This window comes from Hibiscus syriacus, unplaced genomic scaffold, assembly GCF_006381635.1.
Source record: "Hibiscus syriacus cultivar Baekdansim isolate YM2019G1 unplaced genomic scaffold, ASM638163v2 tig00002237_pilon, whole genome shotgun sequence".
Taxonomy (NCBI): Eukaryota; Viridiplantae; Streptophyta; class Magnoliopsida; order Malvales; family Malvaceae; genus Hibiscus; species Hibiscus syriacus.
This window is the reverse complement of record NW_024061918.1, coordinates 20,428,371-20,500,459: the sequence shown is the minus strand read 5'-3', so window position 1 is coordinate 20,500,459 and position 72,089 is coordinate 20,428,371. Positions and strand designations below refer to the sequence as shown.

Here is a 72,089-nt window from a genome sequence, read left to right as displayed (position 1 = left end):
ATTAATTTTGGGGTTCACATACCAAATCAAATTTGATAACTTAAAGAACACTTCCAGAAGATGCTATTAGGTCTTCTTATTTCTACTATGAGAACATGGCACTTGCTCCAGTTAATGTTTGGACTGTGATATCACGGTACTTATTCGATGTAGAGCCAGAATTTGGAGATTCAAAGTATTTTCAATGCTGCTGTACTGAAAAGGGGCTATGTTCATAATCTGCTAATTGAGAACAGATTTCCTTTTATTCTACTTCCTTCATGTGCCATACATGATGCTTTTCCATTGACAAAGAATGGTGGCCTTCCTGGGCAAAGTTGAACTGTTTACAAACATGTACAGGAAGTGCCAAATTGACAGAAAGGATCCGTAAGGCTCTTGAAACTTCTGATGATGAGCCACCTTCGAGTGTCCAGAAGTATGTTCTTGATGAGTTCCTAAAATGGAATCCAGTATGAGTTGGAAGGCATAAACCCTTTTCATTTGAACCTGATGAGGTGGAAATACTTCCAGGTTTCCATGTCATGTCTCTTTTTCTCTAGGATCATGCAGAGGTTGCCTTCTACTGTCTTGGCATCCCTTTGAAAACAGATGTGCAAGAACTGAATGGTGATCAGTTGGAGCAATTGATGGGTAGATTTGGAGGATTCAACATTGTTGTCGATGGTATCCAGTGTAACAACCTTACTGGAAGAAATAAACATCATCATGATGAGCTAGACGATTTTTTGTTGGTGCATTTTCTTGCAATGACTGCTACAGCAATTGTCTCTTCTGCTGCTCCAAAATATGCACTGCAATATCTCACTCTTCCCGAACCATGGAAAGGTCTAGCTGATAGTAAAATTGATTATCTCAACTTTTGGAATCCAGTAAAGTCTATAAGTGTAGAATCTGTTCCAATGTCTTAGTTTGTGCCATATGTTCTCAAATTCAGCAATCTTCTGAAGGACCTAATGGATATCATCTTAACAAAGAAAATGATCGGCATGGAAGAGGTAACAAATATGTATCAAGACTTGAGCCAACACCAGAGTGCATGTAGTGACTTGTTCATTCCCATAATACATCTTACGGGGACCTATATCTCTGTGATGTAATCTTCTAGAGAACATGAATTAATGGTTGGGGAAAATAATCTGTATGGTGATGCTTATCGCCCTCAGCATGAGATAAACGATAATCTTTCTTGATAGATTGCTAATAATGTCACCGGCGAGCGTTACAAGTTCAATTCTCCAGACTTTCTGGCTTCTTGGACCATTTGCTTTCAAGAAAGTGAAATGCTTCATCATTATGGCCTCGTTCATTCCTTTTTTTACAACAGAGGTAGGACAGGCATCAATTTGCTTCAAGGACCTTTCTCATTTGAGACTGTCCTGTTTGAAAATGTTTTTTCTCCTTTCTTTATTGAAGAATGAAAGAATTTTGCAAAATATTACCCCTTTCAGGTTCACAATATAATCAAATCATAAACAATAAGTTTAATGAATATCCAATAAATCAACTACACTTTTAAATCATTGAAAAATCATAGTCCTATGGCAAGTGTCAAAATTATTGACTGATTTAAGGTGTAGGTGGATTTTGGTAAAGTAAGGTTCTTTCAAGTTGGTTCAGTATGTCGCTTCGGGCTGCCACTAACTTGAAGAAATGGTTGTTATGCTCATCTTGTAGAGATGCTTCTTGTTTCTCGACTCTCAGGAACGTCTTCGGGATTTGCGGTGCTTTATTTAAGAGCTTAAGATCATCTCTTATGTCATTGTTGCACCATTCATTATTCGAGCCACCTTTTTTAGGTTTTCAACTCGAATCTTCCTTTGGTTTCAAGATGTTATTTAAAAATTTACATCTTGAACCCCCCTTTTATCATTTTTCATATCATGCATTAAAGATTTTAAAAACCAATTTTTGCAAATAAAATCAATCTTGAGAGGTGGAATGAATTCTGAAGATATTCTCTTTAGATGCCTTCAATCTTGCTTTGCTTGACTTGGATCTGCCTTGCTGGGGATTTTTCCATCATCTGGATCCCTCTAGACTGCCAAATTTTGGATTCATTTCCATTTTCTCATATCTTCATCATTTTTTGTCATTTTTTCTTAAGCATAATATCTCTTGACAGAATCTGAGTTTATTTGGGTTTTCAGAACTTTCCCATCCATTTTTGCCAAGATCAACACTTCTCCGGAAAAGATCTTTTGTTTTTTTTTTTACTGGATAGGTCCCTTCCCAATTAGGCATTCATTTCCCATGGAAATCTTTATGTACAAGCAAGATCATTTTTTAGCATTAGATCACCCTTTTGGAACTCTCTCGGATTTCTGTTCGTGACCTTTCATCGTCTATTTCTGATACATCTGCTCATGGCAGATAGCTTCCAATTGGTTCTTATCCATAAGGTTTAATTGATTAAATAAATTGGAAACATTCAGTCTTCTCCAATTTTTCCTCCTTGAGGATACAAAATAATGGGATCTCAACTTCAATTGGTAATACTGCTACCATCCCATAGACTAAACAATAAGGTGTTGCCCCAATAGATGCTAGCACAGTAATTCAATATGCATATAAGGCAAAAGGTGGCTTCTCGTGCCAAACCTTGTAAGCTTTAGTGGTCTTTGTACTGATCCTCTTAAGGTTCTTATTTGCTCCTGACAATGCCCCATTCATCTTTGGGTGATATGTCACTGAGTTGACATGCTTGATCTGTGCACGAAGTTTAGTCATGTCATAGAAGTCCTTATAAAAAGATATCTCCAGGGGGATGAATATTCAAGATCAATTTTACTTACATGAAAATGTAATTAATGCATGATATATTTATTTCAATCAATCATTTTCCCTTCTTCTTTGAGTATGCCCTAATCACTTGAAATCATTTTCAATAAGTTGGTCCATGATGCCCCATCTCGTCTCTTCTTGCAGTAAGATTCACGGATAATTGAAAGTTTGGTTCTTTTGAGGTTCTTTGGTTTGTGATGGTTTTGTATTTGGAGGGACAAATATGTGACTTTTGAAGTCATGTATATGGTGGAAGGTAGTATAATGAATCGATCAACTCTACCCGAAAAAATAAACATCTATAATTGGTGTCTCAAAAACAGGTAGAGACACTTCTTCAGAGTCTCAGATAAATGTAGTGTCAGGATTTGGTTTTGGTAAGGGTCGAGTAATTAGCATTGGATGGGATATGGAAGATATAATTTTACCACTTGCCAATAGATCTATAACTCTTGAAAATTTAAAAGAATATTTAATCTACTTGATACTCAATAATCTCAAGGTTAAAACTTGATTCCTTGCTCATAACCTTAATAAGCAACACAAATTTATTTATTGCACAAAAGACGGAGAAATGAACAAAAAACAAGTTCAAACAAGATGCTGAAAATAAAAGGTACTACAGTGGTAGATAACACTTCCACTTGTTTATGCATTATTACCCCTTTAATGTCGGGTGTGTAATAAGATCAGAGTCATTGTCTTCATTTGCCCCCCATTTCTTGATCATTTCTTATGTCAAGACTATTTTTTCAACAAGCATCTCTATTTCTTTTAACAGTTGCCTACAATTGCCCGTGGAATGCCCGAATACTCCCAAGTGAAAATCACAAACACTACTTTGATCATAGTTATGAGCAGAAGGGTTTGGTGACATTTTCATTGGTCTTGGTGTGATGTACTGACCTTTAACCAAATGAGGGTATAAGTCTGAAATAGAAGTTTGGAACACTTCCAAAATTTTTCTTGATCGTGTGACTTTCTTTGGTCGATCCGAACAACTATTTGCTCTTTTTCTTTTGCAGTTGTGGAGATTCTGGATGCGACACTCATTCACATCATCAGCTTTCACTTTTTGATCCGTCGGGCTCTTGAATGTGACTTTTGAGTTTTCTTCACTGATTACATTCTCAATTAAATCTCCACTTGTCACAAGATTCTCGAATTCCTTCGTTGGATTTGCCTGCATTAACTCGAAGAAAGGCGCTGGAAGGGAACCACGAAACATACGTGATATTTCTTCTTCTAATATGGGAGGTTGAACTTGTGCTGCCACTCCTCTCCATCTTAAGGCATATTCTTGAAATCTTTCATTGGTTTTCTTCTTTACTCTTCGAAGGTCCATACGTGTTGGACCTAAGCCTTTAACATACCGATATTGTTCCAAAAATACATCAGCTAAATCAATCCATCTCTTGATCTGTTATTGTGTCAACTGATTGTACCAGACTACTGCTGGGCCAATAAGGCTATCATGGAAAGAGTGAATTAACAGATCATTAGAAATTAAATATCCTTCCATTTTTCTGCAAAACATTCTCAAATGGATTAAGGGACAACTGGTGCCATCATATTTCTCAAAATCGGGCATTTTGAATTCATGTGGAATAACCAAATCTGGAACCAAGCTGAGCTTTCGTGCTTCTAATTCTTTGTGGTGGGAACTAACATCTTTCATGTTTCTGATTGCTTTCTTTGTCCAGTTGACTTTCTCCTCATATTGTGAATAATTAATGAGGTTATTCTTTGGGTTCAAGTGGGATGCCCCAGGGTATGTTATCTTTCTTGACTCTTCAATCTGATAGCACGATTTTTCTTTAGCAGTTATCTTTTCTTTATCCGATTCCATTCCCTGAATAATTTGATCTGATTCATCTGGTGTTGAATCTGACGCTTCTTTCCTTGTATCCCGAGGTAACCCTGTCAATGGTTCTGGCCACTGGTCTTGTAGTCCCTTATAAAATTGCTCCATTGTTTTCATGATGATAGTAAAGTAATATGAATGAATGGTCTTGGTTTTTACTGTTACAGAAACCTTTCATGAATTATTTACATGTTTTTAATTTATGTATATAACAATACTAAAATAAAAATGTAATGTAAATGCAAAAATGCAAAAAATGGAAAAATAAGAATGCAAAATGTGCAATTCAAAGGCAAACATAAAAGTATTAAATACAAAATGAAAATGCAAAGATGCAAAATGAAAATGCATATATGAAAAGGTGTTACTCAAGAGTGATCATCTTAGAACAGATTTCATTGAACACAAAAGTTTCGGTACATCAAACAAAACTCTTATATGTAGGGGACAACTTTCAGTCCTAACTTCAACAAAACTTTACATATAGGGAATAACTTTCACTCCTAATTTCTCTATTTCACTTAAAAGCCAAACTAACTTCCACTCATACTTAGGTGTGGAATTATCCATCTGCTTTAATTCTCTCGTGAAGCCAGCTAAGTCCACCAGCTTATGAGCCACATTGTTTGCTTGAGCAGCAGCTTCATTCATGATATTGTTTTTTTCCTTTATCTTTCGTGTCGATTCTCGGAGTTGTAAACAATGTTGTTCATTTTTTGAGAAAATCTTCGTGGTTACAGAGTTCTCGTACAATATCCCCATAATCATCTAAATATTTCTTCAATGTCTTGTTCTTTTCGATAATGGCTTTTAATTCAGTATTAACCTCATGCTGATAGATCTGATATGATGCTTCCATGTTAGTCATAGCACTATTCAACCTTTGATTTTCGACTTGACATCTTTCCAATTCACTGACAGACGTATTGCGTATTTTTTCTGCAACTCGTAAATCGTGATAAAACTTCTTTGCTCGACCTTCATGTATGTTACAATTCTTTTTCAGTTTGGTGACCCCTTTGATCCACTCTTCTGGGGTGTTTCCTATGCCAGCATTTTGAAAGGTTTGACTGACCTTCTGGAAATCTTCATACATGGTTTCCATTTTGGTGCTCAATTCATTGTTTTTGATCCTTCAAATGACGTATTTGAACTTCGAATCTAAGCAAATCTTCTTTCTTTTGGACGCCCCTACTAATGCTCTTACCTTTGGATACATTTAGTGTTGATCTGGCAGGATCTTCAGTTACCAAACTAGGTTGATCATTTATCATAAACTGCAAGATTCCCTGATCCAAAAGACTTTGAACTCGACGTTCGAAAGCAAGGCAATTCTCAATGGTATGTCCTTGAGCTCCGGCATGATATTCATAATAAGCGTTGATGTCATACCACTTCGGATAAGGGGGTTGGAATGGTTTTATGTAGTACGGGGCCACTTCTTGTTCTTCAAGTAGCTTATCATATAATTCTTTATACGATATAGGGATAGCATCAAAATGAGAACCGCCTTTTGTCTTGGATTGAACCCGAGTTTCAGACATCGGGAGCATATTAAACTTCGATGATTTCAGGTTACATAATTTCTTATCTTCTCTGGGAGCTTTTACAATTGTCATCATTTCCTGAATATCTCCAAACAACTTGTGAATACGGATGATGATTGTCTGTAACTTCTCCAATTGATTAGGATCGGAAGTCCCTTGCATATTTGAGATTGCAGGATTATGTTCATTAATCTTTCTCTCTTTCTGTGCAGGAATCTCTTCTCTGTTGGCCAAAACAGATATTCTATCCATCATCTTGGACATCTGCTCTCTTATTTCTCGTATCTCTTCTTGCTCCTTAATGGACACATGATCTCTAGGTGCATAGCTCTCTTCTATCCTCGGAGTTTCTTCAGGATGTCTTTTCTTGGCCGCATCATATTTTGTTTGATCATAGAACTTCGGAGTTTCTTCAGGATGTCTTTTCTTGGCCGCATCATATTTTGTTTGATCATAGAACTTTTTGTCCATTTACGATTTCTTTCCAATATGATGAACAGTCTTTCCAGTAAACACCTTTTTGGTTATGCTATGATCAGCAATGCAAACAAAGAAATGAGAAAAAAATAAAATAGTTAGTACCAACTAATGAAAAAAATCTATCTATCAAGGTATAAATCGGAGTTTCTTCAGGATGTCTTTTCTTGGCCGCATCATATTTTGTTTGATCATAGAACTTTTTGTCCATTTACGATTTCTTTCCAATATGATGAACAGTCTTTCCAGTAAACACCTTTTTGGTTATGCTATGATCAGCAATGCAAACAAAGAAATGAGAAAAAAATAAAATAGTTAGTACCAACTAATGAAAAAAATCTATCTATCAAGGTATAAATCTTAACCTCATGCTTTCTAGTTCCATGCTTTGTTTGGAAAAATTAACCTAACCGTGTGATTTTTAGTTCGCATGCATTTATTCAGAAAAAATAATAAATAAAAAAATTAAAAGCTAAAGCTTATTTCTCCTTTGTGTACACCTAAGGACAGAGGTTCAGTACTGTCTTAAATCAGGGGAAGTTCTAAGGTTTATTACATGCAGGGTTTTATTTCTAGGAGTAAAGGTACTCGAATTGTCCTTGTTAGTGCCCCCTTAGGCTGCCAAACCCTCAATCCTAGTCCATTACAAGACTTAAACAGATCGAGTTCATTCGGGGATACATTCTCTATGACTAACACGGAGAATAAATTCTCACGAGACATAGAGCATATGAACCCCGAAAGTTACTTGCTAGTCTGACACGGAGAATAAATTCTCACGAAGACGTCGCTTTCACTCCCACTTAAAAAGGACAAACTCAATTATAGAGCTTTATGTTATGCAATGCAAGTGTTATGTGTGAGGAGAAATGTTCAAACTTCTAACAGATAAATAAAATAATTAAAATTAATACTCAAAAAAAATTAATAAAATATATAAAATATAAGTAATAAAATTTAAAAGAAAAGAATTAAAAATTAAATAAATGAATTTTTAATTTCTAATTAATAGAGACAATTTATAATTAATTTTAAAGTTTGACAGTTCCCAGTGGAGTTGCCAAGCTGTCGTAACCGGTTTTCATCCGGGCACGAAATATTTACTTGACGGGAAAAGTGATGTGAATAAATAGTTTTGAAAATAATTTGGGAGTCGCCATCAGCCTTTTGGGTCAGGTAGGTCGAATACCTAAAAAATATCTTTTAAAAGAGTTTTTAAGAAAACATCAATTAAAAAATAAATTGATCTGCGTTTTAACCAAATTCGTTCTTTTTAATAAAAAGGGATTCGTGGTCGGTTACGTTTAGGGAAGGATTAGCACCCCTACAACGCCCAAAATTGGTACTTTTTAATTATAAATTGTCTCTATTATTAAAAATTAAAAATTCAAAATATATATAATTAAAAATTCTGTTATTTCAAACTTATTTTTAAGAAAATCTATTAATTTATACATTAAGATATTTATTTATTTAGAAATATCAGAAAAGGACTTCTAGGTGCCTTAAGATAGCTCTTTTCTTTGATATTAAAAAATAAATAAATAATTAAAACAATTAATATATAATTTATAAAATAGGATATTTAAAAATATCAGAAAATAAACTTCTAGGTATTTTAAGACAGTCTTTTTCTTAATATTAAAAAAAAAATATATATATATATATTAAAATATGATTATTAAAAATATTTTATGAAATATAGGATTTTAATAAAAAGATATTATTTATTATATATATATTTATTTATTTATATAAATAATAATAATAATAAAATAATAATTAAAACAAATAAATAAAATAATAATAATAATAATAAATTAATATTACAAATAATGATTAAAATAAAAGGAAATAAAAATATAGTATTAAAATGTAAAATATTAAAAATCATAGTCAAAAATAAAAATTAATGATTGAAATGAAATTAATGATTAAAATGTAAAATTATAAAAACTAAAGTCCAAATTCGATATATTATAAAACTTGAGTGCTAACAGTGTGATTTAACCATAATTCATAATACGGGATTAAAATAATATTACTAATTATGAGGACTAAATTTGATATTTTCCTTAATATATATATGCTGATAAGGATTAAATTAAAATAAATAAATTAGAAGACTAATTAAAATAGTAAGAAATTAATTTCAGTGACTAAATTGTAATGATAACAAAATATAGTGACTGCGGACAGGGTTTACCCCTGATAGAAATTACACGCACACTCCTCCCCCTTAAACGACGTCGTATGGGGGAGGGTTTATAAACCCTAAACGCCTGGCCCTTCGGGCCAAGCTTTCTCATTTCTTTCTTTCTCAGTTTCTCTCTAAAACAGATAGAAGAAATTCTCTCTCGTCTCTCTCTTGCTTCCCTCAACAGAGGGAACTCCGGCAGCTGCCGGCCACCATACCTTGGCGTCAGACGTCGCCGCCGGCCACCGTGAGCGGTGGCCGGAACTATACAATCTTATACCAAAAGGGAGAGCTAAACACCCCCAATACCGAATCCAACCTTACTTTTCTTTAAAAAGCTCCTAATCAGAGCAGATCTACAAGAATACCTTCAGGTTTTGGTGGTTTCAGGCGACGTTTACTCTCCTCTATGGTAAGTTTCTTCTACCTTTTCTTCTTCCCTTGATTTGTTGTTGACTGAGATCGTTGGTAGTTTGCTGTTGTTGTGTTTTGTTATCTGTTTTTCTTCGTTAGTTGCTATATTTTTTTTCTGTTTTCTGTCCTTTTTTTGTTTTGCAGGATCCGATGGCTTTTATAGCCACCACCGAGCCATGCTCAGACCGGTCTAGAGGGGGAAGTTCGGTGAGTTACCGAGCTATGTGGTGACTCACCCCATAGCCGTGACATGTGGGGAGCAGCTGGCCTTCTGGAGACTTCTGGCGAGGGCGGCGGCAGCTGGAACGTCTGGAAGCAACGGCGGCGGCCACGTGGTTGTTCTGGAATCTTGGAGGCGGCTGGGGATCACTGGAAGCAGCGGCTGGGAGCTAGGGTTTGAAAACCCTAGCTGAAACCCTAAATTAGTTTAGGGTTTCTATTTGGGTATAGGTCAGTTCTAGTTGGGCCTGGGATTTGGGCTTGTAAACGGGCTTCCAATTTTGTAAAATGTAATTTGTAATATTTATTTAATAATAATAAATAATGATAATGTATAATAATAATATTAATAAATAACAATAACAATAATAAAAGTAAATTGAAAAATTAGTGTCTACAGGCGGCTCGAATATAAAAATTGTGCAACTGAGGCGATCACACAAATTCCTTGATACGACATCACACAACCCGAGTGTGACCACGAAGGTTGGGAGTCAAAGAAAACTTCCAGTAGAGGAGCATGCAAGCTACCCCATCAAACCGTCGAGCATCAACTGCCAAACGTATGAGCATCAAATGCCAAACCTTTGAGCATCAAATGCCAAACCTTTGACCAAACATAATAACCTGATATTTTTTTTATCCTTTCCTTACTTAACCACTTCCCAAAAATAGCTTTGATCTTGGCACTTGTCAAATAGCTATAATTCATTGAAGGATTAACAATATAATTAATTCTTTGATATCCGATGAACTCTAGTTTATGATTCGTCTCAATTGTAAAACCGTGAAAGTGACAATATTTTCAAAACTTTGGAACAAACATTTTTCAAAACTCTTTTAATTGATATTTTCATAACTTTGAAAATAAAAGAGAAAGAAAAACATTTTTTTTCAAACAAGACAATCTCTCTAGAGTGGATCTTGGTAAATGACATGTGACTTTTAGACACAAAACTCATGCTCAGAATCAATACTGAAGCAAGAAATGAGGAACATTTAGGGCATCTTTGAAGATTCAACATCAAATATTGGGGCATTTTTGGATTCAACATCCTAATGCAAATTATCAGACCTTTTTCAGGAGATAAAATATAACCAATTCATGTTACATGCATCTTATGCATACATTTTAGAGCATCATATTTATCATTTTCCACATACATAATTTTTTGCAGCTTTTAGAGTCAAGTTTCGACTTCAAGACGAAGGATACTCGATTCAAAAGAACCTTTAAAGATTCATGTTGATTGCTTAACTCAGCAGCAAGAAGCTACACTTCGACCAACTCGACAGATTGAAAGTTTCTCTCGAACTCACAATTTGCTCGAGAGTAGATTTCAATTTCACAACGAATGATATCTAGCTCGAAGCCAAACAACCACGATTTCAAATCCACGACGGAGGATATCGTGCCACTCAAGACAACACAAGTTCAACTTCACAATAAAGGGACCACTGGTTGTCAACAAACAACTTCTCAATTTCAGAGCCAATTTCAACTTCACAACGAAGGATATTGGACTCCAGACAACGCAAGTTCAACTTCACGACGAAGGGACCGCTGGTTGTCAATAAAAAATTTCTCAATTTCAGAGCCAATTTCAACTTCACAGCGAAGGATATTGGACTCCAGAAAATGCAAGTTCAACTTCACAACGAAGGGACCACTGGTTGTCAACAAACGACTTCTCAATTATAGAGCCAATTTCAACTTCACAACGAAGGATATTGGACTCCAGACAACGCAAGTTCAACTTCACGCCGAAGGGACCGCTGGTTGTCAATAAAAAATTTCCCAATTTCAGAGCCAATTTCAACTTCACAGTGAAGGATATTGGACTCAAGACAACGCAAGTTCAACTTCACGAAGAAGGTACCGCTGGTTGTCAATAAACAACTTCCCAATTTCAGAGCCAATTTCAACTTCACAACGAAGGATATTGGACTCCAGACAACGCAAGTTCAACTTCACGACGAAGGGACCACTGGTTGTCAACAAACAACTTCTCAATTTCAGAGCCAATTTCAACTTTACAACGAAGGATATTGGACTCCATACAACGCAAGTTCAACTTAACGACGAAGGGACCGCTGGTTGTCAATAAACAATTTCCCAATTTGAGAGCCAATTTCAACTTCACAGCGTAGGATATTGGACTCAAGACAACGCAAGTTCAACTTCACAACGAAGGGACCGCTGGTTGTCAATAAATAACTTCCCAATTTCAGAGCCAATTTCAACTTCACAACGAATGATATTGGACTCCAGACAACGCAAGTTCAACTTCACGACGAAGGGACCGCTGGTTGTCAACAAACAACTTCTCAATTTCAGAGCCAATTTCAACTTCACAATGAAGGATATTGGACTCCAGACAACGCAAGTTCAACTTCACGACGAAGGGACCGCTGGTTGTCAACAAACAATTTCCCAATTTCAGAGCCAATTTCAACTTCACAGCGAAGGATAATGGACTCAAGACAACGCAAGTTCAACTTCACGACGAAGGGACCGCTCGTTGTCAATAAACAAATTCCCAATTTCAGAGCCAATTTCAACTTCACAGCGAAGGATATTGGACTCTAGACAACGCAAGTTCAACTTCACGACGAAGGGACCGCTGGTTGTCAACAAACAACTTCTCAATTTTAGAGCCAATTTCAACTTCACAACGAAGGATATTAGACTCCAGACAACGCAAGTTCAACTTCACGACGAAGGGACCACTGGTTGTCAATAAATAATTTCCCAATTTCAGAGCCAATTTCAACTTCACAACGTAGGATATTGGACTCAAGACAATGCAAGTTCAACTTCACGACGAAGGGATTGCTGGTTGTCAATAAACAACTTCACAATTTCAGAGCCAATTTCAACTTCTCAGCGAAGGATCTTGGACCCAAGACAACACAAGCTCAACTTCACAACGAAGGGGCGGCTGATTGTCAACAAAATTTCATTCAGAGTCAATTTCAACTTCACAGCGAATGATATTGGACTCGAGACAACACAAGTTAAACTTCACAACGAAGGGACGGCTGGTTGTCAACAAATAATTTCCCGGTTCCAGAGCCAATTTCAACTTCACGACGGAGGATATTGGACTTAGAACAATGCTACTTACTTGGATTTCAACTTCACGACAAAGGATATCCAATTTCAGGCTCAACTTCACGACGAAGGGGCCACCCGTGGTTTCAACTTCACGACGAAGGGAATTGTGCACACATGCATCATCCATCTTTAGATTGGATTTCAACTTCACGACGAAGGATATCCAACTCAAAGAAGGAGTATCTGTCAACAAAGACCTTCGAGTTCGACTACGCTCAGCTCCAAGGCACATCATTTACAGCATAACTCAAGGCTAGAAGGGTTATCTGCCATCAAAATTGTCGAGTTCGATTCCATTCAGCTCGATGACACATCAATCGCACTACTTTCCAATTGCAGTCGAGGTTTTCAAGTCGAGAAGAGGACCTGGGTTAACCGTGCTTTAGTGACAAGCAACCATTTTCAAGCAAAAGCTATCTGTCAATGAAGATTTCTCAGTTCGATTTCGATCCAAGGTCTTTAAACCGAGAAGGAGGCCGAAGGGCATCGAGAATCCACGTGCTGATTCAAATTCCGAACTACGGCTTCAATTTCATATCATTTCAAGATGAACTCGGCTTCACGACGGAGGAGTCATCCGTAACTCAATTCGACAGGGAGTTATTGAAACATCAGAGTCAATTTTCAACTCCACCGAACGAAAAGTGTGTCTTTTAATCTTTGCCCTATCCCCGTTACACGACTATGGGCAAAGAGGGGCAGCTGTCAACACACATTTTCGTCCTACTAGGATTCAAACTCCTAAAAATAGGATAGAATTTTGCTAGGATTTAAACTCCTTAAAATAGGATAGAGTTCTACTATGATTTAAACTCCTAAAGATAGGATCCACAAGCACTATAAATAGCCATTGTAACTCACTATTGTAAGAGACGATTTACAGACAAAATACAGAGGAAAACACGGAAAATACAAAGGCAAAGCTATTGTAAACGATTCGAAAAGGAAATAAAAGGTAACATTTTTTTGATTCGTTCATTTCTCGCATGTGCACATTGTTGTTTTGAGATTTGGTTCGAATAACCCAAAAGTGGGTTGCGCCGATGAGCAAAAATGGGTGGGGTTTCGAAGTTTCGAACCTAGATCTACCCCGAGGCGTGGTCATTTTTTATCCCCCTAATGCGTAATATCAACGTTAATTGTCTTTCAAATTTGGCCCCAACTTTATTTTCCTTTATATTAGTCCTTTTATTTATTGTATAGATATTTTTATTTATTTATTATTTACATTATTCTCATTATATAAATATATATACGTATGTTCTTTTAAATGATTTTCAATTGATTGTTTTACACTATATATTATTATTATCTATACATATATTTTTTATTTATTTATATTCATTTGGTTATTTTTTAATACTATTTATTATTTTATATATATATACTTTTTTTAAATATTTTACTTATAAGCGTATTATTACTATATATATATATATATTGTAATTATCTTTATTTAGTTTTTTTTACTTTATCATTATACATATATATGTATGTTTTAAATAGTTTATTTATAAGCCAATTATCATTATATGTATACTTTTTATTTGGTTTATATATTTATTTATTTTTGTTTTGGTTTTTTTTATATTATTATATTTTCATATTACTATTATTATTGTTATGATTATTATTTTCTATTTTACTCATTTATATATATATATTATATTAATATTTCATTTATTTATTTATTTATTTTTCCTTTTATTTTTTTTACTTATTTTTATTCTTCATTTTTTCATTTATTCTTTTTTTCCCTCTGACACATCTTATGACTTTTTAAGTATATTTTCGTCAATTAATCAGAGGTAAGTAATTCATTATCAAATTTTACCTTTTAATTTAAAATTACAATTTTCTTAATTAAGACAACGGGAAATTACGTAGTACCGAAAGGGCGGTTCAAGGGTGTTAATCCTTCCTTGACCGTAACCGACTCCCGAGCCCGGCATATTTCTGGTAAGACGCAGATCAGGTAAGAAATAGGGTATCCAATCAACCCATTTATTTTTAAATAAATGATCGGTGGCGACTCCCAATCCACATTTTTCAAGTCGAAGCCCAATCCTGGGGCCCAACCGAAATACGGTTGCGACAGATACACCTCACAATTAACCTCCATCTTATCCTATCGCGTTAGGCGATGCAAGGCCCTATCCAAGGTTATTGGTGGTGGCAGAACAGTTTGGACATGGCCAAATTGCCACAACACGCGATCAGTAGGATGCCACTCGAAGATCTCATACACTATCAACGGGACCACCGGCATCCAAAAGTGCGAACTATAACGTATTTTATCCGGAGTACACTCTGTAATAGCACTGTCACTGTACGATGTCCACACGAACTACACAAATATTTTTCAAACTATGTTAGAAAAACTCGAATAAAAAATTGATATTTAATTTACAAATTAAAATTAAAAATCGATTACCACGTCTGTCATCTTATATCGACAATATAAAATCACGTAGAGTTTTTGGTAGGTGGGTGTAAGTAAGTGTGACGGTCCACCTATCATTCATATAATAAAATATAATTATTTGTAAAACTAAGAAAACATTTCATAATAAATATTTAAACATAAGTTATTTGTAATTACCTCCTAAGTACAGAAAATTGTAATGGGGTTTTTTGTAAAGGAATTGGTGCTAAAAAGGGCATTCGAAACCAAGCCCACAACTGTAATAACGTCAAACAGCCTCCAAGTGCTTGTTTGTTCGGATTAACACCTTTACATAACTTTTGGAACAAAAAGGTCAACGCTACTGATCATCAATTCTTATTTTTAGAGGCCCATAAATCGTATAGATGATACAACCACATCAGCTACACTTTGTTTCATGATTTATCAGACATCAAGACCCCAATAACTTATAAAATATGAGCACGACCAAATTGTTGTAAAATAAAAATGGTACGAATACATAAAAAAATTATCAGAAAAATTACAATAACATAAACTAAAACAAAATTTAAATATTATAAATAAATAAATTACAATAAATAAACATAGATTTAAATAATTACATGTTTAATTTATGGAGCAGCATTGGCGAGGAGTTGCACAAAATTGTTGTCCTAAAATTTAATGTAGATCTTCCCTCCATCCAAATCGTTCTCCTCAGAGTAACTCCGAGTAGTTCCTCACATAAGGTTACCCAGTTCCCATGAGTCATACCGGTAATAGGATTTCCATCAATAGGCAACCCAAGATGGTATGCAACATCTTCAATGGTAATAGTCTCCTCCCCACAAGGAAAATGAAACGTGTGTGTCTTTGGTCTCCACCGTTCAATCAACATGTTTATCAATGGAGGGTGTAACTTTGTACCTCCAGTTACGGTGCCAATATAACCAAAATCAACTTCGTGCAAGTATGGAATAATATCATCATTAGGGGATGAGAAACGGTTGATAAAACTCATCAACAACTATTCATATCCCTTCAAATAAATAATTTCGAAACAAACAAATAAATTGAAAATACCTAAATAAATTCAAAATAAATAAATAAATAATAAATAAATCCAAAATAAATAAATAAACAAATAAATAAATTAGAAATAAATGAATACATAAATTCAAAATAAACAAATTCAAAATAAAAAAATAAAAATTATTGCCGAATTTTCCTGCAGTAAATGCATACATGTGGAATATCAATCCTCAGTAGTCCAACCATAATAATATGAGAGACAAAGAGAATATATGAGAGAGATTTGTTTTTTTAAAGAAGGCATGAGAAATTCTGGTTGATGGGGTCTTATTTATAGTAGTCATCGCACTCCCATCGAAATGAGGGGTAAAAGATATCTCACGTTATACGAAGCGCGATGTATGAGAATCTCTTCAAATTTAAATCTCGAAACTTCTGCGAACGATAATATCCCAATATCTCATGGACTTCGCGTTTTGGGAAACACGAGGTACTAAGTAATCATATTAAATTAGTTAGGGGTTGTTTGTTTGCCTCTTAATGGAACCATTCAGCGCTGAATGTTGAATCATTCAGCATTCAGTGTGTTTGTTTCGCACCTCTGAATGATTCAGTGTTGACTGATTCAGCAAAACAGTGTTGAATGATTCAGTACAGAAGTACATTCTGAATGATTCAGAGCCATTATCAAATAACATGTCACATTTAGAGCTAATTCATACAGAGCCTCTAAATCATGCAATATTTGAATGATTCAGCGCTTAATCATTTTGAAGTAAACAAACAGCCCCTTAATCTGAAAAGTGCACAGTACCTCGTATCCTATAAAATGCAAGACACATTCTCACGCTGAATAGGATGTGATGTAATCTTACGTGTGCAGTTTGAGGGGAATTTTTCTAACAAATTTAGTAAGGAGTTATTGTTAAAAAAATAATTAATGGAGTTTTTAATATAATATTACCGATTTGAACATGACGCAACTCATTTCATTGTCAGTTGTGGTTACATTTAACAAGTGATAAGACCACGTGACCTGTTTTTGATGTTCAGATCCCAACTGTTTGGTTTTATTGAAATTTACTTAAATTATGGGATAAATTGTGTGTTTAATATTTAAATTATCAGTTTTAGTACTTATATTTTTAATTTTTTTAAAATTATAGTATAAATCTAGTTTTATTTCATTTTAATATTCTGCCATTAAAAACTTTAATTTTTGTTTCATTTAGTATCCCGTTCAAAATTTAACATTGTTTTGAAAAAATGAAAGTTTAGGTACTAAAACGGATAAAAACTAATAGTTTAGATACTAAATACGTTAAATTTTTAATGGTAGATTACTAAAATGAAATGAAAACTAAACATTAAATATAATTTTTAAAAAATTAAAAATTGTATACTAAAACAAACCAAACTGATAGTTTATGCACATAGTTTACCCTAAATTATTTTGATAGAACGTGGTTTGGTTTATTGCGTACCTGCATGTGCGCATGTTAACCGAGAGCAGTGCTGCAGGAGCAGAGGAGAGCCGAGGTGGACAAATCGGAAAACAGCCAACGAGAAAAGCACCGGCATTTTTTACTAGATGTTAACATGCAGGAAAAAAGAGAAATTACTTAGACCCGACGCATGTTAGCTCTCTTGACGAACAGGGAGGCAAATCACTTGGGTTTAAGCACGCTCATCAATCATTGCTTCCGATTTTGCAACTTGCTGGGGACTAGGGTCGTCCAACTCATTTTTGTTGCACTGTTATTTCTTTATGTTTTTCTTTTACAATAACAGGGGGGATATTGGCGTAGAGAGAATGGTAAATGTTACTGATTTTATTAGCAAATGCTTTTCAAAGAGCTTTTCTTCTTCTTCTTCTTCTTCTAAATTATTATATTATACATTGATTATACAAGTTTTCCTTCATTATCAGCTTTAGTTTATTGTCTTGTGTATTATATTGATTATTGGGTGCCACATGGTTTTGTCGGCACAGAGTATAGCATCCCCATTAACTTCTTCTGCAGTCTCTATTATACTCATTCAAGTCCAAAAAACAAAATGTACGTTGTTTCTTTCTTAAAATCAGGTATTTCATGGAATATGTATATATATATATATGTTACGTTTAACTTTATTTGACGCATGAAATTACGAGCCAAACGACTTAGTGATAAAGAAATTGTTGTTATTCATTGAATTTCCAAATTCGAGCATCAGAAATATTAAGATGTGAACGTTTAATGTCAGAGTCATCTCTAAAAAAATATTATTTTATATTTATTCAGATTAATAAAAATATTATTTTACAAAAAATTGATGTAAAGAATATACTGCATTTTAATAAAATTTAATTAGGAATTTATTACATAACAGTCAATTTTAGAGAGAAAAAATAGATGAGAAAATTAAAGCGTTGAATTAGACAATTAAATGTTCATTGCCTTGTCACTTTTTTTATTAAACTAAAATGATTACAAAGTAATATTTATTTTAAATACTCTCAACTATTTTTTTCAATCACCCTGCTACAGTCGTTAGTGCTCAAACCCGTGACCTTTAGAAACAATAATATATATATATTATAAATGTGAAAGGAGGGCATAATTCATTACATAAAGAGGAGACTAATTTGATCATGGAGGTTAAAGATCTCTATAGAGATTAGAGAAGACAACGTAAGTAAGTAGAGACATAATTATGTTTACTCATTCTAAGTTTCTAAACCTTTCTACATTTAATTTTATTTATTTGTGTAATTGTTATGTGTCTTAGTTAATATTTGAAAAAAAATAAATGATTTTTTAATATTAATTATAAAAAATTAATGAATCAAATACTAATTCATTTATTATTATTCGGCCATTCCACAAAACAATAATCAAATAATTAAAGAGTTAATTAAGTTTTACTACTCGCTATCGTTCGTGCTCTAGTCATTTTAACCGCCTCTCTTTCTCCACATAAAATTCGTAACTAAAAAAGTTTAAAATAATCTCTCTCTCTCTCTCTCCCTCTCTCTCTCTCCCTCTCTCTCTCTCCTGCTATTGAGTGAAGTGAAAGAGAAAAACTTTAGAGCTCAACCGCCATGAAAGGAGGAGGTTAGCCTCTCTTTCTCCCCATAAAATTTGTAACTAAAAAAGTTTAAAATAATCTCTCTCTCTCTCTCTCTCTCTCCTGCTATTGAGTGAAGTGAAAGAGAAAAACTTTAGAGCTCAACCGCCATGAAAGAAGGAGAGGAACTTAGAGGAAGATTTCAATGGCTTTGAAAAATGATCGTTAACACTGACCGGTTGGTTACTGAAACGTATCTCCAGCATTGAAATTGAAGCTAAGAATTCGGCAATATTTTTGAGATCCGGTGAAATAATTGTTTTTAAGACGAACGCGAATTGATTTTTTTTCTTTTCACTCCTCTTAGTTTCTATTTTTATTCATATTATTGTTCCGAAAGGAAAAAAGATCGAGTAAAGAGGTAAAAGCAATGGAGTCTCAAATGGATCATTACGGTATCATGGAGCAGATCGGCCGTGGTGTTAAAGCAATGGAATTACTGAAAATGCCTCAATATATTAATTTATCTCATTTACATCACTTATATAGCATTTACAACAGAGGTAAACTGCCTAACTAATCCTCTAACAATTTCTAACTTCCCTAACTGATTTCTAACATTCCTAACAATCTTTTATTCTTTACACTCCCCCTCAAGTTGGGAAGTGAAATACATCTTCAACTCCCAACTTGGATAAGAGATACTTATGTTGTGCAACACCAAGAGCCTTTGTCAGAATATCTGCTTGTTGCTCTGCAGTTGGTACAAATTCTGTTTGAACTAAGCCTTGCTGAATTTTTTCTCTTATGAAATGGCAATCTATCTCGATATGCTTTGTTCTCTCATGAAACACAGGATTTGCTGCAATTTGTAGGGCTGCTTTGTTATCACTGAAGATCTTTGTTGGTTGAATATTGTTGACACCAAGCTCCTTTAACAAACCTTGCAACCAGATTAGTTCTGAAGTTGTTATGCCATACTTCTGTACTCAGCTTCTGCTGAAGATCTCCCTATGGTACTTTGTTTCTTTGATTTCCATGAAACTAGCGAATCACCTAGCTTTACACAGAAACCTGTCACTGACTTTCTTGTCATTGGACATGTTGCCCAATCCGAATCACAGCTAGCCACCAGCTGACAACTACTTGAAGCTTTCAAGAAAATTCCCAACCCAGGATTATTCTTTATATACCTTATCACTCTAAGAGCTGCCTCCATGTGTTCTTTCTTCGGATGATGCATGAACTGACTAAGATGTTGAACTGAAAAAAGTTATGTCAGGCCTTGTATGTGTCAAATAAAGCAGCCTGCCAATTAACCTTTGAAATTCTGCTTTGTCAGTTAAACAATCCTCACCTTTGTTGTCTTGTTGCAGGGAATAATCATATTCCTATGTAGTGAGCTTAATATTCTGTTCTAAGGGTGTTACAGCAGGTTTTACACCCCCTAACCCTGCATCTTGAATAAGCTCAAGGGCATACTTCCTCTGATTTAATAATATCCCTTCTTTTGTTCTCAAAACTTCCAAGCCCATAAAATACTTCAGTTCTCCCAAGTCTTTCATCTTGAAGTTCTTATGCAACACCCCTTTCAACTCTGAAATCATCTTAGCATCATTTCCTGTGATTAGCAGATCATCAACATAAACAAGAAGTACTGATATACAATCCCCTTGTCTCTTAGTAAACATAGAATAGTCATGTTTTCTTTGACTATATCCTACTGAAATAACGTCTTCTGTGAGCTTGGCATTCCATTGTCTCGAGGCTTGCTTTAAGCCATAGAGAGACTTTTGTAGTCTACACACAACATTCTCCCCCTGACTACAAAAACCTTGAGGCAACTCCATGTAAACTTCCTCAAGTAAATCACCTTGCAAGAAAGCATAGTGAACATCCATTTGCCACAAAGGCCAAGCAAAAATGGTAGCAAGTGCAAGAACAAAACGAACTGTGGTAAGCTTAGCAAAAGGACAAAAAGTATCCACAAAATCAACTCCCTCTCGTTGATTATAACCCTTAGCCACAAGTCTTGCCTTGAACCTCTCAACTTCACCGGAGGCTTTGAACTTAACGCGAAAAACCCATTTACATCCAATGCATACTTTTCCTGGGGGCAAGAGAACAAGAGACCAAATTTTATTTAACTCAAGAGCATGAATTTCCTCTTGCATTGCCTTAATCCATCTAGGATCAGATTGGGCTTCTTGAAAAGTTTTTGGTTCAGGGAAATGAGAAACAGAAAGTACAAAGGATTGTGTATGTTTTGGTAAATGAGAATAAGAAATATAGTGAGATATGGGATACTGACCTAAGGGAGAAGTAGATTGGCAGGCATGAACATAATCGTGTAACCAAGATGGAGGTTTAGAAATTCTAGAAGATGTTCTAGTAGTCTCAGTGTTAGGAATAGAAGCTTGAGGAATAATAATGGGAACTACATCTGTTGAAGCATTAGAAAGATCCTCTGAATTAGTTGAAGAAGGATTAGTGGGGATTTCTGAAGAGGCTGAAGGCAAAACAGAATCTGAGGAAGGAGTTTGGTTAAGTGAGGAAGGAAATGAGAGTTGCAAAAAATCAGAGTCAATTATATCAGGATGAGGAGGAAAAAAAGACTGATTGGAGGAAGCAAATTTAAATGGAAAAGTATCTTCATGAAAGATGACATCTCGGTTAACTAAAAAAGTTTTTAAGTCAAGATTAAAGAGAATGTAACCTTTTTGAGTAGCAGAGTAACCTAAGAACACAGCAGGAATAGCTTTTGAAGAGAATGTATCACTATAGTGCGGCTTTGTTGCATAGCATAAACAACCAAAGACTTTAAGATGAGACAAAGATGGTGGTTGGTGATAAAGCATTTCAATTGGTGTTTTCCATTTAATCACAGAGGAGGGAAACCTATTGATAATGTAACATGCAGTGAGTACACACTCACCCCAGAATTTAATAGGAACATTAGAATGAAAACGAAGAGCTCGAGCAACCTCTAAGATGTGTCTATGTTTCCTTTCAGCAACACCATTCTGCTGAGGAGTGCCCACACAGGAACTCTGATGAACAATACCAAGGGAAGAAAAGAAAGGGGAACATTCTGAATTAAAGAATTTAGAGCCATTGTCACTTCTAATTACTTTAACAGAGGTAGAAAATTGAGTTTTGGCTAAGGAAATGAACTATTTTAAAGAGAAAAGAGCATCATTTTTGTGCTTCAACAGATATAGCCAAGTCATCCTAGTGTGATCATCAATAATAGTAAGAAAAAACCTATGACCACTGTGTGTAGAAATTGTATACGCACCCCATAAGTCAATGTGAATTAGTTGAAAAGGGATGGCCGACCTAGAGGTACTTATAGGAAAAGGCAATCTATTTTGTTTAGCTAAGGGACAAATTGAACATTTATGCACCAAATCATGCTGAAACTTAACAGACTGCAAACTGTCTATTTTATTCATTGTAGATAAAGCAGCATGCCCTAATCTAGCATGCCAAATACAAGTGTCAAGCTTGGAAGAATTCATACAAGGTGCAGTAAAGGAAAAACGATTTAAAACTGGGGGCTGAGGAATAGACAAACCAGAAGCAAAAGAAGCATACTCAAAAAAATATAATCCTCTAGACTGCCTACCAATCCCCTTCATCCTTCCAGTGCAGAGATCCTGTAGAAGGCAAAAGTCAGGGTAAAAGGTAAAGGAACAACCAAGATCATGAGTGAGCCGTGATACTGACAGTAAATTATGTTTAAATTGTGGAACAACAAGAACATTATCAAGGCTATAATCTGAAGTAAAGTTACAGGAACCAAGATGAGTGACAGGAACCTTTTTTCCATCAGGAAATCATATGAATCGAGTAGAGGAATCACAAGTACTAAAAGAATTCAGGCTCTTAAAATCAAATACAATATGGTCTGTTGCTCCTGTGTCAACAATCCATTTAAGTGAAGCATTGAAATATAAAGGATCGTTAGTAAATGTACCTGCAAGGTTAACAGTAGATTCAGCAGGTTGTTTGTTCAACAACTGCAAGATTTGTTCATACTGTTCTTGAGTAAACAGTGGAGGAGAACACACTGTTGAATTGAGTCGAGTGGGAGTAGCCACCGGATCAACAGAAACTGTTGAATTTGCCACAACATTTGAAGCTGTTTTCTTCTTACTAAACTTGTAATTGGGAGGAAACCCAATTAGACGGTAGCATTGGTCCTTATTGTGACCTTTGATCTTGCAGTAATCGCAAGTACCAGAAAAATGTTTTCGCTCAGAGGAAGCAACAGAACTGGAGTACAAAGCCATCGAATTAGGTACAACAGCTATAGAGAGATGAGAACGCTGCGATTCCTTTTGAATCATCATGGAATAAGCTTGATTCACCGTAGGCAGGGGCTGCATAAGCAGAATATGGCTCCTAATCGCTGAGTATGACTCGTTTAATCCCATCAAGAATTGAAACATTTTTTGTTGAACAAGGTGTTTCATATTCTGTTGGGAAACATCACAATCGCAGGCAGTAAACGGGATCAAGGATTCATACTCATCCCACAGCATCTTCAACCGAGTAAAGAAAGCAGAAATGGTAGATTCACCTTGACAGAGAGTAGCAATCTCTCGATGCAGAAAAAATATGCGAGAGCCATCAATTTTATCAAATCGCTCCTGTAAATCATTCCAAACTGAAGCAGCACTAGAGGCAAACACGAGTCCGGTTGATAAATCTTTGCTGACGACATTCAAGATCCAAGATAGAACCACGTCATTACACCTATCCCACTGCACTTGCAACGCACCACTGTAATCGCTTCGTTGACAGGAACCATCAATGAACCCTAGCTTGTTTTTCGCAAGTAATGCAATCTTCAGTGAACGACTCCAAACACCGTAGTTTTCTAAGCCAATCAACGGCTGAGAAACGAGCAAAAGCCCAGGCATATCGGATGGGTGGAGATAGAGTAAGTGAGTGAAATCAATTTCCTCTGCAGATGGCATTGTCGAGAGAAGAGAAAGAAAAAATTGGGGGGAAAAAACAATTTCTAACTTCCCTAACTGATTTCTAACATTCCTAACAACCTTTTATTCTTTACACGTGGTGCTTTTGGTGCTGCTATTCTCGTTCATCATAAATCCGAGAAGAAAAAGTATTTTTTTTCCTTTCTACTTTCTCGCATTCTTAAATTTTTTGAATTTTTGGTATTTTTTTTAAAAAAAATTCAGGTATGTGTCGAAGAAGATCAATTGGTGCGACAAACGGAGCGTTGCAGGAGATCTGCACATCAAGAAGTTAGTTTATTTTTTATTATTTTTAAATTAAGTCTAATAGAGTTTCATTGCCAATCTATAAAATGGTTTTTGAATTTTGTGGAATGTAGATGGCACTTATTGCACGGATTCAGCATCCTTACATTGTTGAATTTAAGGAAGCTTGGGTTGAGAAAGTAAGATGCAATACTACTTTTTATGTTTTTGCTATGAAAACTTTTACTAGTAGCTAAGTACTAGACAGCCTTTCTTTATGTTGATATCAAGTTTTTTTTTCAATTGTTATGTAGGGTTGCTATGTTTGTATTGTTACTGGATACTGTGAAGGTGGAGATATGTAAGTTTTGAATTTGAATTGAGAACTTTGATTGAGTTTTTTTTACTGCGATTTTTGTAATATGTCAATATTGTTCTTTTTCTTATTCCTTTTAACAGGGCTGAATTGATGAAAAAAATCAAATGGGGTGTATTTCCCTGAGGAGGTACAATTTTTTCTATTCCCCGTAGTTTTACAAGTTAGTTTTTTTCTCTGGCTTTGAGTTATGAATAACTGTTAAAAATGATCATGAACACCGTACAGAAACTTTGCAAATGGTTTGCACAGCTGCTCCTGGCAGTTGAATATTTGCATTCAAATTTTGTCCTGCATCGTGACCTAAAGGTATGTGTGTAAACTTAAGTTTGTCCCTCGATAACAACTTAATAATTTCTTGACTGATTTTTAGCACTTCTTGCTAGTGTTCCAACATCTTTCTTACCAAAGATCAAGATGTGCGCCTTGGTGAGTTTGTCTTCTCGCTTTTTCTCTTGGCTTCTTACATGTTCTCTACTTTTTTGTCATCGTTGAGCTATATTTGATATCCTACTTGGTTACATATGTTGGGATTACTATCCTAAACTTTGTTTCTTTCTTTCTGATTTGTACTGGTTTAGGGGACTTTGGGCTTGCTAAAACTCTAAAGGCAGATGATTTGGCTTCTTCGGTATGTAGCATGTTAAGTGATTTGTAATAACCTATTTAATATCTTTTCGACCATCTCCAAGGATGGGAAAGAATTCCATTCTTCTATTGTTTCTCTTCTTTTTCTTCCTATACTTGGTTGTTGAGCTCATCCTATTTAGCTTGAAATAAGAGAATTTTTGTCTGTTTGCACTTGCTCAAGCCCTCTATGCTGCAGTATATTTTATGAAAAACCTTTCATGTTAGTGTGGTTATAAAGTAGATTGCTCATTACCTGTTTCATTCTACCAAGGTTGCTGTCTCATTCTATTATGCTGAGGAACTGTAGTAGAAAATAATGTGTTAAAAGGAACGAGAAAAATGTGTGCCACAGCTTGCAGTTAAACTTTGTGCAGATTTTAACTTCATATGCTAATGATAAACTGTTTCTAAATTGCCACGTTATAATAAGACTGCTAATTAAACATAAATAATCTTGTTGATACCTTAGTGTTCCAGTGATCGATGACCCAAATGCTGTAAAATGAAAAATATATACAGTATTTAGCTTCTGGTTCTTTATTTGGAATGGGCTTATATTAGATGATAGAGAGAGATGTATATAGAATTTTTTAATGTTCTTGTCACTATTGTTTTAATAATTTAACTTTAAAAAAACCTAAAAAATTGAAAAAGAAGTAGATATTGGAGTGCTGCATATGTCTCATCTATCATAAATGTCCAAAGACATTATAACATCTATTGGGCTATATTTGTGGCCATTTACATTTGATATCGTTTTACCATTTTGTAGTTATTCTTCCTCACATGAATAAGCCAGGTTCCAGTGCAAGTTACTAATTGTTTTGTAACATGGCTCAGGTGGTTGGAACTCCCAGTTACATGTGTCCTGAATTGCTTGCAGATATTCCTTATGGTTTCAAGTCTGATATCTGGTCCCTGGGTATGTCTCCTAATGAGTATATATTTGACATGTGTAGACCTTTTTTTTAGCTAAATTGCTTCTTATTTTAACAGGGTGCTGTATTTATGAGATGGCTGCTCATCGCCCTGCTTTTAAAGCTTTTGTAAGTTTTCTTAGGTTCTTTTGGTCGAATATGTTCCTTGTATTCTATATTGTGATTATGACAACCCTTCTTTTTGGGTGCAGTTTATAACCCATTGTGGCAAGTAGCATGTGTTTCATTTGATATCATGCTGAATTAGGAAATTGTAAAATTCCTAAGTTTTTGTTCTTCCGTTTATTTTATATACTGGATTTTTCAGTTGAGTCTTATACTAAAATTTCATGTTATTTTCTCCACTGTTTTGCACAATGCTTTCAATATGTACTGGTGTCCTAAGCAAACTTCTTGTTCTAGGATATGGCAGGGTTGATAAGCAAGATAAATCGTTCCTCTATTGGGCCTTTGCCTTCTTGCTACTCACCATTTTTGTAAGCCTCAATGCACATTTTAGAGCTCACTGTTTTGTTTTTGTGATGACCAAGTATTCTCTATGAATTTTCATGTTCCTACTAATTTTTCTATGCTTTATTGGCTCTTCATTGTTCTAGTTCTCTACTATCTTTTATATATTTTATGTTTGGATAAAGTGCAGATCTTTTAAATCGAAGACTTACTCATCTAGGAAATTTGCAACTAGTTTCACGGAAACCTTAAGAGCCCAAGGGATTCTGCAATCAGTATCTATTTAGTTTTTAGTGATAAGCCTTTATCATATGTTAAGGTTTTAACTCCTCTATACATGGTAGGTAATTTGTTTAACGTTAAACATGCAGGAAAACACTGATCAAGGGCACGCTAAGAAAGCATCCAGAGCATCGACCTAGTGTAAGCATTTCTTTTTGCTCGACTCTAAGAATTCTCCACATGCAAGACTTCAATATACCAACTTGATTATTTTTACCTTGCTTAGGCATCGGAACTTTTGAAGCACCCTTATTTGCAGCCATATGTTGATCAGAATCGCCCATCCTTGGGCTTTTCTTCAACAAATTCTTCCCAGGATAAGCATATTTCCCCTGGTCCTGATAATGGGAAAAATATGGCTGAGAGTCAGAATAGTTATAGCTCGTGTAGTGATAAAGATAGCTTGTTTTCAAGTGACAGAAACACTGGTACAGTGGTGTCAAATAGCAATAGTAAGGCCACTGACACAGATTCAATTTCTAATGAAGATGAAGATGAGACTCAGCACCACCTACCGAGTGAAGAAGAGAATGGCCCTGCTATTTTCTCTGCCAAAGTTGATGAAAAAGGTTCGAGAAAACCTTCTAATGCAGAACAAGGATCTAATGTTCAATCAAAGCAACCAAAACCATCAAAAGTATAATGATGGTTCTGAAAGAAGGGAAAGTAAGAGAAGACAGTTCGCCAATGAGGGGCAACCGAGCAAAAGCTGTAAGTGGATTGACTCAAAGAAGTAATGTTGAGGCATCACCTAGAGATCTCAAATCACTGACATCCACTCCAGTTCCAAAGTCTAATGCAGATACCATTACCTCTGCTTCAGCAAAATTACCGTTAGATTCTGCAAGAAAGATACAAGGATCCCACCATTTGAAGCACCAGGTATGACTTAGGCTTGGCGGTTCTATTTTTAATTTAATTCATTATTGGTATATTCACTTATTTTGTAAGTTTTTTTTTTTTGTCTATCTAGTTACCTTTAATTGAATCCTCCCCAAAGACCAAGCCTAGACATGGAGGGATTCCTCCCCCTGTACCTGGGAAGCATGTGGCTGAAGATGGACAATCATCTAATACAAGGCAAAGAACTCCTTCCAATGTTGCAAGAATATCATCAATTATGGGAAGAATGAACCATGCAGGAACTCATGCTTCAGATGGAGCACTTCACATACCAACGTTAGTTCTACCGAGATAAACCAGGTCCGTGAAGCTATTCCCTCTCAACTGCCTTTCCATACAAATGTTTCCATGGAGGTTACGCAAGAAGTTGATATAGCTCTAACTGGAGCTAATAAGGGGGTACAAACTGATAGCAGCAATTCTGTCTCGTCTTCAATCTCAATTCAATCATTTGAGATCTGTGACGATGAAACAATCCCTTTTATTGAAATGACAGAAAAGACGCATGATCATGAAAAAACCACTCATGTCAAGAGCTTGGAATTGCATCCAGAATCTAGCTCACTCGCTTCACTGCCATCAGAGATACCGGAGCATGATCATAAATCTGTCATGTGTTCAACAGAAGAATCTGTTCCAACTCAGGATCTTCTGCATTTTACATCAGCTAATGCAAAAGTCAGTTTGAGTTCCCCTTTAGACCTTCAGGTTCCGAATTCTGAAGAAATATCCATTCGTAAAGATGATATTGCTGTAAGTAGGACAGTTAGGCCTAGTTTGTTTTCACTGTGCAACCTCTTCAAACTTCTTATGTTTGTACCGTGCAGACCACGCGCAGATATTAGGCTTCGCAGACCGTTTGTTTTAGAATACAGAAGATCTTCTAACGTCTGTGCGAGCTCTTCTTGGTGCAGACATGGTTTTATGTCTTCAAACATCTTCAAGAACAATTATAAAATATGGTTATTTATTAAAATAATTTTAAATAATTTAATAATGTTATTAATTTTAAAATAATTTATTTTAAAATAATTTATTATAAAATAATTTATTTTAAAATAATTTATTATAAAATAATTTATTTTAAAATAATTTATTATAAAATAATTTATTATAAAATAATTTATTTTAAAATAATTTATTTTAATTAATTTATTAGTATGGATTGATTTATTTTAAAATATGGATTGATTTATTTTAAATAATTTATTAGTATGGATTGATTTATTTTAAAATATGGATTGAATTATTTTAAATAATTTATTAGTATGGATTGATTTATTTTAAAATATGAATTGATTTATTATTGTAGTTGTATAGATTGATTTATTTTAAAATATGGATTGATTTATTATTGTAGTTGTATAGATTGATTTATTTTAAATAATTTATTAGTATGTATTGATTTATTTTAAAATATGGATTGATTTATTTTAAAATATGGATTGATTTATTTTAAATAATTTATTAGTATGGATTGATTTATTTTAAAATATAGATTGATTTATTTTAAATCATATGAATTAATTTATTTTAAAATATGTATTGATTTATTTTAAATAATTTATTAGTATGAATTGATTTATTTTAAATAATTTATTATTATGGATTGATTTATTTTAAAATATGGATTGATTTGTTATTGTAGTTGTATGAATTGATTTATTTTAAATAATTTATTATTATGGATTGATTTATTTTAAAATATAGATTGATTTATTATTGTAGTTGTATGTATTGATTTATTTTAAATAATTTATTAGTATGAATTGATTTATTTTAAAATATGGATTGATTTATTTTAAACAATTTATTAGTATATATTGATTTATTTTAAAATATGGATTGATTTATTATTGTAGTTGTATAGATTGATTTATTTTAAATAATTTATTAGTATGAATTGATTTATTTTAAATAATTTATTATTGTAGTTATATAGATTATTTAAATTTCAGTATTTTAAAACTAAAATTATTTAAATCTTATTATTACAAAACTCTTTTAAATTTAAAAAATCAATTTTTTTATATTTCAGTTTATTTTAACAGTCTACATACGTTAAAAAATAATTTTCTTCTTACAAATTATAGACTTTTAATCAACATTTTCTACTATATATATTTTATCTCTACAAAAATAAACACCACCTTAATATAGATAATACTCCTTCAAGCAGAACAAGTAGTACGGATGAAGCTCCTTCAAGCAGAACAAGTAGTACGGATGCATCTATAAGGTGGGTCAACAGGGATGATGGTCCTATTAGTAGGCCAAGTAGTAGTAGGGATGATGCCCCTGTAAGTAGCCCAACTACCTAGGAAGATTGTCAGATAAGTAGCTTGAGTAGTAAGGATCAAACCGTGGAAAGCAAACGTTGTAGTAGGTCCGATACAATACTACATTCAAATTTTTCTTCTGCACCCAGTGGTGATGAAAAGTTCACTGTAATGGAACTTCAAACATCAATGGCAGAACCCATTCCTTGCATTGCCTCACCCATTTCATCTAGCCAAAAGAATTCACAGCCAGGTAAAGGAACAAATGTGAATAGCCCCTCAATAGAAAACCTGGCTGCAACTTCACATCCTCCTGCCTTTGACGATGTTATACATGTTATAAGGCACAGTAGCTTCCGAGTGGGCTGCGAGCAGCCAGTGATGGAAAGAGTAGAAATGGGTGTCCAAAATGTGGATGTTGGGAAACTCATAAATGTTGTGAAATGTTCTGAGCCTCTAAGTTCTAAACTAAATGCTTTGGATCATTCCGGCGTTAATGAAACGGATGTCAGGAACTCTGTTTCCTTATCTCCAAAACCGGATTCACCAGAACCCGCAAAACCGAGCTCTTCCCGGACAGAAGAGGAGACACCAGGAACGGAAACTCTCGATATCAAGTCATTCAGACAAAGGGCAGAGGGCCTTGAAGGGCTGCTTGAATTATCTGCGGAGTTACTGCAACATAACAGATTGGAAGAGCTGTCGATTATTCTGAAGCCTTTCGGGAAAGCCAAGGTGTCCCTGAGGGAGACAGCCATCTGGTTAGCCAAGAGTCTGAAAGGACTGATGATCGAGGATAGTGGACGGATTTCATGAGGTATACAGCTTTCATTTCCCTGTTGTGGACGCTGTTATTTTCTTATCTCCTTTCACTTACATTTGAGTTTCTAAAACACAAAACAGGTAGGTTTTTTCATTTTTCTCACCTCATCCTATTTGTTTCTTTCAATGCATTTTGTTGTTGTACATAGTAGACAATACTACAATACAGTCAATACCATGATTACAAATGAGAGAAACTCTTTTTCCATTTATTATAGCGTAGACATTGTTACGTGCATTAATTTAGTACACTCATATCCGCATATACGGACTTAATTGAAATGTTTCTGAACTTTTTTATTGGAGAATTTTTATATGACATGATTGATTGTTTTATTGAATAAAAAAAGAGAGAATATAATAAAACCTATAAAATTTCAATAAAAATAACTTTATAAAATTTAAATATGTTATTGTTGAATAATGACATATTACCATATAAGATAAGAAAATCGTTAAGAATTCGGATTATCTTTAATATTAACATAATATCTCGACTTGGCAAAAATCATATAAATTATAAAGATTATTACATAGTTAAAACTACTTTTAAGTTTAAAACCTCGAACAAAATGCTAAACTTTTTATTTAGAAATCAGAAACGAGTAGCACACACCAATTTATCTTGGTGACTAAAGTAATTATTGTTGGGTTTAGAGGTCACGAGTTTGAGCACCATCGATTTTAGTAGGGTGATTGAGTGTTCATTGTCAAATGATTGAGAATGTTTAAAACATATATTACTTTGTAATCATCTTAACTTAATAAAATAAAAGAAAACAGAGACGACTATGTCATTTTGTAATACACACATAAAATCCAATTCGAAATTTAAATAGCATATTATAATAATTCGATCATTAGAATAACAATTTTAAATTTAATTTTTTTTATTCTATATTGTCTTCTCAGCAGATTTGTGTCGTTTTCTTCTCAATGAAGACATTTGGAGGAGTTTCTGAGGGATTTCAACAAATCTTCCAATGATTTCCCTTCGGTTTGCTTGCCCAAAGTCCACAGATTTATGTGAAAACCGAGTCCTTTTTTCATTAGCTTTAATTTAAATGAAACGAAAGAGCCATGAAAATTCTTGGCGTTTTTATATAAAAAGAACCCAAAAATTCATTTATTAGACAAATAACCAAATGACATTAATTGAAAAAATACCCTCAAACTACATATATATATATATAGGGCTACCTCACATTCTACATCACGCGTGTAAAGGCCTCACATTCTATAGGACGCGAGACTTCTCCAACATAGAAACACTTTCCAGATAACCTAATTTAATATTTCTATAAATGACCCCGCGTTCTACAAAACGCGAGGTCCCCGAGAAATTAAAGTATTACGTCTTTTAAACGGACCTCGCGGTTTGCGTAAAGCAAGGTATGAACTTTAATAAAAAAAATACCAAACTATTTTATTAATTAGGTTAAATTAATCATTATATTTTAATAACAAATAACTCAATTGTAATAAATAGACAAAACTCATTAAAATTCATTATAATGTACCATGTTACAAAACAAAGTTGTTTCATGGTTCTAAAAACAAGAATTATGGACACATGAAGAACAAATTTCCTAATCAATCATGTCCTCGTATCGATTAATTGAGCTTTTTTCATTGCACTACTTTTGTAATTAACAAAATATATTTGTTAGTTTTCATTTTTTTTGTTTCGAACAATTTTCAATGTGATTTTTACACCGTTTAAAATGTTTCGTATGTGCCGATACTAGCCTCATTTGAAAAAAAAAATATCAATACTACGCCTCTAATCTTATAACGTAAATTTTCAGATTAACATCCCAAAAATACTCCCTGAACATCCCTATCAAACCATTCTAGCTTCATGCAAAAAACCAAGCTTTGGAACCATTGTGTACACAGTTTTTATCCCTTTTACAATATCTGGTATGTGCCGATATTACTATCAATTGAAAGATAAGTTACAGTACGACACCTCTAATCTTATAAATTACAAAAAATTTCAGATTAACTACCCAAAAAAATCCCTCGAATATGCCTATCAAACAATTTTAGCTCATGCACAAAACAAGCTTTGGAACTTTTTTTCAATGCGATTTTTTACCAACTTAAAATATCTCGAATGTGTTGATATTAGCCTCAACTGAAAAATAAATTTCAATACTATGACTCTAATCTTATAAATTAAAAAAAATATTTATATTAACTACCCGAAAATACCCCTCGAACATGCTTGTAAACACTTGCTATGTGGGCTGAAAATGTATATACCTTGTCCTCTACAGAACACGAGGTTTGTCAAATACTATCTACGATAAATTGTTGAAATATTTCAATTTCTCGTGTACCTCGTGTTCTGTAAAACACGAGGTCGTTTAACCTGATATTAAATTAGGTTCTCTGGAAATTGTTTCCACGTTAGGAAAGTCTCGCTCCCTACAAAACTCGAGGTATTTACGCGATTGTTGTAGAAATCGATATAGTCCTACGTGTGTAGTTTGGAAGGTATTATTCCATTTAATGTTTTTTTGGGGTTATTTGTCTAATAAACGAATTTTTTAGTGTTTTTTTTTATAAAAACGCTGAAATTCTTAATAGTAAACAAATCATCTTGTAATTATAAAATGGCTTAATATAAGAACAAGTGTCTAAACTATATTTAAATTAACTCTCAAAATTAACTTTTATTGCCTAAATATTTTTTCTTTAAAAATAGGGGTTTAATATTTTATACAGTTATATTTTTAAGTGTCTACCGTTAAAAATACTGTGAAGTGACACATGTCATGTTTATATTTCTTTTGATTTTGTTTATTTTTTTTTTAAATATGAAACTGATACTTATCATTTGAGGGATTTTCTAACGGCAAGCGCCTAAAAGTGTAACGTAGAAAATATTATACACTTATTTTTTATGAAAAATTATTTAAAAGTCAATTGTGTGAATAATTTAGACACTTATTTTTACCTTAAGTAACAATTATAAATTTTAGGGTAAACTATGTTTATAGTTACTGAATTTTTAGTATTATTTCACTTTGGTTATTACAATTCAAAAATAGTTATTAGAATTAATATTGTTATTATTTCTCATTTTGATCATTAAATTGTTAAACTATTGACTATAATTAATATGACACAACAACGATAACTGATGAGACACTTTAAAATATCTAAAAGAAAATACTCATTGTTCTTCCTTTTATTGATGTTTGTCATTCTTCAATGATTTTTCTTGTTGAAAAGATAATCAAATTATTTATCTTTTTCTTCTTTCACTTTAAACTTATCCAAAATATTTCAATCTTCTTAGATTCTATTCAAATCTAAAAAGTTAAAACCTTTTGATCCTTTACTGTAAATCGTCAGATTAACTGTTTAGTGAATAAAATGCAATTTTTAAAAGTTAGAGATTATTGTTAAATTACTTAAGAAGTTCAATGACGAACAGTATATTTTACCCTAAATCTTTTAGCAGGAAAGATTTTAATAACCCAAGGCCGCGGTACCATTTTCATCTTCGGCGATTTTCTCGATATATCACCAGTGAATAGTATATTTCTAGATCTAATACCAGTCAGATTATATTTTTTGATCTAACCCTCTTAGCAGTAAAGCGCGTTATCTGTACCGCGTTATACGATGATATGGTGCCATGTGGGGTATAGCGCGCCCCCTGCACCGCACTATACAATGATCTGGTATATACGTAGGTATAGCGCGGCCCCTACAACGCGCTATACTTGAATATCTGACACGTGAAGTATTATTTATTATCTTTATTTTAATTTTTTTTACCGTGGCTTGATTTTAGCAAATTTATTTTGTTTCCTTTTCCTATATTGGTTCGATTTTTTAAAAATAAACTTTAATTGTTTTCCATATTTGATTTAATTTGCATATTTGTCTCAATTTGACTTTAATGCTCTTAATTTAGTTTTTCCTTCCTTAGGATATACGTGATTCATGCTATGGTTTCATCCTTTTATTAAAAATCGCCAAATTAATATAGATGCAAAGATAAATAATTTTTAATAAAAGGAAATATAATTAAGAAATTAAAAGAAGCAAAATAGGATGGAAACTATGGCATGAATCACATATATCCTAAGGAAGGAAAAACTAAATTAAGAGCATTAAAGTCAAATTGAGACAAACATGCAAATTAAATCAAATATGAAAAATAATTAAAGTTCACTTTAAAAAAATCGAACCAATATGGGAAAAGGAAACAAAATAAATTTGCTAAAATCAAGCCACGGTAAAAAAATTAAAATAAAGATAATAAATAAATGAAAAAAAATCATACCTTTATTATAACATACATGAAAATAAATAAACAAAAGAATAACTAGAATAAAATATAAATTAAATTAAAAGAAAAAGTAGATCGGAAAATATATTGTTCATCGGTGATATATCGAGAAAATAGTCAAATTAATATAGATACAAAGATAAATAATTTTTAATAAAAAGAAATATAATTAAGAAATTAAAACAAGCAAAATAGGATGAAAACCATAACATGAATCACGTATATCCTAAGGAAGGAAAAACTAAATTAAGAGCATTAAAATCAAATTGAGACAAACATGCAAATTAAATCAAATATGAAAAATAATTAAAGTTCACTTTAAAAAAATCGAACCAATATAGGAAAAGGAAACAAAATAAATTTGCTAAAATCAAATCACGGTAAAAAAAATTAAAATAAAGACAATAAATAATACCTCACGTGTTAGATATCTAGGTATAGCGCGCTGTAGGGGCCGCGTTATATCTACGTGTATGCCAGATTATCGTATAACACGATATAAGGGCGTAATTTACTGTTAAGGATGTTAAATCGAGAAATATAATCTAACCGATGTTAGATAAAAAAATATACTATTCACTGGTGATATATCGAAAAAATCGCCTTCATCTTCACCACCACTTCTTTATGAGTCGATTCGGATTCTATTTTTATTCCAAGCAAGGCAAAGATCGTTTTCTTTTTGAAGAAAATGCAAGATTCTTCCAGACCCGTAACAGGTTACCCAGTTCGGAACCTTAATGGCTGCGCTCCTCCGCTAGCCACCACCTCCGGCACCGGCTATGCCTACGCTCACGTTAGCCTCAACACATATCCTTACTACCAAGCACCACAGCCTCACAAACCACGTCCATCTCCCTCCGTCGCTTGCTTGAGGCGCTCGCCGTCTTCTTAATCATCTGGCTCGTACTCCGTCCCGAGCTCCCCGATTTCTCTGTACAATCCCTATCGCTTTCCAATTTCAACGCCACCAACCTGCGCGTCAACGCCACGTGGAACGCGCAGTTCCGGGTCTCGAATCCAAACAAGAAGCTTTCCATCTCCTATGGGGAAGTCGTTTCGTCCGTTTTTCACAAGGACTACTTCTTAAGTGAGACGAAGGTTCGGGCTGTTTGTGCAGGGCACTCGCAGCACGGGCGCGGTGGAGGCGAGCTATTCGGTGGTGGATTCTTTTGTGGAGGGAAAGGTCGTGGATGAGATGAACGAGGAGAGGTTTGATGGCAAGATGACTTTCAACTTGAAGTTATAGTTTATTTGGCGTTCCGATACGGTGGGTGGAGGGGTCGAGAGAGGTTTCTTACTGTTTGGTGCGACGACGTGGCGGTTTCAGTTTCCTCGGTGAATATGACCGGCTGCACAAAGTGTGCAGCTTTTTTTGAGATTATCGTAAGATCAAATTTCTGTTGATAATTTTTGCATTAAGTTATTAAACTAAGGGTAAATTACAAGTTTAATACCTAAATTATCAGTTTTGGTCCATTTTAATACTTATAATTTCAATTTTTTCAAAATCTTAGTTTTTATTTTATTTTAATACCCATTAAAAATTTAATGTTAAATTTTAAACTTTTTTTTGAAGTTATGGTACTAAAACGGACCAAAATCGTAATTTAAGTGCTAAAAGGAACAAAACTGATAATTTAGGTGCTAAACACATTAAATTTTTAACGGTGTCTATTAAAATAAAATAAAATAAAAACTAAACATTAAGTATGATTTTAGAAAAAAATAAAAGTTTTGTTACTAAAATGGATTAAAATTAATAGTTTAGGTACTAAACTCATAATTTATCCTTAAATTAATTGGATTAAAATGGTTGAAATTAATCTGATTTTAGACACCTTTTAAAATATATACTTGAAATTATTATCATATTAAATAAAATAAATTAGTTGCATATTATTATTTTTATTAAGTAATAATGTTGAAGGGTAGGTTTTCTTTGTTGTACGTAGGATTTTTGAGGACTGGTTAAAAGAAATAAAAGGAAGAAGCAACGGTTACAAATAAAAGGAAGAAGACAAATATACGTGGAAGAAATTAGTGACCAAAACATTTATTAGAACAAAATTTAGAGACCTCTATGTACTTAATTTTTGGTCTCGCTTGTAAATGCCAGATATTTCAACCGCCAATGGATGCAAGCTTCATCCATGGCAACCAAATCGAAAATAAAAGAGAAAACGATAGAAATTATAAAATGACATTCTTAAATAGACGTTACATGCAACAGTAGAAAAACTCATTGTCCATGAAAGCCCTCTACATTGCTACCAAGAGCTCCACACAACTACTTCCCAGACCCTAAACACATTTTATTACCCCCCAAATATCTGGTCAAAAGGATCATTTTGATGGAGAATAAAGATCAAGTTCCTTGTGAGTGTGAATCTCACAGTCCGAGGCCGGCTTCGAAACACAAGTCAGCATATAACCCTCCTTGACTTGATCATCCTCGAGGTAGATAGCGTCCGGTTGATGCACCGAGCCCGAAACAACCTTTGCAGTACATATGGAGCAAGCTCCAGCTCTGCAACAATAGGGCAGTTCCACTCCTGCTGCCTCAGCTGCCTCTAAAATGTACTCATCTTCCGAGGTTTGGAACTCGTTCACCTCACCCTTTGGCCCAACAAGCTTAATCTTGTACATTGCCATTGTTGTTCGATGATTCGAGGAACATTTCAAGCCAAAAGATTTAGAGATGGTTTTAACGGAACCAAGATATGATGGTGCCTTGACTATGGAAGTTGTAAACCAGTTGGGGATTGCAGCTTTAACAATAGATGGGGAGGTAAGGCTCACAGTTGTCATCTTCGTTTTATTCCTTCTCAGTGATTCGACTGGCACACACAAATGGAAAATCGTATAAAGGGTTGCAACATACAAGCATTTAAAACAAACATAAATTCAGAGACTTCAGAATCAGTCGAACAAGAGGGAAGCCAGATGAACCAGCTAGTGAACAACAAAGCCGAAAGGCAGCAACTAAAACCAGACACATCAAACAAGTAACGTTAAACAAATAACACCAAAAGGAAAGTGCATGCCATGTATAAGATAGAGAAACAAGAACCCTTTGTCGTCGTGTTTGAAAAGATGGGTTCGGAGGATGAACATATATCAAGTTAAAGAGTAAAAAGAAGGACATTATGCTTATGCACAGCCTCGCTGAACGAGATTTCTCCAGACAAAAAATACAGTGGATCAAATAATATATCCATCTATTGGTTCATTGAGATTCTCGAGTGCATGATCAGACTTAAAATACGAATTGAAGGTATAATAGATCATCCAACTTTTATCCATAGTTTCAGGCAAAGTGAAGTGAAAGGAATTTTTATAATCTAAAATCACTTAAAGAGAGATCCATATAAAGATGTGAAAAATCTAAAAGAACCATATCAACCGTTTCTGTAGTAACAACACTTTATGTATCGAGCACTACGAGACATGGCAAGGTACGATATCTCTGGCTCCATACTTCAAACACTTAGTAAAAACTTATTGCAAAAAAAGTAAGAACATACTGGGCATTTCTTGGAAAGATTTAAGAAACAGGCATGCAATGGATGTTGTCAAAATTTCTGATCTACTTGTTGCCCAATTCCTTGTCCCATTCGATGCAGGACAAAAGTTAACATCAAAGGCCACATTCTACCATTTGGCAAAAGGAACAAACAAGAATCATCATTTATGACAACAAGATGCATAAATGAGTCTACAAAAAATAAAATATGGCATTTGATGCAGGACTTGAACTTACTGTGCAAAAAAAGCTTTTACTACCATACCATACTTGAAAATTTTTCAAGTCTTTGAATGCACCAGTCATGAAATTGCTAAAGTGAGAACCACTAACAAAATTTTACGTGAATGAATAGCGCATAAAATCAGCAGAAACCAATGATTTCTTTTAGCGCATTTCAACACTCTTCTAGTGCAAAAATGCACAATTTTAACAAAAGCTAAGCTATTCCTTTTACTTTCTCCAGGTTTCAAGTTTCCAAAGTTTTCCAGATGAACTCAGCCGGTAAAAGAGGTAATATCATAGCTCAGCCATACATATGTTCTTCCCGAAAAAAGAAATCAAAGAGAAACCCAGAATTCGACCGATACGCCCAATGAAAAACGTCAAACAGAAGCAAGTAATCGAAGCTGAAAACAGATGATAATCACAAAATTTAAAGCTAAAGAGAGCTTACTGAAGGAGTTTGGGGAGCGGAGAAAACGAGGGATTGAAGTTTTCGAGCCTTAGAACCCTAAAGAACCAAATACAGACACAGTGAGATGCGAATCAGATTAATGCATCTTCGTCCTATTTAATGCTTGAAACGGCGGTATCAAAATCTGAATTATTAAATTATAGAGTTCAAATATTTTCAAAGATTCTCCCACTCAAATCCAAAAAACGCCAAACGTATTAACCAATCAAATGTGACAAAGATATGTTAAATGCCCGATTTTCACTTAATATGTGTGGTTGGTGAGAGCTGAAAAATTATAAATTTTGGAGCCTTTCGATTGCTCCTTGCATTAATCCACTTTCCTTCTTCGATTTCGATGAAACTATGTTATTATATATAACTTTTCAATGTGCTATTAAATAACACACCTACTTCCAAACCGGCCTAATCATCCACGCCCATGGTTTTCTTTTCCTCTTTTGATTATAATTATTTGAATTAATTGTAATTATAACATTTTGAAGAAAATATTTGAGATTTTACCTTAAAGACTGTCATCTAATTTTAACAATACTAAATTTAAGAACAATAAGGATCTGCTACCATAGATGTTAAGCATTTTTGTCAGGTGAGTTTCTTCTTCATTTAGGATGAGACAATATGGATTAGAGGTGAGCATTCCATTGAGTCAAGTAAAAAAAATTGAGTTATTGGAGTTGACAATTAGTATTTTACAACTCGAATTTAACTTAAATTTTTCTCGAGTCAAGCCGAGTTTAAGAAATTCTATACTATTTTTTATTATAATTATTTATAGTATTATGGCAATGATTTGCTTCAATTTTCGATTTTCTCTAACAATATAATATATATACATATATATTATTTTTTACATTATGATATTATTTAATATATAAATATAATCTAAAATTATAAAATATATTCATAACATTGTATTTCAAAGAAAGTATTTTGGGGTAAAATATTGATGATAGTATAAAGGAGTCAAAGAATTGATAAGAAGAAAGAATTTGCAAACAATTGTAGACAAAAGATCAAATCGTGTAAAATGCAAAGTTAAAGGGACTAAATAAAGAGAGAGAATACATTTTAGTAAAAAAAGTAGAAATTGAAGTTACATAGGTATTCTATTGTGATATATGAGCATGTGGTTCAAATTTGATAAAAACATACTTAAAAATAAAGGATGAATTGAAGAAATAAGGAAATTATGAAAATTGAAGGACTAATTTGAAAAATAAAAAAATTATTATAAAAAAAGAGGAATTGAAAGTATATATGTATTCTATGATGTTTTAGGAGCATGTGGTTCACATTTGGTAAAAATGAACTTAAATGAAAGAGTAATTGAAAGAATAATGAAATCAGAGACTAAATTGTAAAACTGTAAAAAATACTTAGTCAGACTTTCGGTTTTTCAAATAACTCGAAATTTCAAAAGTTTAACTCGACTCGAACTCGAAAACCGAATCGATAATTCGAGTTGACTTGAATAACTCAAAATTAAAAAGATTCGATTTTTCGAGTCGAGTCGAATTTTTCTCAATTTAATAAACATGGAAAGTTCAGTTGAAATGCAAAAGAAAACTTTCAGTGTCTCAAAAATTCATAATTTCTATGAATCAAAGAGCATAAATTTTTGAAAATTCCCAGTAAAAAAAAAAAAAAGATCTTTCCATCCATGCATAACTCGAAACGAAAGGTAAAATAGAAACTCAAAAGATTCTGTTGTAAGGGCCCATTGTACTCTTCAAGTAGAGGCATCTCACCTTCAATCGACATCATGTAATCAAAAGAGCGAAAATGATTCCAAAATCCAAAATAATCCATGAATGTAGAGGGACCTAAAAGAACAAGCGCCATACCTCACATTTTGCCAGTTTTTCCTTCAACAATGAAACGAGGAAATTGACGCTCATTTGCACGTTGCTTCTCCTCCATAGTTACATTCCCAACGGCTACTCCCATGCAAAGAACCTTCTTCAATTGGAACTTCACCATTCGTTCACTTTCGACTCCAGAGATTCCCGGTGAGTAACAAGGGTCGGGAATTTCCCTGAAATTGTGCAAAAAACATTGTGTAGACACCCGTTTTTGTCCATGTTTAAAAAAATATATTATTATTATTATTATTATTATTATTATTAATTATTGCATTTTATGCAGGCTCTATAAGTAGACCCTACCCAAGGACCCGGTAACCTAACCCTAACCAACCCAAACCGACGAATGAGCCATCGTCGAGCCATCCCAAAGCTGTTGCGTCATCAACCTACATCAACAATACTCAAAACAATACCCAAATCAGCCAAAATCTGCCAAAGTCAAAATCAAAATCATATCTAACCCACTACATCAACATCTCACCATAAAGTAAGAAAAAAAAAGAAAAAAAAAACAAGGAGATTAGGTGAGTGAAAAAAACATAAAGAGGACCATTTAGGAGAAAGAAAAAATAGAAATTGAGGGGCAAGCATTCAAAGAGAAAAAATTAGAAAAAAAGATTCAGATAACAAAATAACAGAAAAAATATCAATCATTGAAAGAAAAAAATAAGAGGAAGAAAAGTTTACCTTTTGCTCTAGATCTTCTCTGATCTAGCCACTGTCTCGAAAATTCGACTTCGAATTGGTGCTTAGGGCCACAAAACGAGTCGGGTGGTGTATTCTTCTCTCTCCTTCGATGCCGATCGACGCCAATCAGTGATAGACGACGGCCGACGCCAATCAGTGGCAGCCGGCACGGTGATAGTCCACCGGTTTCTGGAAATTTGTTGAACTCCGGTGGGAGCTCTTAAAACTCTCTCTGACTCTCTCTCTTGTTGTGAAATGAAGAAGGGGGAAATGAGGGGCTGTGTGGTTTCATAACCCATAAAACGAGTATTTATACGGGCTACAAAATGACTCCGTTTTGAGCCAATCAACCCGCGTGTTTGGAGCTTTTGGGGTTAATACGACATTTGATCCCTGTATTTTGTAAGGTTTCTATTTTCACCAGTGAATGAAACTTTTAATTTTTAATTTGAGTTCTTTGTTTCTTTTATATTTCATATTAGTCCCCTATGTCTGTTATTACATTTATTAAATATTTAGAGATTTGACTGATGATTTTGTGTAGTATTCATTTTGGTCCCTAGTATTGTTCAATATTTAAAATGAAAAAATTTATGCTTTAGGTCATGAGTTTAGTCTTGTATTTATTTAGTCATTGTTAGGCAGTTGGTTTAATTATTGTTGGATCCTTTATGTTTCTGGTTTATTTTATTTTAGTCCTGTATATGATTTATGGGTTATTTGTGTTTCTGGTACCTGTATTTATTTTAAATTGATTAATGGGGCTTTGATTTGTTCATATTTGTTTATTAAGTCCTTTAAGTTTATGTTTTTTGCTGTTTAATCCTTTAACTTTCTATTTTTGCTATTTTAACCCTTTAAATTCCTGTTAATTTTATTTTAGTTTTGTAAATACTTATATTTTGATGACTTCATTTTGATGTGTAATGTTCACTTATTTTTATTTTAGTCATTTATGTATGAATGTATTTTACATATTATGTGGTTATTTGCATTATGTAAATAATGTGTTTAGTTCCATTTAATGTAAGTATTTGTATTTTCAATTACATTTATTTCTATTACATTTTTTATCTATGTATGAAATATTCGATTTTATTTTCAAGAACACATATGAGTAGAATGAGCGTGAAAAGTACCACCTGGTCGAAGTGATGCGTTCCGGTACGACATTTTAACGACATAGGAACTTGAAATAAGTCGAGTATACTTTTATAATTAAGTTGTTCAAATGATGCAATGTGTGTTATTTTAAGTAACAATTTACTTTATTTTATGTGAATATAAATTTCAAATTTCTTTAATTTTGATTCAATTCATGTTTTTAGTTAATAAATTTATTTTGTTGTATGTAATCATCAATATTTTATTTATATTCGATTCACATATCAATGAGGGAATATTCTTTTAATAATAAGAAATAGTCGAGTTAGATTTCCCGATGGAGGATTGCTAATTTTGAGATTTCCTTTCGAGTTAAAGAATTTTCTCTCATTAATTAATTCAAAGTAGAATAATTTATGTTCGATAAAAGGATCATATTTTAACTTTATATTCGATTTATTATTTCCACCATTTACGACAAAGTGTAAGCGACACATTACCAATTTTGGGCGCTGTGGGGGTACTAATCCTTCCCCACGCGTAACCGACTCCCGAACCCGTTTCAATCGAAGCTTTGTAAACGCAGACCAGTTTTTATCTTAAAAATGATTTTTTTCTTAAAATTGTATTTTAAAAGACGTTTTTAGGTATTCGACCTAGCTACCCCAAAGGTCGATGACGACTCTTATCTATTTTCATCCAAATTAATTCCAAATTACCAATTTTTCCAAATTAAAATCATAACTATTTTGAAAACAATAAATAATTGTTTCACCTAAAAAATGGTTATGACAGCTTGGCGACTCTGCTGGGGACTTTTTTTTAGAGACTCAGGCTGTAAGTCGCTTACTCATTATCGTTGTGGTGGAAATTATGAGTTGAGTGTTTAGTTAACTTATGATCCTTTTGTTGAAGTTTTTAATTGCTTCATTTTTTATTATCATTGTAACACCCCCAACCTGTACCCGACCCGGATACGAATCCGAGGTGTCACATTGACATTTCAAAACATTTACTTGTACAAAATAGTGAATAATTTTAAACTTTTACTAAATACAACTAAATAATTTACATGAAATACAATCATATAATTTTACAAATCCGATTAGAGCATATTGTATTCAAATATTTATTTACATGAAAACCACAATCAGCATTACAAATACATACTACCCTATTCTTTTCTGATCTGATCTTTGGAAAGGAGAAACTGACATGTCTTGCTTAACTTTTATCAGTCTTCCTCTTCTCGGAACCTACGTGTGAAACAATCATATGCTAAGTCGTTGACTTAGTGAGTCATATAAAACATATAATAGAAACAATAGAACATTTCATATAACAAAATGCATACATACACATATACCATCATTATCAACATCGACATCATTATCATGAATCCATTTATCATATGATCTTGTACTTATCATTTCTGTATATCATATAATACATATAACATTTCACAAAGAAACACACATAACATCATATAACTCCTATAACACATTTCATATCACCAAAAGCATATACATCACATATATTGTATTTATTATTATCTCTTTATTAGCACATGTACACATGTGATTCAGTATAAACAATAATAACGTGATATCATATAATAATGCAAACCCTTTTTAAATCTTTTATAGACCCATGCACATTATTGAGAACTCAAGGTATATGAGTACTTTGAGATTGTGCACACATATGCTGTCACTACAGCTCATATAATAATTTGTCCATATGTCCCGAAGAACATAAGTAATATATCCATATGTCCCGAAGAACATAGGTAATCTGTTGAAAACATTTTTGTATTTCGATATAACAAATTAGTTTAAATGAATTTTAAGATTTTGCAAATGATTTTCTAAATATATTCGATTCAATTAATCGAATATCAAATTATTACTCCAAGTCTTTTAAGATCAATTTCAAACCTTACTAAATGTGTAAAATTGTGTTTTATACTTAATAAATTTTTGAAACAATTTTCACAAAGTATTTTGAACCGAAATCAAGCCTAAAATCAATTTTCAGAGTGATGCACCGATGCACCAATCCATGCATCGATGCACTATGAATTAAATTGAACATCGAATGCATTTCATGCACATACCATACATCGATGCACTGAGAATTTTATGAAAACATCAAATGCATTTGATGCATCGATGTACTCTGGCTATTTTGAAACATCAAATGCACTTGATGCATCGATGCACTCTTAGTGCACCGATGCACTAAGGGTCCAACGGTCAAAATATTTGAATTTTACATTGATGCACCGATGTACCATGGGTATGCATCGATGCACTGACGCTCCCAACTAATTTTATTAATTGTTTTCACACTTAAACGGCTTTATTAACTCCACTAATCATCCCCAACGTTCAGAAGTGATTCAAGGTGTATTTAAACAAGCTTAGAAGCCATTGATCAATAACAAGAAACATCAAGCAACTAGAATCAAGAGAGAATCAAAGAGAAAGCATCAAAACTCAAGTTTGAGCATTTCAAGCCTATTTTTCATTCAATATTCATTTTGCTTTCAAGAACAACTTATTGTGCTTAATTGTATTTATTCTTGAGTGTTCTTCCTTTGTTCTAGAATTGTGCAAACATATTTTCATTGTGAGGTTTTTCTTATGAGTTTTCAAATTTGTAATATTCTCTTTGAGAAAAGAGTGTTCTCAAGAATTGGGGTATATTCTTGAGGGAGTTGTAAGGTTATCTCTTTGACCTCAAAAAAAAGAACAAATTAGTGAATTTGTTGGAAAATCCTTAGTGTGGATAGCTAAGGTAGTGGACGTAGACTTTGGTTGATAAAGTCGAACCACTCTAAATCGCTGTGGAATTACTTTTAATTTTCTGCAAAAGCTTCCACAAAATTTTAATTGCCAATTCACCCCCTCTTGGCCGATTTCGTTAATCGATTAACTCAACAATTGGTATCAGAGACTAACTCATTTGAAGGTTTAATCACCTCTTGAGTCGATTCGGGAATAATTACATCGATAATCAAAGTCATCAATGGCCTCTACTTCAAACTTCGACTCCGGTCTTAATTTGATGCCCGCCACCAAGCCTCTTTTCTTCAATGGGGCTAACTATGCTTATTGGAAAAATAGAATGATGTACTTCATTCAAGCAAATGACATGGGAGTATGGAATGTCGTAGAAGAAGGATACTTCAAGCCTCTCACTCATCCAAGATTATAGAGTGAAGGAGAGACAAAAATGTTCCAGCTCAACTCCAAAGCCATCCATATTATATTTTGTGCTCTTGGACCAGATGAATACAGAAGAGTTTCATCTTGTACAACCGCCAAAGAAATATGAGACAAACTTCAAGTCACTCATGAAGGTACCGATGAGGTAAATAAATCTAAAATTAGTATTCTAACGTATAGCTATGAAAATTTCAGGATGAAACCAAATGAATATATCAAAGCTATGACGGATAGATTCTCAACGATTGTCAATGGTCTCAAATCATATGGAGAGATCATTTCAAATGAAAAGCTTGTGAGGAAGTTAGTTTACTCCCTTCCAAAATCATGGCAATCAAAGAAGACGACAATCATCGAGTCTAAGGATCTAACATCCTTAACTCTTGATGAGCTAATCGGTTCACTCCTCACTCATGAAATGATGCTTGAAGATGAGGTGGACCTCGATAAGATTGAAGAGACACCAAAGGAGAAGGAGAAGAAGAAATACATTGGAGTTGCTCTCAAATCAACAAAAGATGAGAATGATTCGGATGAAGATGACGAGGAAATGACATTGTTTGCCAAACGGTTCAGAAAAATGATGAGACCTTACCGAGGAAGAAAATTCAAACGAAATGAAGGCCTCAAAAATGAACCAAAAGAAAAGGACCCAATCATTTGCTATGAATGCAAAAAGCCGGGGCATGTCAAATATGATTGCCCATAATTGAAGAGAAAGGGTCAATAAAAAATTAAGCACAAGGCTCATGTGGCTACATGGAGCGATGAAGAAGGTTCCGATGAAGAGGAACAAGAAGTAGCAAACTTGTGCTTGATGGAATTCGGGGAAGATTCTAAGGTAACCTCTAGCTCAGCTGATTTTGATGATATATCCTATGATGAGCTATTAGAGGAATATAATGGGTTAGCTTCGGATTATGAGAAATTGTTTTTAAAATATAAAAATGATGTTTCAAAATTGAAAAATGAAAATAAACTCATATCCAAAACCAACAACGATCTTGAAAGTAAAATCAAAGATTTGCAAATCAAACTAGAAGAGTTTGAAAAGAAAAATTTGGATTTGCAAAATTTAGTTTCAAAGGTCAATGATGATCATCAAAAGAAAATTGATGATCTTAAAGCTTCTTTTGATAAAGTTGGAACAAAACGTTTTGAAAATGGAGAAAATTCAAAATCCAACTTTGTTAGAAAAAGTTTTAAAAACTACAATCATAGAGGTCCCCAAAGAACCTCTAATGGAAAAATCGTTAGAAGTATATGGGTTCCTAAAGAGCTCATTACTACTAAAGATAAGGATATCCTACACAAGTGAATACCTAAGGGGACTAGGATTTTGGAAACTAATAGATATGGACCCAAAAGAATTTGGGTACAAAAAATTAGAAATTAATCTATGTTTGTAGGAAAATGAGCATTGCTACAAGGCACGGGAAACAAATCCAAATTCATAGTACCTTGATAGTGGATGCTCAAGACACATGATCGGAGACAAAAGCTGGTTCATTGAGCTTAACGCCAAAAATAGAGGAGAAGTGACTTTTGGTGATGATTCAAAAGGTCACATTGAAGGTATAGGTACAATAGGTAATACCTCTTCCATACAAATTAAAAATGTGTTATATGTGAATGGATTAAAGCATAATCTCTTGAGTATTAGTCAATTATGTGATAAGGGAGTCAATGTCATATTTGAAAGTAATGGTTGTAAAGTCATTGACATTGCATCTAATATGATTATGCTTGTTGGTCATAGAATAGGAAACATATACATGGTGCATTTAGACTCTATAGAAACGACTAATTTATGCCTAGTTGCAAAGGATGAGCATGATAGTTAGTTATGGCATAGGAGACTAGGATATGCTAGCATGAGTGTTTTGCAATGGTTAGTTCAAGGAGAATTGGTTCGAGGGCTGCCTAAACTAAAATTTGATAATGATAAAATCTATGATGCTTGTGCTAAAGTAAAACAAAAACGAGTTTCTTTTAAATCCATTAATGACGTATCAACTAGTAGAGTATTACAATTGATCTATATAGATCGTTTTGGGCCAACTAGGACTACTAGCTTGGGTGGAAAACAATATGCATTTGTCTTGGTAGATGACTATTCTAGATATACTTGGGTTCTATTTTTAAGTACTAAAGATGAAGCATTAGAACATTTCATCACATTTTCAAAATTAATCCAAAATGAAAAAGGTTATTCTATAACTAGTGTTAGGAGTGATCATGGCACTAAATTTGAAAATCTTGGATTTATTGAGTTTTGTAATTCTAATGGTATTAGCCATAATTTTTCAGCACCTAGAACCCATCAACAAAATGGAGTTTTTGAGAGGAAAAATCGAACTTTAGAAGAAATGGCTAGAACCATGCTTTGTGAAAATAATTTGCCAAAATATTTTTGGGCGAAAGCCACAAATACCACTTGTTATGTTGTAAATCGAGTAATGATTAGGCCAATTTTAAAGAAAACTCCATATGAAATTTTCAAAAATAAAAAGCCTAACATTAGCTATTTTCATCCTTTTGGATGTAAATGTTTTGTTTTGAACAACGGTAAAGAAAACCTTGGCAAATTTGATGCTAAAAGTGATGAAGGAATTTTTCTGGGTTATTCCTTAAATTCTAAAGCTTATCGAGTATTTAATAGAAGAACTTTAGTTGTAGAAGAGTCTATACATGTTGTTTTCGATGATAATCCCCTTCCGAGGAAGGATTCTTGTGTGAATGATGATGTAGGTATTATAAATACAAATGAAGTTAGACATGACATTGAAGAACCATCATCAAAGGAAGAAACAAAAGATGAGGTAACTCATGATCCTCTTGAGAATCCAACCATTGAAGAAAGGGAAGTATCTTATCCAAGAGAGTACAACTATATCAAGGATGGTGAGATTATAGGTGATCCATCCAAAGGGGTAACAACTCGATCTTCCCTTAGAAATATTTGTAATTATGTTGCATTTATTTCATGCATAGAGCCTAAGAATATTAAAGAAGCATTAAATGATGAACATTGGATTATGGCTATGCAAGAAGAATTAAATCAATTTGACAGAAGTAAAGTATGAGCATTAGTTGAGAGGCCTAGTAATAAATCTACTGTAGGTACTAGATGGGTATTTAGGAATAAGCTTGATGAGAGTGGTAAAATAGTGAGAAGCAAGGCTAGACTTGTTGCTCAAGGGTATACTCAAGAAGAGGGCATAAACTATGGTGAAACATACGCTCCCGTAGCTAGGATGGAAGCAATTAGAATGTTATTAGCATTTGCATGTTTTCATGAATTTAAACTATATCAAATGGATGTTAAAAGTGCATTTTTAAATGGTTTTATAAAAGAAGAAGTGTATGTGGAACAACCTCCAGATTTTGAAGATTCAAAATTTTCGGATCATGTTCTTAAATTGAAAAAAGCGCTTTATGATTTAAAACAAGCTCCTAAAGCTTGGTATGAAAGATTGTCAAACTTTTTAATTGAAAAAGGGTTTTCAAAAGGGAAGGTTGACACTACATTTTTTTAAAGCATAAAGGTAAAGATTTATTAGTAGTTCAAATTTATGTTGATGATATAATATTTGGTTCCACTAATGATTTTCTTTGCCAAGAATTTTCTAAGCTAATGCAAAGTGAGTTTGAGATGAGCATGATGGGGGAGCTCTCATTTTCCTAGGGACTCCAAATCAAGCAAAGAAAAGATGGTATCTTCATCAATCAAGCTAAGTACGTCAAAGATATGCTCAAGAAGTTTGGACTGGAAAATGGCAAACCTCATGACACTCCAATGAGCTCTTCAACAAAGCTTGACTTAGATCAAGGAGGTAAATGTGTAGATGTTAAATTATATAGGTCAATGATTGGATCTCTACTTTATCTAACTGCAAGTAGACCTACCATTATGTTTAGTGTTTTCTTATGTGCTAGATTTCAATCATGCCCTAAGGAATCACATTTACTAGCTGTTAAAAGAATCTTTAGATACCTTAAGGACACTCCTAGTTTAGGACTTTGGTATCTTAGAGACTCTAGCTTTAGCTTGCATGCCTTTTCTGATGCGGATTATGGAGGATGCAAATTAGATAGGAAAAGCACATCTGGTACTTGCCAATTCCTTGGAAATATGCTGATTTCTTGGTTTTCAAAGAAACAAAATTGTGTTGCATTATCTATCACTGAAGCCAAATATATTTCAGCCGGTAGTTATTGTGCACAAGTTTTATGGATGAAACAACAACTTTTTGATTATGGAATTGAAGTAGGTACCATTCCTATCAAGTGTGATAATACTAGTGTTATTTGTCTCACTAAAAATCCCATCCAACACTCTAGAACTAAGCACATTGAAATAAGACATCACTTCATTAGAGACCATGTCGCTAAGGAAGATGTAGTTCTAGAATTTGTTAATACTTTGCACCAATTAGCGGATATTTTTACAAAGCCTTTAGACAAAGAAAGATTTTGGACACTTAGGAGAGAATTAGGTTTAACCAGCCTATCTTCACTTAGTGTTTAAAATAATTTTAGCACTTTTAAGAATAAATGAAAAATGTTTATAATAATAATTTTTGATTGCATTCTATGCTATTAGTTAGGGGGAGTTTACGATTCTTGATGAAAATTAATTTTATGTTCAAATAAATATTAATTTGATTGATTGAACATGATTAATTTTTAATATATGAGTTTCCAATACCACTAGAGCTAATTAATTTAGCATTTTAAGTATTTAAAATGGATTTTTGACTTTTTGTGCTTCATGCACCGATGCACTTAACAATGCATCGATGCATCCCTTTGAATGTGCATCGATTCATCATGTTGATGCACCGATGCACGCTTTGAATGTGCATCGATGCACAGGGTCATGCATCGATGCATCCGTCAGGTTTTGGGGTTAAAATGCTTCATTTTCTTCATTTTCTCAAACCCTAAAACTAAAACTCTCCCATCGTTCATCACACTCTCTCTAAAAATCTCCATTCTTGCTCAAAATCAACGGTTTTTAGTCAGAATCTTCAAGTATTTCAACTTTCAAACCTGCTTATATCATTAAATCGTGCAAAACAACTCCTCATCCCTCTCAATCTGAATTTTCAAGGTAATATTTCAAAAACCTCTATTTTATTGATTTTTGATTTTAGAACTAGTTTTGGTTAGTTCTAGGATGAACATTATATCGGGCATTGATTGTTTGTTGGTTCTAAACTAGATTTTACTATCAATTTTTTCAAAAACAAACAATTTTTCAATATTTTTCTTTGAATTTCGAAATTAAAAAAAATGATTTCGAAAATTAGTAATATTTTTGATTTAATTGTGTTGTTTTCTTGAAAACTATATTATGATTATCAAATATTATTAAATAGTTTTCAAAACATGCCCATTAGGATATGGTTTATAGAACCTTGAATTATTGATGACTCATTTGAGTTTTGGGATTGATTATGCATACATGTGTTTCAAATTGCAGGTGATATTCCTTATTCCGATTTCCTTTAAACAATGTAAAATCCTAAACGCCCTATAACTTCATCGAGTCGTTCTCGTTCAAACCAACCTCCTAATCCCGTTCCTCCTCCTCCTTCATCTCTATTAGGATCTTGTTTTAACATGCCTGAGTGTCGTAGAGACGAATTGTACTCTAGGTACAGAAATTCTTTCCAAACTTATAGAATTTGTGAAGTGCGTATTCCTTCACTTCAAACCATGGTTGACATTGACTTTGAATACCTTCCGACTCTTAAAGCTTGGAAGTTTGATAAATTGTTTCAGCTTAAACCTATCGTCTATCAACAATTGGTCCGCATTTTCTATGCGGTGTGTATTCAAAATGAAACTCAATGTGGAACTATAGCCATTAGATCCTACCTTTTAGGCCAATATATTAATATTGACCCCGAGACTATAGCTTTACGATTTGGGTTAGATGATAGTGGTGTATATAATGAGAATGAAAATGTGGAATATCCCTATGTTCCAAACTCCAGTGTTAGTACTCTATGATCTCATCACGATTGTTTTCTCCATTTGATGATCTCTTGATGGTTTAGACCATCCGGAGGTAGGTACTCCACACTTCGTGCTAGGGATTTATGGTGGATGTATTGTCTTAAAAATAAAATCAAAATAAATCTGCCCCACATTATATTCAGTCAACTAGTGGACATAATAAACATTGTTCCTTCAAAACATGTTGAAACATTGATTTATGGATGTCTTCTTAGTAATCTCTTTATTAAACTTGGTCTAGACGTCTCTCTTAACAATCCTATCCCACTTCAAAATCAAATAAATCTCACATCCTTGAAGAAAGCGAATTGGAAACAAGACGAGGTAACCAGTCAATGGGTTTTTAGACCAGGCAAGCAAACTCCGGGAGCTAGTTCCTCACGAACTGCTCCGAGCTCCTCTCGTGCTCCTCCTCCTCCGGCTCCAGATGATGACGATGATCCTGAATTTCAACAACTTATGCAAGATATCGATGATCACGTACCTGATGACGAGCCTGCACCGGAACCAGCTCCACAAGAAGATAAAATGCCTCCATATTTTCGTTCATTTTTGGAGACATTTGATTTACGGTATGCGTCCATGGATTCGCGCTTCACATTCATTGAGTCCCAGCTCTCTACCTTGGGAGCTCGAAAACAAGATATGAATGATCGTTTGGATGCACTCTCGCTTGAGATGAGAGCTCGTTACCCTCCTCCTCCTCCTCCCGATCCTTCTATGGATGAATAGACTTATTTTGCTTTCATTGTTTTTGGGTTGAACTTTAATTTAAATTGTTAAAACATTTTGGATTGTCTTTATTTGATTGTTGGATGACTGTTTGATGGATATTTGAACTTTTATTTCATATATATATATTTTGGTTTGTTTCAATATATGCATCATTTATCTTTTAGTTGAAATATGACCAATTTACCATTTCACATTTTATTATGAATATTGATTATGAAACTAATGGCTAATCTCTCTTTTGATTGTGATCTTAGCAGCTTAAGCTATATATATATATATATATATATATATATATCAATTGGCTATGTTTTTCAAAACCTTGTATAAATCGATTTTAAGTCTTTTTGATTTAACAAAAAGGGGGAGAAATGTTATGTTTTAAGGGAGAACGTGTTATAGTAAGGGGGAGTAATTTTTCAAAATTGATTTCAAATTTTAGAAAATCTTAAAATAACATAAATGTTTTGTTATATAAAAAAACGGGGAGATTGTTGAAAACATTTTTGTATTTCGATATAACAAATTAGTTTAAATGAATTTTAAGATTTTACAAATGATTTTCTAAATATATTCGATTCAATTAATCGAATATCAAATTATTACTCCAAGTCTTTTAAGATCAATTTCAAACCTTACTAAATGTGTAAAATTGTGTTTTATACTGAATATATTTTTGAAACAATTTTCACAAAGTATTTTGAACCAAAATCAAGCCTAAAATTAATTTTTCAGAGTGATGCACCGATGCACTATGAATTAAATTGAACATCGAATGCATTTCATGCATCGATGCACATACCATGCACCGATGCACTGAGAATTTTATGAAAACATCGAATGCATTTGATGCATCGATGCACCAGCCATGCATCGATGCACTCTGGCTATTTTGAAACATCGAATGCACTTGATGCATCGATGCAGACTTAGTGCACCGATGCACTAAGGGTCCAACAGTCAAAATATTTGAATTTTACACTGATGCACCGATGCACCATGGGTATGCATCGATGCACTAACGCTCCCAACTAATTTTATTAATTGTTTTTACACTTAAACGGCTCTATTGACTCCACTAATCATCCCCAACGTTCAGAAGTGATTCAAAGTGTATTTAAACAAGCTTAGAAGCCATTGATCAATAACAAGAAACATCAAGCAACTAGAATCAAGAGAGAATCAAAGAGAAAGCATCAAAACTCAAGTTTGAGCATTTCAAGCCTATTTTTCATTCAATATTCATTTTGCTTTCAAGAACACTTATTGTGCTCAATTGTATTTATTCTTGAGTGTTCTTCCCTTGTTCTATAATTGTGCAAAAATTTTGCCTTGTGAGGTTATTCTTGTGAGTTTGCAAATTTGTAATTTTCTCTTTGAGAAAAGAGTGTTCTCAAGAATTGGGGTATATTCTTGAGGGAGTTGTAAGGTTATCTCTTTGGACTCAAAAGAAAGAACAAATTAGTGAATTTGTTGGAAAATCCTCAGTGTGGATAGCTAAGGTAGTGGACGTAGACTTTGGTTGATACTCTAAATCGCTGTGCAATTACTTTCAATTTTCTGCAAAAGCTTCCACAAAATTTTAATTGCCAATTCACCCCCCTCTTGGCCGATTCCGTCAATCGATTAACTCAACATAATCTATCCATATGTCCCGAATAACATAGGTAATCTATCCATATGTCCCAAAGAACATATGTAATCTGTAACATATAGAATCATGCATTTAACACATAATAACATCTCACATCATGGAAGATGAAATTCAATTTATTTCTTTTATTTGCCCATTGTACACTTGTGAGAACTAAAGATATATGAGTGCATTGAGGTTGTGAACAAATATACTGTCACCACAGCTCGTATAATAATATGTCCATATGTCCCGAAGAACATAGGTAATATGTCCATATGTCCTGAATAACATAGGTAAACTGTCCATATGTCTCGAAGAACATAGGTAAACTATCCATATGTCCCGAAGAACATAGGTAACCTGTCCATATGTCTCGAAGAACATAGGTAACCCTCGACTCTTGGCATGCCAACTATACCACTAGCTCTCATATCACATAACATGGACATTATCATTTATAACAGTTCAAATCACTTGTATCATATAAACATGTAATCTCATAACTTATTATCATGTAGCTTGTATAACAATCTTGTATGATCTAATAGATCATTGTGTTAAATTCTTGTATGATCTCATAGATCCCTTTTCATATAATTCATATCACATAAGTTCATATCATATCACATATATCACATGTGCATGTAATCATGTAGATCGTCTCATATAGCTTAAATCATTTCTCTTATAATCACATGTTTTTTTCTCTTCTATCACATACCACATGTATGTGTAAACATATATTTCACATCATATATCATGTATTATTCAAGTATATTCACATGTTACATGGATATTTCTTCTCATAAACATATATTCACATGTTCACATAGTCACATAACTTATATTTTTTATCACATAGTCACATAAATCCATGTCATATAACATATATCACAAATGCATGTAATCACGTAGATCATATCATATGGCTTATATCATATTTTCATGTGTTTACTTAGTTTAATTTCACAAATCGCATATACATGTAATCATCTATCTGATGACAATTATGCTTACCATAAATCCGCAATGCCATATATGAATCAATATAAATAATAATAATAACATACAACGAGTTCAAAATCCAATGAATAACATTATCATCATGAAATCCCAAATTTAAGGAGGAAAAATCGAAATTCAAGAAGTTGACAAGACCAGAAGAGGTTTTCTCATAAGGCGTAGGCACAGCTTATTCATTTTGAGCTATAGCAGAAGAAGTCTTCAGTTAGGCGTGGGCACGCCTTACTAGTCCGTATAACAATGCTATATAACTTATCTCATAGTTTTACATAATCACTTATATCACATTAATTATATATTATTTTCATGTATTTACTTAATTCAATTTCACATAGCTTGTCACATAGGCATCTATTCTCATATATTAGATTCACATATCTTATATTTTATTCTCATATGTTCACACCAATCATGGTCACATAGAATAACATGTCAGACATATCACATAGCTGATATCATATTTTCATACATTCATGTAATTCAGTATCACATATCTCATAACTTATATTACATGTTCCTATAATCACTTATGGAATCATGTATTCAAACATCCATGTATAACGTTATGCATGCATCACAAATCAAATAACATTAATTTAGGAATCACTTCTTACCATAGTAACTCCATCACTGGCTCATTACAAGCCAATTTTTATTCTATAACATAAGTACAAATTAAATTTGCACTCACCTTGACACTTTATATATCCAAACAACATTCATCAATATAATCCACAACAACCCTTTTATACTTGACTTGTCTTAGTCACAAATCAATCACGATCTGTACAAATCACAATTTCATAACAATACATATGTTAGTATTGTACTAACATGAACAAATCCCCACAACAAATCCATAATATACTTGAAACTCATTTTCTATCAAAATACTTAACACTTAATAATTCCTTTTAACATTGGCACCAACCTTTACAATTTATACAAAATGGTTATTCACCATTTTATCACTTAAATTTTAAATACTACAAATTCCAGTACTGGAATTATTACCAGCCAATTACTATTACAAAGGTACAATTACCTTTAAGTACCCCAACTATGTGAATGTTGCACTTAAATCACCAATCTTTTCAAACTTCCAATATGGTCATGTATTCAAACATCCATGTATAACGTTATGCATGCATCACAAATCAAATAACATTAATTTAGGAGTTACTTCTCACCATAGTAACTCCGTCAATGGCTCATCACAAGCCAATGTTTATTCTATAACATAAGTACAAATTAAATTTGCACTTACCTTGACACTTTATATATCCAAACGACATTCCTCAATATAATCCACAACAACCCTTTTATACTTGACTTGTCTTAGTCACAAATCAATCACGATCTGTACAAATCACAATTTCATAACAATACATATGTTAGTATTGTACTAACATAAACAAATCCCCACAACAAATCCATAATATACTTGAAACTCATTTTCTATCAAAATACTTAACACTTAATAATTCCTTTTAACATTGGCACCAACTTTTCCAATTTATACAAAATGGTCATTCACCATTTTATCACTTAAATTTTAAATACCACAAATTCCAGTACTGGAATTATTACCAACCAACTACTTTTACAAAGGTACAATTACCTTTAAGCACCCCAACTATGTGAATGTTGCACTTAAATCACCAATTTTTTCAAACTTCTAATATGTGCATATTTCACATCTAAATGCTCATTTCAATCCCAAAACAATAATTTCCAGCATAGTACTTCAACTATTAAACAATTATACAACCCTTCACAACTTTTCCAAAATTATTGAATTGATCCCCCAACTTTTCAAAAATTATAAAATGGTCCCCAAATTTTTCTAAGGCCTGTAGAATACATCCTACATCATTTCAAGACCTTATATAATTTTTCCATAATTTTTCTCACTCAAATACATCATGGCCGAATTTTCAAAGAATAACTTCTGTAAAGATTGAACATGTTTTAACCATAAATCAAGCTTGAAAATGAATCTACAACTTCTAAATCATCAAGATTTATTATCAATTTCATGAATCCTATCATAAACATAAACTCTTAGATTTGGGATCTTTGAAATCCAACAAGATTAGAAAGAAATATTGGTACCAAATGATAGCGTTTTTCGCGTAGATCACTTTCCTATTTCACGACATAACTCGAATTCCAAAGGAATTGGCTCAAAAATTGAAAACAAAAAATGGTTTCTTACCTTAGGAGAAGCTCACGTTATTTTTGCTGGAAGATGAAGAAATTCATCTTACAATTCTTATCTTTCTTTATTAATAATGAATTAAAAATTCATTAAATGTCAAATTACCACTTTACCCTTGAAATTAAAATATCTATACTAATTTACCCTTAATGAACTTGATATTTACATAAATAGCAAGCCACAACAACCTTATCATCTTCCAATAGTCAAATATGAACAAACTATTTTCCCACTTTACCATTTTACCCTTGCAATTTCAAAAACTCACAATTCTGTCACTTTAATCCAATAGTCCAAATTAAACATGGAATTAAACCATTAAATATTATTTTACAACATTTTAAAAATTTAAAAATAATATATTTATTTCCTTATTTTCAAGACCAATTGTAACTTTTCAAAATTTCCATTTTGGTCCCTAAACTTTTCCAAGTTTATACTTTGGTCACCAAACTTTATAAAATCTTATAATTTGGTCACTAACTAAATCCATTTATGGAATAAAATTCTTTTTGGGAAAAAATAGCATTTAGATCTTTAAACTTTTCCCGTTTTCTACTTTGACCATCAAACTTTCAAAATTTACATTTTGGTCACTAGTCCACTTTTTGGGATGTTACAAATCTCCCCTTAAGAAAATTCATCCTGGAATTTTCACTGCACAAAGAGATGGGGGTATTGTTTACACATATACTCTTCACATTCCCATGTTGCTTCTTCATACTCCATTACTTTTCTCATATCACATCTTCATAACCTTGATAGTCAACACTACTTGCACAGAAATTCGTCCATTACTCTTTATCATTCTTATACTTGTATTTTCTCCACTTGATTAAACGATTATTAGATTCCAATACTCACTTAATTAACTTAAAAAAACTCTTTCTACTTCAATTTACATAATTTCTAACAGAGCTTTTAATCCAATTCACAAAGTTGTCTTTAACCCTGACTTATTATCAATTAAACATTCTTAGTTCCTTATTTAATATTCCAGTACCAAACCATACTAATTGAGTCTATCTGACTCTCATCAGATTTGATTCTCTGGAAGAGAATGCAACTAATTCATATCTAGTATGAAGTTGAAAATCAGAATCTCTACTTCTATTTGATGGTGCCGAACTCTATAAAGCACTAATTCTCTTAATCATCTGAGATTTTTTTCTCCAAACCTTTCATTCTGAGCTCTCTCTAGAACTTTAGCGCGATTAACCATTTCTTGAAACGAGAACAAATTAAAAACCAATAACACTATTTTAATTTAAGGCGTAAGCCCTAAACATCCAATAACATGTCTTCTTTTCAATCATAATTAATTCAACAACAAATCTGCTTAACTTATTAAACTTACATTCATACACATGCACGTGTAATTCCTTTGCTTCAAGCGCATATATTCTAGCTTCATTTGTTTTATAAAATGGTCATCGATGTATTTATTCTTGAACTCTTCTACAAACAATAACCACGTCACTTGATATTTTAACATTCTAATGGTGACATTTGTCCACCATACTCTAAGTTGTCCATGTAGTAATGAAACTACCTTATTTAATTTCTCCACTTTGGAGCAATGAAAACCTTCTAACATTATATTCATATCATTTAACCAAAGGTCTGTAACAACAGAACCTTCCTCAAATTCACCCTCGGGTGCTATTAACTCTTTTAACTATTTCGATACATTCATTCTATGAGTTAAAAAAGCATAAAATTGAAAACACATCAGAATATCATTCAACATCATGAAAAACATTATCTAATCTTATACAGGCACTCCCTCAGGTGTTCACTCTTCATCCTGCCTAGCCAGGGCAGTTGAATTGTTATTACCTTCAGGTTTATTGCCTCCCGCTTCACTTTGGAAGCTCTCATATTCAACCATTTAACATAACAATTTAACTCTATTAACAAGATAACACACTCCTTACACTATCAGATCATTTTTTTCACTTTGTGTTGGCATGTATACTTTTTAAAACACTTTTACTTCGGTTTAAGCCTAGAATCGGCTAAACCATAACTCTGATACCATTAAATGTAACACCCCTAACCTGTACCTGACCCAGATATGAATCTGAGGTGTCACATTGACATTTCAAAACATTTACTTGTACAGAATAGTGAATAATTTTAAACTTTTACAAAATACAACTAAATAATTTACATGAAATACAATCATATGATTTTACAAAACCGATTAGAGTATATTGGATTCAAATCTTTTTTTACATGCCAACCACGATCAGTATTACAAATACATACTATTCTATTCTTTTCTGATATGATCTTTGGAAAGGAAAAACTGACATGTCTTGCTTAACTTTTATCAGTCTTCCTCTTCTCGGAACCTACGCGTGAAACAATCACACGCTAAGTCGTTGACTTAGTGAGTCATATAAAACATATAATAGAAACCATAGAACATTTCATATAACAAAATGCATACATACACATATACCATCATTATCAGCATCGACATCATTATCATGAATCCATTTATCATATGATCTTGTACTTATCATTTCTGTATATCATATAATACATATAACATTTCACAAAGAAACACACATAGCATCATATAATTCCTGTAACACATTTAATATCACTAAAAACATATACATCACATATATTGTATTTGTTATTATCTCTTTATTAGCCCATGTACACATGTGATTTAGTATAAACAATAATAATGTGATATCATATAATAATACAAACCCTTTTTATATCTTTTATAGACCCATGCACATTATTGAGAACTCAAGGTATATGAGTACTTTGAGATTGTGCACATATATGCTGTCACTACAGCTCATATAATAATCTGTCCATATGTCCCAAAGAATATAGGTAATCTGTCCATATGTCCCAAATAATATAGGTAATATGTCCATATGTCTTGAAGAACATAGGTAATTTGTCCATATGTCACGAAGAACATAGGTAATCTGTAACATATAGAATCATGCATTTAACACATAATAACATATCGCATCATGGAAGATGAAATTCAATTTATTTCTTTTTTTTTTTGCCCATGGTACGCTTGTGAGAACTAAAGATATGCAAGCGCATTGAGGTTGTGCACAAATATGCTGTCACCACAGCTTGTATAATAATCTGTCCATATATCCCGAAGAACATAGGTAATCTGTCCATATATCCCGAAGAACACAGGTAAACTGTCCATATGTCCCGAAGAACATAGGTAAACTATCCATATTTCCAGAAGAACATATGTAAACTGTCCATATGTCCCGAAGAACATAGGTAACCCTCGACTCTTGGCATGCTAACTATACCCCTAGCTCTCATATCACATATGTTGAAAACATTTTTGATATTCGGTTAATTGAATCGAATATAAATTTGTAAAATCATTTGTGAAATCTTAAAATTCATTTAACTTAATTTGTTATATCGAAATATCAAAAATGTTATTGTTGAAAACATTTTTGATATTTCGATATAACAAATTAAGTTAAATGAATTTTAAGATTTCACAAATGATTTTACAAATTTATATTCGATTCAATTAACCGAATATCAAATTATTACTCCAAGTTTTTCAAGATCAATTTTAATCCTTACTAAATGTGTAAAATTGTGATTTGTACTTAAACTATTTTTGAAACAATTTTCACAAAGTATTTTGAACCAAAAACAAGCCTTAAATCAATTATTCAAAAGGCATGCACCGATGCATCAGTCCATGCATCGATGCATCGATGAATTAATTGAACATCGAATGCATTCCATGCACCGATGCACTCTCCATGCATCGATGCACTCTCCATGCATCGATGCACTCTGAATATTTTCAAAACATCGAATGCATTTGATGCATCGATGCACAAGCCATGCATCGATGCACCAGGCTATTTTTCAAACATCGAATGCATTTCATGCATCGATGCACACTTGGTGCACCGATGCATCAAGTGTTCCAACGGTCAAAATATTTGAATTTTACACGAATGCACCGATGCATTCTTGATCATGCATCGATGCATGAGACGCTCCACCTAGAAAAATTAATTGTTTTTACACTCTAACGGCTCTATTGACTCCACTAATTATCACCAACGTTCAGAATTGATTAAAGGGGTATTTAAACAAGTTCTGAAGCCATTGATCAACAATAAGAAACATCAAGCAACTAGAATCAAGAGAGAATCAAAGAGAAAGCATCAAACCTCAAGTTTGAGCATTTCAAGCCTATTTTCATCCAATATTCATTTGCTTTCAAGAACACTTTTGTACTCAATTGTATTTATCTTTGAGTGTTCTTTTCTTTGTTCTAGAATTGTGCAAACATCTTACCTTGTGAGGTTTTCTTGTAAGTTTGCAAATTTGTAATCTTCTCTTTGGGAAAAAGAGTGTTCTCAAGAGTTGGGGTATATTCTTGAGGGGTTTTGTAAGGTTATCTCTTTGACCTCAAAAGAAAGAACAAATTAGTGAATTTGTTGGAAAATCCTTAGTGTGGATAGCTAAGGTAGTGGACGTAGACTTTGTTTGAGAAAGTCGAACCACTGTAAATCGCTGTGCAATTACTTTCAATTTTCTGCAAAAGCATCCACCGAATTTTTAATTGCCAATTCACCCCCCTCTTGGCCGATTCCGTCGATCGATTAACTCAACAATTGGTATAATAGCCTCACTCATTTGAAGGTTTAATCGCCTCTTGAGTCGATTCGGGAAGAGTTACATCGATTACAAAGTCATCAATGGCTTCCACTTCAAATTATGACTCCGATCTCGATTCGATGCCCGTCAACAAGCCTCCTTTCTTCAATGGGGATAATTATGCCTATTGGAAGAATAGAATGATGTACTTCATTCAAGCAAGTGACATGGGAGTATGGAATGCCGTAGAAGAAGGATACATCAAGCCTCTCACTCATCCAAGGTTGTGGAGTGAAGGAGCCACAAGAATGTTCCAGCTCAACTCCAAAGCCATCCATATTATTTTTTGTGCTCTTGGACCAGATGAATATGGAAGATTTTCATCGTGTACAACCGCCAAAGAAATATGGGACAAGCTTCAAGTCACACATGAAGGTACATATGAGGTAAAGAAATCAAAAATTAGTATTCTAACGCATAGCTATGAAAATTTCAGGATGAAACCAAATGAATAAATCAAAGCTATGACGGATAGATTTTCAACAATTGTCAATGGTCTTAAATCGTATGGAGAGATCATCTCAAATGAAAAGCTTGTGAGGAAGTTAGTCTACTCCCTCCCAAAATCATGGTAATCAAAGAAGACAGCAATCATCGAGTCTAAGGACCTATCATCCGTAACTCTTGAAGAACTTATCGGTTCACTCCTCACTCATGAGATGATGCTTGAAGATGAGGTGGACCTTGATAAAGTTGAAGAGACACCAAAGGAGAAGGAGAAGAAGAAAAACATTGGAGTTTCTCTCAAATCCACAAAAGATGAGAGTGATTCTAATAATGATGATGATGACGAGGAAATGGCATTATTTGCCAAACGGTTCAGAAAAATGATGAGACCTTACCGAGGAAGAAAATTCAAACGAAACGAAGGCCTAAAAAATGAACCAAAAGAGAAGGACCCAATCATTTTCTATGAATGCAAAAAGTCGGGGCATGTCAAATATGATTGCCCACAATTGAAGAAAAAGGGTCAATCAAATAATAAGCACAAGGCTCATGTGGCTACATGGAGCGATGAAGAAAGTTCCGATGAAGAGGAACAAGAAGTAGCAAACTTGTGCTTGATGGCATTCGGGGAAGATTCTAAGGTAACCTCTAACTCATCCGATTTTGATGATTTATCTTATGATGAGTTATTTGAGGAATACAATGGGTTGGCTTCTGATTATGAGAAATTATTTTTAAAATATAAAACTGATGTTTCAAAATTGAAAATGAAAACAAACTCATATCCAAAACCAACAATGATCTTGAAAGTAAAATCAAAGATTTACAGATCAAACTAGAAGAATTTGAAAAGAAAAATTTAGATTTGCAAAATTTACTTTCAAAGGTCAATGATGATCATCAAAAGAAAATTGATGATCTTAAAACTTCTTTTGATAAAGTTGGTACAAAACATTTTGAAAAAGGAGAAAATTCAAAATCCAACTTTGTTAGAAAAAGTTTTAGAAACTACAATCATAGAGGTCCCCAAAGAACCTCAAATGGAAAAATCGTTAGAAGCATGTGGGTTCCTAAAGAACTCATTACTACTAAAGATAAAGATATCCTACACAAATGGATACCTAAGGGGACTAGGATTTTGGAAACTAATGAATATGGACCCAAAAGAATTTGGGTACCAAAAATCAAAAATTAATCTATGTTTGTATGGAAAGGAGCATTGCTACAAGGCACGGGAAACAAATTCAAATTCATGGTACCTTTATAGTGGATGCTCAAGACATATGACCAGAGACAAAAGCCGGTTCATTGAGCTTAACGCCAAAAATGGAGGAGAAGTGACTTTTGGAGACAATTCAAAAGGTCATATTGAAGGTATTGGTACTATAGGTAATACCTCTTCCATACAAATTAAAAATGTTTTGTATGTGAATAGATTAAAGCATAATCTTTTGAGTATTAGTCAATTGTGTGATAAAGGATTCAATGTCTTATTTGAAATTAATGGTTGTAAAGTCATTGACATTGCATCTAATCGGATTATGCTTGTTGGTCATAGAATATGAAACATTTACATGGTGCATTTAGATTCTATTGATATGACTAATTTATGCCTAGTTGCTAAGGATGAGCATGATAGTTGGTTATGGCATAGGAGACTAGGTCATGCTAGTATGAGTGTTTTGCAACGGTTAATTCAAGGAGACTTAGTAAGAGGGTTGCCTAAGCTTAAATTTAATAATGATAAAATCTGTGATGCTTGTGCTAAAGGAAAACAAAAACGAGTTTCTTTTAAATCTATTAATGATGTATCAACTAGTAGAATATTACAATTGATCCATTTAGATCTTTTTGGGCCAACTAGAACTACTAGCTTGGGTGGAAAACAATATGCATTTGTCTTGGTAGATGACTATTCTAGATACACTTGGGTTCTATTCTTAAGTACTAAAGATGAAGCATTAGAACATTTCATCACATTTTCAAAAATAATCCAAAATGAAAAAGGTTACTCTATAACTAGTGTTAGGAGTGATCATGGAACTGAATTTGAAAATCTTGGATTTATTGAGTTTTGTAATTCTAATGGTATTAGCCATAATTTTTCAACACCTAGAACCCCTCAACAAAATGGAGTTGTTGAGAGGAAAAATCGAACTTTAGAAGAAATGGCTAGAACCATGCTTTGTGAAAATAATTTGCCAAAATATTTTTGGGCAGAAGCCACAAATACTGCTTGTTATGTTGTAAATCGAGTAATGATTAGGCCAATTTTAAAGAAAACTCCATATGAAATTCTCAAAAATAAAAAGTCTAACATTAGCTATTTTCATCCTTTTGGATGTAAATGTTTTGTTTCAAACAATGGTAAAGAAAACCTTGGCAAATTTGATGCTAAAAGTGATGAAGGAATTTTTCTGGGTTATTCCTTAAATTCTAAAGCTTATCGTGTATTTAATAAAAGAACTTTAGTTGTAGAGGAGTCTATACATGTTGTTTTCGATGATAATCTCCTTCTAAGGAAGGATTCTTGTGTTAATGATGATGTAGGTATTGTACAAACAAATGACGTTAGACATGATGTTGGAGAATCATCATCAAAGGAAGAAACAGAGGATGAGGAAACTCATGATCCCCTCGAGAATCCAACCATTGAAGAAAGGGAAGTATCTTTTCCAAGAGAGTACAACTATGTCAAGGATGGTGAAATTATAGGTGATCCATCAAAAGGGGTAACTACTCGATCTTCTCTTAGAAATATCTGTAATTATGTTGCATTTATTTCATGCATAGAGCCTAAGAACATCAAAGAAGCATTAAAAGATGAACATTGGATTATGGCTATGCAAGAAGAATTAAATCAATTTGAGAGAAGTAAAGTATGAACATTAGTTGAAAGGCCTAGTAATAAATCTACTGTAGGTACTAGATGGGTTTTTAGAAATAAACTTGATGAAAGTGGTAATATAGTGAGAAACAAGGCTAGACTTGTTGCTCAAGGGTATACTCAAGAAGAGGGCATAGACTATGATGAAACATACGCTCCTGTAGCTAGGATGGAAGCAATTAGAATGTTATTAGCATTTGCATGTTTTCATGAATTTAAATTATATCAAATGGATGTTAAAAGTGCATTTTTAAAGGGTTTTATAAAAGAAGAAGTGTATGTGAAACAACCTCCAGGTTTTGAAGATTCAAAATTTCCAGATCATGTTCTTAAATTGACTAAAGCTCTTTATGGTTTAAAATAAGCTCCTAGAGCTTGGTATGAAAGATTGTCAAATTTTTTAATTGAAAAAGGTTTTTCAAAAGGAAAGGTTGACACTACATTGTTTTTAAAGCATAAAGGTAAAGATTTATTAGTAGTTCAAATTTATGTTGATGATATAATATTTGGTTCTACTAATGATGTTTTTGCCAAGAATTTTCTAAGCTAATGCAAAGTGAGTTTGAGATGAGCATGATGGGGGAGCTCTCATTTTTCTTGGGACTCCAAATCAAGCAAAGAAAAGATGGCATCTTCATTAATCAAGCTAAGTACGTCAAAGATATGCTCAAGAAGTTTGGATTGGAAAATGGGAAACCTCATGACACTCCAATGATCTCTTCTACAAAGCTTGACTTAGATGAAGGAGGTAAATGTGTGGATGTTAAATTATATAGATCCATGATTGGCTCATTGCTTTATCTAACCGCAAGTAGACCGGATATTATGTTTAGTGTTTGCTTGTGTGCTAGGTTTCAATCATGTCCTAAAGAATCACATTTACTAGCCGTTAAGAGGATCTTTAGATACCTTAAGGACTCTCCTAGTATAGGTCTTTTGTATCCTAGAGACTCTAGTTTTAGCTTGCATGCCTTCTCTGATGCAGATTATGGAGGATGCAAATTAGATAGGAAAAGCACATCCGGTACTTGCCAATTCCTTGGAAATATGCTGATTTCTTGGTTTTCAAAGAAACAAAATTGTGTTGCATTATCTACCACTGAATCGGAATACATTTCTGCCGGTAGTTGTTGTGCACAAGTTTTATGGATGAAACAACAACTTTTTGATTATGGAATTGAAGTAGGTACCATTCCTATCAAGTGTGACAATACTAGTGCTATTTGTCTCACTAAAAATCCCATCCAACACTCTAGAACTAAGCATATTGAAATAAGACATCACTTCATTAGGGACCATGTCACTAAGAAAGATGTAGTTCTAGAATTTGTTGATACTTTGCACCAATTAGCGAATATTTTTACAAAACCCTTAGATAAAGAAAGATTTTGGACACTTAGGAGAGAATTAGGTTTAACTGACCTATCTTCACTTAGTGTTTAAAATATTTTAGCACTTTTAAATAATATTGAAAAATGCTTATAATAATAATTTTTGATTGCATTCTTGCTATTAGTTAGGGGGAGTTTATAATTCTTAGTGAAAATTAATTTTATGTTCAAATAAAGTTTGAAGATTAATTTGATTGATTGAACATAATTAATTTTTTATATATGAGTTGCCATTACCATTAGAGCCAAATTATTTAGCATTTTAAGTGTTTAAAACGGATTTTTGACATTTTTGTGCTTCATGCACTGATGCATTTAACAATGCATCGATGCATACTTGAATATGCATCGATGCATAAGACCATGCACCGATGCATCCGTCGGGTTTTAGGTTTTAAAGGCTTCATCTTCTTTATTTTTCAAAACCTAAACTCTAAACTTCTCACGGCCGTTCGTCCCCCTCTCACCCTAAATCTCCATTTTGCTCAAAACCTTCGGGAAATCATCGGATTCTTCAAGATTTTTATCCTACAAACCTACTACAATCATTAAATCGCTCAAAACATCTCCACATTCCCCTCAATCCGAATTTTTCAAGGTAATTTTTCAAAAACTCTATTTTATTAATTTTTGAACTTAGGACTCGTTTAGATTAGTTCTAGTTTGAAATAATTATCGGGAATTGGTTATATGATGATTCTAAACTAGTTTCTACAACGAATTTCATCAAAAACACATAATTTTTCAAAATTAAAATTTCGAATTTAAAAAAAAAATTAAAATTAAGTGATAGTTTTGATTTAATTGTGTTGTTTTCATGAAAACTATACATATTATGATATTATTTTAAAATAGTTTTCAAAACTTTGCCCATTAGGATTATGTTAGAGAACCTTGAATTATTGAGGACTCATTTGAGTTTTGGGATTGTTTTTTGTGCATACATGTGTTTTTAAATTGCAGGTGATATTTCTTTTCCGATTTCCCTAACCATGTCTAATCCCAAACGCCCTAGGTCATCCTCGAGTCGGTCTCACCAAAATCGTCCTCCCGCTCCTAGACCTCAAAATCCATCCAATATTCCTTCATCCCTCATTAGTACTTGTTTTAACATGCCTGAAAACCGTAGGGATGAATTGTACTCTAGGTACATGAACTCCTTCCAATCCTATCGTATTAGGGAAGAGCGTATTCCTTCTCTACAAGCTATGATAAAACTTGAATTTGAATACCTCTCAATTCTTCGCCGATGGAAGTTTGATAAACTCTTTTCTCTTCAACCCATCGTCTTTCACCAACTTGTCCGCATCTTTTATTCCAATGCGGTTTGTATTCAGAACACAACTCAGTGCGGTACTATAGCGATTAGATCCTATCTTTTAGGACAATATATCACTATTACTTCTGAATCTATCGCATCTCATTTTGGTTTAGATGACGAGGGTTTATTTAATGAGAAGGAAGATGTGGAATATCCATATCTCCCTAATGCTAGTGTCAGTACCTTTAGGCCTCACCACGATCGATTTCTTCACTTAATGATCTCTTGGTGGTTTAGACCATCCGCAGGTCGGTACTCCACACTACGTACTACAGACTTATGGTGGATGCACTGTATAAAGAACAAAAAGAAAATCAATTTTCCACATATTGTCTTTAGTGCGCTTGTCGATATCATAAACTTCATTCCCTCAAAGCATGTAGAAACCCTACCTTATGGTTGTCTACTAAGAAATTTGTTTATCAAACTCGGCCTAGATGTCTCCCTTGACAATCCTATCCCGCTCCAAAACCCAATCAATATCACATCCTTAAAGAAATCGGATTGGAAATTGGATGAGAACACCAGACTATGGTCTTTTCGACCCGGTAAGCAAACCCCGGGAGCTAGTTCTTCACGAGCTGCTCCTAGTTATTCTCGTGCTCCTCCTCCTCCTCCAGCTCCTGACGCTGATGATGATCCAGAGCTTCAAAGGATTATGAGAGATATTGATGAGGAAGTACCAGCTCGGCAAGATGATCAAACGCCACCTTATTTCCGATCTTTTCTAGAGTCGTTTGATCTACGTTTTGCCTCCATTGAGTCTACGATTTCTGAGTTTCAAAGGGAGATGCGTGATCGTATAGATGCTCTGACTCTTGAAGTTCGAGCTCATTATCCTTCTCCTCCCGATCCTCCGATGGAGTAGACTTGCTTGTCATGTTTTCTTGTTTTTAAAACTTGGATTGATTTTGATTTTTGTGCTTTGTTTGGTACTTTGAACTTGATTAGTTGTTGGATGTTTGTTTGAGGATGCTTGAACTTATTATATATATTTGGTTTGACATTTTAACGCTTTCTGTTTATTAATTTTGCATCATTAGAAATTTATGACCAAATTATGCCATTTCACATTTTATTATGAATATTGTTTATGAAAACTAATGACTAATCTCTCTTTTGATTGTGATCTTAGCAGCTTATTATTAATAAATCAATTGGCTAATGTTTTTCAAAATTCTTGTTTAAAACGTTTTTATAGAGTCTTTTTGATTTAACAAAAAGTGGGAGAAAATTTAAGATGTGCTATAGTAAGGGGGAGTAAGTTTTTCAAAATCGATTTCAAAAATAATTTCTTAAACAAATCTTAAAATTATTCAAATGTTTTGTTATATCAAAAAGGGGGAGATTGTTGAAAACATTTTTGATATTTCGATATAACAAATTAAGTTAAATGAATTTTAAGATTTCATAAATGATTTTACAAATTTATATTCGATTCAATTAACCGAATATCAAATTATTACTCCAAGTTTTTCAAGATCAATTTTAATCCTTACTAAATGTGTAAAATTGTGATTTGTACTTAAACTATTTTTGAATCAATTTTCACAAAGTATTTTGAACAAAAAACAAGCCTTAAATCAATTATTCAAAAGGCATGCACCGATGCATCAGTCCATGCATCGATGCATCGATGAATTAATTGAACATCGAATGCATTCCATGCACCGATGCACTCTCCATGCATCGATGCACTCTGAATATTTTCAAAACATTGAATGCATTTGATGCATCGATGCACAAGCCATGCATCGATGCACCAGGCTATTTTTCAAACATCGAATGCATTTCATGCATCGATGCACACTTGGTGCACCGATGCATCAAGTGTTCCAACGGTCAAAATATTTAAATTTTACACGAATACACCGATGTATCCTTGATCATGCATCGATGCATGAGACGCTCCACCTAGAAAAATTAATTGTTTTTACACTTAAACGACTCTATTGACTCCACTAATTATCACCAACATTCAGAATTGATTCAAGGGGTATTTAAACAAGTTCTGAAGCCATTGATCAACAATAAGAAACATCAAGCAACTAGAATCAAGAGAGAATCAAAGAGAAAGCATCAAACCTCAAGTTTGAGCATTTCAAGCCTATTTTTCATCCAATATTCATTTGCTTTCAAGAACACTTGTACTCAATTGTATTTATCTTTGAGTGTTCTTTTCTTTGTTCTAGAATTGTGCAAACATCTTACCTTGTGAGGTTTTCTTGTAAGTTTGCAAATTTGTAATCTTCTCTTTGGGAAAAAGAGTGTTCTCAAGAGTTGGGGTATACTCTTGAGGGATTTTGTAAGGTTATCTCTTTGGCCTCAAAAGAAAGAACAAATTAGTGAATTTGTTGGAAAATCCTTAGTGTTGATAGCTAAGGTAGTGGACGTAGACTTTGTTTGAGAAAGTCGAACCACTGTAAATCGCTGTGCAATTACTTTCAATTTTCTGCAAAAACATCCACCGAATTTTTAATTGCCAATTCACCCCCCTCTTGGCCGATTCCGTCGATCGATTAACTCAACAACATAACATGGGCATTATCATTTATAACAGTTCACATCACTTGTATCATATAAACATGTAATCTCATAACTTATTATCATGTAGCTTGTATAACATTCTTATATGATCTAATAGATCATTGTGTAACATTCTTGTATGATCTAATAGATCCCTTTTCATATAACCCATATCACATAAGGTCATATCATATCACATATATCACATATATCACATATGTATGTAATCATGTAGATCGTCTCATATAGCTTATATCATTTCTCTTATAATCACATGTTTTTTCTCTTCTATCACATACCACATGTATGTGTAAACATATATTTCACATTATATATCATGTATTATTCAAGTATATTCACATGTTACATGGTTATGTCTTCTCATAAACATATATTCACATGTTCACATAGTCACATAACTTATATTCTTTCTCACGTAGTCACATAAATCCATGTCAAATAACATATATCACAAGTGCATGTAATCACGTAGATCATATCATATGGCTTATATCATATTCTCATGTGTTTACTTAGTTCAATTTCACATATCGCATATACATGTAATCATCTATCTGATGGCAATTATGCTTACCATAAATCCGGAATGCCATATATGAATCAATATAAATAATAATAATAACATGCAACAAGTTCAAAATCCAAGGAATAGCATTATCTTCATGAAATCCCCAATTTAAGGAGGAAAAATTAGAATTCAAGAAGTTGGCAAGACCA

At 33.3% G+C, this 72,089-nt stretch overlaps 1 protein-coding gene and 2 pseudogenes across 1 annotated transcript; 2 read left to right on the top strand and 1 right to left on the bottom strand.

Annotated features, from left to right (window-relative positions):
• Positions 1-19,540: 19,540 nt before the first annotated feature.
• On the top strand, positions 19,541-31,015 carry LOC120143408 (annotated as a pseudogene).
• Positions 31,016-35,954: 4,939 nt separating this feature from the next.
• LOC120141395 lies at positions 35,955-36,740 on the top strand (annotated as a pseudogene).
• A 765-nt stretch (positions 36,741-37,505) lies between these two features.
• On the bottom strand, positions 37,506-39,648 carry LOC120143398 (ferredoxin, root R-B2-like). The gene is made up of 2 exons (XM_039157731.1): positions 39,536-39,648; positions 37,506-38,173 (listed from the first exon to the last, which is right to left on the bottom strand). The coding sequence occupies exon 2, from the start codon at positions 38,142-38,144 to the stop codon at positions 37,680-37,682; it is 465 nt and encodes a 154-aa protein (XP_039013662.1). The 5' UTR covers positions 38,145-38,173; positions 39,536-39,648; the 3' UTR covers positions 37,506-37,679.
• Between the last annotated feature and the right edge of the window lie 32,441 nt (positions 39,649-72,089).

What these genes read in the sequence shown, in the direction of transcription:
- LOC120143398 (XM_039157731.1), bottom strand. Translation starts at nt 38,144, where the DNA reads ATGACAACTGTGAGCCTTACCTCCCCATCTATTGTTAAAGCTGCAATC.